Here is a 72,089-nt window from a genome sequence, read left to right as displayed (position 1 = left end):
GTAAAGGCAGGGACTCGCCTGAGCTCTCCCCCAAACACCTCCAAATACCTTTAAATAATGACTCTAAACAAATTCTAGAGTAACAGAACCCACAAAAAGACAGAGTGAAACAAATTTCCAGCCCAAGACAACCTGGAAGGTTGGAAGGAAAGGTCTGTTGTACCAGGCTGAGAGAGGAGCAGAGTCCAGCACATGCTGTGCCAGCACAGATGGGGTCCCAGCAAACCAGGAGCAGGCCTCAGGAGACTGAATCACTGGCAGTAGTGGCAGTTTCCAGACTTCTCAGCCCACAGATGCCAAAGATAATTTAGAAGGTCAGCAGGAAAGGTCTGTCAGACCTGGGTGAGGGAGAAGAGCAGTCCAGCACAAGCCATGCTAGTTCAGTCCCAGCCTTAGCAAACCAGGGGTAAGCCTTGGGAGTGAGGGAATCAGCAACAACAGTGGCAGTGGCTGCTTCTGGAGCTCTCATCCTACAGATGGTAAGAGGATCGAACAACTGGTCAGAAGGAGATTACAGGGGTCTCTTTGCTAACACTGAGACAAGACTCTGTTGCTTTGATGTGCACTTGGATCTGGGTGACAGTCCTAGGTGGCAGTCCTGGGGTGAGGAGAAGCATTAGCATAGAAGAGCTTGTGGCAGCAGTGGAGAGGGGACCCTCCTCACAGTTCCAGGGCAGAGAAGAGTGCTCATGGTCCCTCACAGACCAGAGCACAGGCCAGGAGAGTAGTAAACACATCTTCTTAGATCATACCACCTTGAAAGAACTGAAAACTTATAGGTCACCAGAACTATCTCTGAAAACAGCTGCACAAAACCGTTGGAGCTTGGGACAGTCTGCCCTCCACCCTGGAAGTAGAGCCCTACTTTAACAAAGACTTAAAAGTCAACTAATAGGCCGAGAAAATAAGCAAACAATGAGAAAAACTCTAACTAAAGAAAGTTACTACAGCGACAAGGAGTATCAAAACACACTCAGAAGAAGACAACAGAGTCAGAACTCCTACATCCAAAGCCTCCAAGAAAAATATGAATTAGGCAATGAGCTCAAAAAGGATTTTGAAAATCAAGTAAGAGAGGTAGAGGAAAAATTGGGAAGAGAAATGAGAGTGATGCAAGAAAATTATGAAAAACAAGTCAACAGCTTGGTAGAAGAGACACACACACAAAAGACTGAAGAAAATAACACCTTAAAAACCAGACTAGGCCAAATGGTAAAAGAGGTCCAAAAAGCCAATGAGGAGAAGAATATCTTAAAAAGCAGAATTGGACAACTGGAAAAGGAAGCCCAAAAGCTCACTGAAGAAAATACTTCCTTAAAAATTATAATGGAGCAAATGGAAGGTAATGACTTTATGAGAAATCAAGAAACAATAAAACAAAACCAAAAGAATAAAAAAAATAGAAGGCAATATGAAATATCTCATTGGAAAAACAACTGACCTGGAAAATAGATTCAGGAGAGATCATTTAAAAATTATTGGACTTTCTGAAAGGCATGGCCAAAAAAAAGAGCCTAGACATTATCTTTCAAGAAATTATCAGGAAAAACTGCCCTGATATTCTAGAACCAGAGGGTAAAATAGAAATTGAAAGAATCCACCAATCACCTCTTGAAGGAGATCCCAAAATGAAAACTGCCAGGAATGTTACAGTCAAATTCTAGAGTGCTCAGGTCAAGGAGAAAATATTGCAAGCAGCCAGAAAGAAATAATTCAAGTATGATGGAGCCACAGTCAGGATAACACAAGATTTAGCAGCTTCTACATTAAAGGATCGGAGGACTTGGAATATGATATTCTGGAGGGCAAAGGAGCTAGGATTACAACCAAAAATCACCTACCCAGCAAAACTGAGTATTTCAGGGGGAAAAATGGACATTCAGTGAGAGGGGGCTTTCAAGCATTCTTGATTAAAAGACCAGAGCTGAATAGAAAATTTGACTTTCAAATACAAGACTCAAGGGAAGCATAAAAACATAAACAGGAAAGAGAAAGCATAAGGGACTTAATAAAGCTAAATTGTTTACATTCCTATACAGGAAGATATTTGTAACTCATAATATATCATATATGTATATACATATATATCTGTATGTGATACCCACATACAGATACATAGATAGATAGATAGATAGATAGATAGATAAGACAGATATAGGAATCATCTTCATAGAAATGAGAGTTGAATCCATGGGGGCCAACTAGATCACCAAGTCACATAGAATTGAAGGAAGAGAAAAGAAGGCCTAGGACAAAGCCTTGGGGGGCACCCACAGTTAGTGGACATGACTTGGATGTAGAGCCAGCTAAGGAGACTATGGAATAATCAGACAGAGAGAAACAGAACTAGGAGAGAACATTATCATGAAAACTTAGAAAGAGGGGAGTACCCGGGAGGAAAAAGTGACCAGTGGTGTCCAATGCTGCAGAGAACTTGAGAAGGATGAGGGCCAGGCAGATAGCATTAGGTTTGGCAAAGAAATTACTGGTAACCTTGGAGAGAGCAGTCTTAGCTGGATGATCTAGGTCAGAAGCCAGATTGCAGACGACTTAGAAGAGAGAAACGGGAGGGGAATTCGGGACTCCTAGTACAAACAGCTTCTCTAGGAGCATGGCCAAGAACATAAGGGTAGAAGAACACTAGCTAACAGGGTTGTAGGATCAAGTTGAGGGGAAGGGGGCTGAGACAGCCATTGGCAGGCTTTTAGGCAGCAAGGAAGAAACCCATAGATATGGGGAGATTGAAGATTAGAGAGAGACTGGAGAGGATGGTGGGGGCCATCTGCTCAAGAAGATGAGAGGTGATCAGAGGGCTTGGCTTTGGCAAGAAGTGGAGGAAATAATGGGGGAAGATGTCTAAATGTGAGATGAAGAGGATCCTTCATTGGACAGCCTCAATTTTTTCAATGAAGTACAAGGTGAGGTCTTCTGGTGAGAGGGTGATTTGAGAGGCTCTAGGAGAGAGGAGAAGGTTTGGAGTAGCTGACATGCTATGGAATAGTGAAATAATTAGGGAGCAGTAGAATATGCCTTGCTGCAATGAGCAATCCAGTCAAGAACAGATAACACTGACTTGTATAGGACCTGATCAGGATGATTTCATGAATTCCTTCAACTCCAGTCAGCATCAATAGGAGCGAAGGAAGTAGATAGGGGAGGAGGGCAGTAACCAGGAGTTGGGATTTTGCAAAGCATGCTTAGACATCAAACATGGAAGTTAGTGCATGGAGGAACCTGGGAAAGAGCAGAGGGATGATGACAATGGCGGTCATTGCAAAGACTAAGGTCAGGCTGGGGACTCATAAGGCATGAGGCTGACGCAGTGAAATGAGCAGCTGCCAACAGACAAAGTGGATAAAGAAGGAAAGAAATTAGTGAAACCAGAAGGAAGACAACCTTCTGGCACTTTCATGATTTCATCAAGATTTGACCTTGTTTATCATCTGCTATGTGTGGACAAATAAAAGCTCTTCAGAGGAATTTTAGGCATTTTAGGCATATATGTATATATGTATATATGTATATATGTATACATATATATGTATATATGTGTGTATGTATAGTATGGTATAATAAGAATAATTGTAACATTTCTAAAACACTTTAAGGTTTGCAAAACACTTAAAAATATTTCATTCAATCCTCACAACAGCCCTGGAAGGTACAAATGAAGAAACTGAAGCACACAGAGGCTAAGTGACTCATGAAGGGTCACACATTTCTAGCTCAGATCTCCCTGATTCCAACGATAGAATTCTGACCACTGTCACTTGCTAAAAGCATTGGATTTGGAATGACAGCCTGGGTTTGAGTCCCAGCCCTTCTTCTAGCTCACTGTGTGACTTTACATAAGTCATTTCCCCTTTGGAATGATCAATTTCCTCATATGAAAAATGGGGGGGGGGGAGATAATATGAACACTGCCCAATTGGCAGGCCTGCACTCTGCCTTCTCTGTTGTCTCCTTATTCTCATTGGAGAATTCACCTTACACCTTCCTCAGAAAGTAGAGGCCATGTGTGTTGAGCTAACTCTTTTCTCCTATCCTACACCTCAAAAATCCCTCCTGATGATCCCCATTCTCTATTGCTTTGCTCCAGTCTCTGACAAAGAATGTGGCCTTATTGTCACCAAAACCAAGCCCTCGACTTGTCCCATGCCCTTCTGTCTCCTCACAGGAGCTTGCCCTCTTTTCTCATGACTCCCCCTTCATTCACTCTCTATCCACTGGCTCCTTCTGTGCTGCCTATAAACTCCCAAGTCTCCCCCATCCTCATGGAGCATTCCTTCTGGGCTCATTCCTCCAACCTCAGCTTAGAAGGCTGGCAGGAGAGGTCACAGAAGGCAGCTGACTACTCCTCATCTTAGGCCTCAAGAGGTAACCCCATCTGATTTGCTCCTCAATATCAATTAACAAGTTGATATCAATTTTCTTTTACAAAAGGATAGTTATTCACAAATAAATATTTACTCAGAAAGAAGGAAAGAAGTACAAAATGACCCCTCCCCCCAAATCAGAGGCACACTCTCCTCTTTATGCAAACTTTGTCTTTGGGGAGAATGGCTCAGTCTTCTGGTGGTGTGTACAAAACATCTCCCTCCAACACAGATAGCACTCTCTTTCCTCATGTATGGAACATATGGGGCCCTAGGAAACTTTTCTTCCTTGAGAAGTCCCCACTAAGTTTACCCCTGGGTGAATCTTCTCCAATGACTGAATGGCTTTCTTGCTTGAAGGATGAAATGTTTTTGACTACCAGGTCAATTCAATTCACTGCTAAAGCAGAATCAAGCAGTTCTCTCCTCAGAGCTGGCAAAAAAGACACTCTCCACTTTGTCCCATCTACACTATTGCGGCTACCAGCAGACCCTATCACCAATTGTCTTTCCAGATCGAATAATATGAACTCCTTGAGATCAGGGATTATTTCTCTTTTGTGTGTGTGTGTGTGTGTCTTTTATCCCCAGTGACTGACACATTGTAGGCACTTCATAAATGCTGATCGGTTGATTGTTTCTCCAAAGCCTCTAGCTCCTCCCTTTTCTTCCTTACATTCCAGCCCCACTTCTCAATCATACAAAACATGGGCACATTATCATGACACTCCCCAAACCAAATGTCAGTAGGAAAAAAGTAACAATAACAAAAGTGCCAGTTTCAAAAGGGTCCAAATACTAACCAGGTGTAGAGCGAGAGTCCTCATGTGCTTTCTGACTTCCCAAGGTTTCTTGTCCAATACAAGGATCTTCTCTAAGTCTATAGCAGAACGTTGGCATCAGTGAAATGGAGCAAATAAGACAATATTTACAAAGTGCTTAGCCCAGTGCCTAGCATATACCAAGCACTTAATAAATGCTTGTTCTCCTCATCTTTCCTAGTAAAATGAAACTTAAAAAAACATTAGAAGGCTACCCAATGTTCTGGTAGTGTTCTAGAGTGTGTGTGTGGGGGGGAGTTAGGGATAGAAATTCATTGCCATTGCAGAACATAAAGTTCTTTAGCTAAAGGATTCCAAAAAGGAATAAGACCATAAGAATTGGTATCTCTCTGGTACCTCTGTGTGTGCAGAATATCAGCTCCTTGTGAGTAGAGATTGTTTCATTATTTATATTTATATTACTCCCCACACAGTGCCGAGCACACAGCAAACACTTAATAAATGTTTATTGATTTTATTGAAGGCACTTCACATATTTCATATCACTCAATCCTACTACAAGCTACAGATGAGGAAACCGTAGCTCATGGACAGAGGATGGCCACTATATGTGTGTGTGTATATATATGTGTGTATATATGTATATATGTATATATATATATATATATGTGTGTGTGTGTGTGTATGTGTGGGTATATATATATATCCCATATCCATATATTTATGTATATAAACATGTACTTATATGTTTATCACATATCATATATTTATATGTATCACATCCTATATATATCATATATCATATATTTTAATATATTCCATATCTCTATATACATGTATCTATCTATATCTATATCTATCTGTTTCTCTATTTCTATCTATATCTATTGAACTATATCTCTATCTCTATATCTATCTATATTTATCAAACTGTATCTATATCTATCAATCTATCTATCTCTAACTCTACATCTATCTATCTCTATCTCTATATCTGTCTATCTGTATCTGTATCTATATCTATGTATCTATCTATATCTATATATGTATATATATGTATATATGTATCTCCCACTCATTGCCTGTTTTGTTTGGTCCCTGAGCGAAGAATAGTTTTTACATTTTATAATAAAGTATATTTAAACAATTTTAAATAAAGTGCATTTTAAACTGTAAAGGCCATTCTTAACTCATAGACTGTGTTCGATCTTAGAACTTACACAGACTTGGAATGCATCAGGTTTTAAACTGTTTTAATTAGTTTTCATTTTTAATATTCATTTTTTGAATATTATTGAAATATTCGTTTTTGAAAATTTGGAATTTCATCTTCTGTCTCTCCCTCCCACCTCTCCCCAACTCAGATTCGGTGCACAGGCTGTGGTTTGCTGACCCCTGCTACAGAGATCAAGCAATCTGACTGTGGTGCCATCGCTAACAGAAATAGGAGGCAAAGCTTGAATTATTGACTCACTTAGATCTAAGTCTAGCAGTCTTTTCCATTACACTGTTGCCTCATTAATTTATATTTTCATTTTGTAGGCATTCCATTTCCTCATTCACTAGATACTACAGCACTTCAAGGTTAAGTTGTCAAGCACCTGAGAGAAGCTTCCCTGTTGTCAGGCTTTTATAGACAGAGCTGTTATCTTATAGACTGAAAATTCCTGTGGTTTGATTTTTCTCAGTTTTGACTCTTCTATTTAACACTTTCCATGAGCTCTGACTGAAAAAAAAGCTTTAAAACCAAGGCTCTAAATTTCCTTAGTCACTACAAGAATTCTACTTCCCGGTACTCAGATTGACCCTTTCGTCTAAATTTTCCTTTACAAAAATGGTATATGGATTCTAAGTTGCATCTCAGGACTGATTAATTTCTGATCTGAAAGTTAAAATGTAAGCGTTAGAGCTATTCCCCAATTTTTAAATGGTCAAAGGGTATGAACAAGCAGTTTTCAGAAGAAGAAATCAAAGCTGTCAATAGTCACATGAAAAATGCTCTAAATCACTATTGATTAGAGAAATGCAAATTAAAAGAACTTAGGTACCTCCTCGTGCCTATCACATTGGCTCACATGACAGAGAAAGAAAATGACAAATGTTGGAGGGGATGTGGACAAATTGGGACACTAATGTACTGTTGGTAGAGTTGTGAACTGGTCCAACCATTTTGGAGAACAATTTGGAACTATAAAACTGCATGTACCCTCTAGGTCTATATCTCAAAGAGATCAAAGAAAGGGGAAAAGATCCTATATGCACAAAAATATTTATAGCAGTTCTTTTTGTGGTGGCAAAAATTGGAAATTGAGGGGATGCCCATCAATTGGGGAATGACTGAACAAGTTGTGGTATGTGGTTGTGACAGAATACTATTGTGCTAAAAAAAAATGAAGAGCAGGATGATTTCAGAGAAACCTGGGAAGACTTATATGACTGATGCAAAGGGTAGTGAGCAGAACCAGGAGACCACTGTACACAGTAACAGCAATAGTGTAACAATGTTCAACTGTGAAAGACTTAGCTACTCTGATCAAGACAATGATCCAAGACAATTCCAAAGGACCCATGATGAAAAATACTATCCACATCTAGAGAGAGAATTAATAAACTCTGAGCGCAGATTGAAGGATACTACTTTCATTTTCTTTATATTTCTTCCTTTTATTTATTTTTTTGCAACATGGCTAATGTGGAAATAGGTTTCGCATGATTTCACATGTATAATTGATATCATATTGCTTGACAATGTGTGGGGGAGAGGTGAGACGGAGGGAGAGAAGTTGGAATTCAAAATTTTCAAAAAATTAATGCTAAAATAAAAACTAATGAATTAATAAAAACCTTATGCATTCCAAGTCTGTGTAAGCTTTAAGATCAAACAGAGCAATAAATTAGAGCAGCAAAAATGGCAAGAGAGAAAAAGAGATTCCATTCTGGATACCAGGGTCCAAATTCTTGCATATTTCATTTACCAGCTTAACAACCCAAGGTGGGTAGGTATGTATAGAAAAACCTACTGCACAGTAAAACGTGAAGTTCAGGATATAGCAATGTCTCATTTATCTATTAGGACTATAAGTTTAAATGTCAAAGGGACTTGAAGGGGACATTCAATCTAACCCCCTCACTTTACAGATGAGGAACAGAGAGGTTCTGTGACTTACCAAAGGTCACACAGCTAGTAAGTGGCAGTGGCAGTGGCAGTGACAAGATTGGAACTCAAACTCTGTGGCTCCAAATCTAACACTCTTTCCACTCTACTACACTTCCTCACATTATACTTTTCTCAAATAAATTTTTGTTGATTTGCTATCCTTTGCTTTTATGTGACTGACATTTTCCAATGCTCCCCTCCTCCCCGTCCCAGAATGTTATCATACCAAGAATGAAAAATGAGGTAGGGGAGGGAGGTGGGAAATAACAGTTCAACAAAACTAAGTAACCCATTGCAAAAAGTCTGACATTATATGCAGTGTACCACATTCCCATTAAAAATTTCAGAAAAAAATTCAAATTTATAATTTAAATGGTCTTGCCTGATTCTATAATTCTTAAGCACTGGGAGTTTTCTTTTCCACACATAAATTTAGTTCTCTCTTCAATGCAACAAATCTTGGAAGCAAGGAATCTCCTCTTCCCCTCTTTCTAGGTCAGGGAGGAAAATGAGTCTGATCAAATCTGAGTTCAATCCTAATCAGCTAGTTTCATTTTTTTTTTTTACTGATGTAACACAAACTCTGAGGCTACTCTACCAACTCCACTCAGATTAGCAGGTAAGTTATGCCCCAAAACTTTGGCAGTTACAGCACCCTTCTGGATTTTAGGGGTAATCTTGAAAGCTGGGGCACAGCGCCCAGCTAGCATTTGGTGTGTTTCCTCTCCCCACTCCCTCCTACCCTTTTCAATCTCCAGTTAATATCTTTCCAAAATCACTTAATCAATTAACATCAATTAGCTTTTACAAAGGGATATTTACTGGGAAGGTATAGCAAGAAATATAATACAATAATCTTCCAAACTGAGAGTGCACACTCCTCTACCGCTTCAACCTTTAGGGAGAGTGGGCTCAAACGTCAACATCTTTGCCACAAAATATTCACCCCACAAAGCTCCCTTCTAAGCCTAAGATCAAGAAAGAATGAAACACAACAGAGACTGAAGGAACAGTAAGGCCATGTGTTCATGTCCACATGGTAGGTGAGATGAGACCATCTGCAATAGGTGAAAGGCTGCTGTTGCTTCTGCAATTGCTATCTTTCCTCCCACCCAGAGGCTTCTAGCAGTTCTTCCTTCAATTGCCACCAGGGAAGAGCAAGAGAGTTCATCTGTTCAAGTCTTTTTATGAACACTCAGTTTGGGCTCAGCGACCAATTAGAAAGGTTTTGATCACTAGGCAGCAAGCCAACAAGAAAAAAATATTAGAGGATATCTGCTTATATTCTGAAGCAAGGAGGGAAAGAACCCCTCATTAGGCATGTAGATTGGCAGCAGACAGAGCATATTGCCTGAGCTCAAAGGACTTGACCCTCAGTGGCCATTCTGCATGCCCCCCCACCCATTATACTGAAAAGCTTGCTTTTCCTTCTTTTCCTGGCTCTAACTTGATTGAGGGTTATTTTCCCTTCTCACTGACCGCCACAAACCTAAAAAAAAGTATCATGGTAATAATTTTAAAAAGGAAAAGAAAAAACTGTTTAACTGTTTCTGTGCCATATCCCTTAAATCCATGCCAGTTCTTTTCAATTTTCTCCTTTTCTTTCCCATCTCTCCAGACAATATGAGATGTGGGAAGGGGAAAAGGAGGAAGAAGAGGAGGAGCAGGAAAAGTTGGAGCAGGGAGGAAAGGTGGCTCTTATCTCAAAATTTCTTTTTCTTCCCTAGTTGCTTGTCAGGTTGGTAAGCACTAATCTGAGGGTTGTCTGGGTTTGTCTATCCCTGAAATAGTTAACTCCCTTAACCCTGTTGTTTTGCAGACTCAGTCATGCCAGGGCTTTTCCTCGTACAGCTGCTTGCATTTTTCTTCCCTCAAGCTGGGCAAGTGCTCTGAACTCCTGGGGTTGGTGGGGGCGGTACCCTTTCTACATTCCCAAAATACAATCCATAACAATTAGTCCTAAGCAACATTCAGGGACAAAGTATGTGGCATTCTTCTTCCAGCACCCATTACCTTTCTAGGGAGAGGAGGGAAGTGGGGTTTGTCATTGGTCCTCTGGAACCCAGGCTGGCCATTGCATTTCATCTCAATTCTACCGTTTGCATTGTGGTTTTCATTTCCATTACTGTACTCATTTTATTATTACATTATTCACCTGGTTCTACTTTTTTCTCTTTTTTTCAGTTTATGCACAACTTGCTGTAGTTCTCTGAAATACTCGATTTGTTGCTTCTCCCAGGATAATAGTATTCCATTACATCCATAGAGGAAATTTTGTTCCACTACTTTACGATTGAAGGGCACATAATTTTAAAAAATATATTCTTTGCACTACCATGAAAAATAAGTATCAGCTGCTGTGAGTATTTTGTTATATCAGGATATTTCTTTCTTGCTTTCACCTCCTTGGGGCATATGACTAGTAGTTGAATACCTGGGAAAGGGGGTTCTAAGAGTTTAGTATCTTTACTCACATAATTTGAAATAATGTTGCAGAATATTCGATTTTCCACAGCCCCTTCAACATTGACTATTTGTGTCTTTTATCATCTTGGACAACTGAATGGGGCTGAGGTGAAGCCTCAGATTTGCTTCAGCCTGAAATTCTCTTATTATTAGAGAACTGAAATATTTGGTGTAGTTGTTGATGTCCTGCATTTCTTCTTTGGAAACTTTATATCTCTTGTCGACTTAGCTATTTGGAGACGCTAGCCCTATGTCCGTTGTCTGAGTATAGTCAGACCATTGACTTGTCAGGGCTAAAATCAAAATGAGTAAAAAGGAAAGAAGAATGATGAAAAGAGAAAAAGAGATGGCAGAAAATTGAACAACCCATTCCTGAACTATTTAAACAAATAATTAAAAATCAAATGAGGAGGAATGGACAATATAAATGGCATCGATTCAATTACGATAGTCTCGAGTAGTTTAACCAATGCAAAGCAGGGCCGTAACAAGGAAAAAAAAGAATGCCAGAATGTGTATTTGCCAGCAAACATCTAACTTACTTGCCAAACAGAGAGAAATGACTGCCAAAGGCAACAGCAAGTTAGAATACGAAATCATTTATCAAATTTTACTAAGAACTATGATGAACAATTATGAGCAGTATCGTCTCAGAAAAAGAGAGAATCAACGGAGGATAAAACCAGTTTAAAGATAGCTTGGCAGGATATCTAACTAAGTAAAGGCATCCCAAAGACATTTAAGGATGGTAACAGAAAGAAGAAAACAAACAAAAGAAAATTGGAAAATATTTATAAAAATTATTGTAACAATCTGTTTTCTCCATCTAAGACAATGAAACCACCACCCTTGGACCCTTGTTAGCATCACAGCCCTGGAAGTGATATAAAAAAGGTCAAAATGGCAATAAAGAGAAGAAAGACAAGAAAAAGCAGATAGACTGAATTAAGCCTAGGTGGACACTGGTACTTGAAATGAAACAATTGTGTGAGTGTTGAGCTATAACAATACTCTTACAGATGAAGAAATTTGCATTGAGGGCAGTTAAGCAACTTAGCCAAGGGCACAAAGTGTCTGAGACAGGATTTGAATGCATTTAAATTCCTGTGTTCCATCTACTATACTACCTAGATACCAAATAGATGAGATACCTGCAGGAGAGGAAACTAGCAAAAACACGGGATACAATCTTGAATTTTATTAATATTGGCTATCACTATCACTATCCTGTGTCCCTTCCTCCCAACTATACACAATCTTTATGAGAATCATCTATACATAAATTAGGGATATCAGTCAGGAACAAACAGGCTCGCCTATATAAGTGATAGTCACCAATGGATGACATCTTTACCACCTCATATGTAACTGAAAAACTTAGAGGATATGAGATCCCGTTGTATTTATTATTTGTTGATTGTGAAAAAAATCATTTGACTCAGTAGAACAAAACATTAACTTACAGTCTCTTTTACAAGGTATCTTTCATCCATACATCAAAATCATTTACAAATTTTTGAAAAATACAACAGAAGCAATCCTGTTCAGTGGGTCTCTGATTATAAACAGCAGGCTAGGCATAAAATGGGTCAATGTATAGTAGCCAAAGGTTTTCACCACTATAATAGAGGAGATGTAATGCCAAGTCCAAGTTGAAGAGGATTCCCCTTTGATTGTGAGGTACTCTGGATGCTGCTTTTTATAGAAAATTATGCTGATATCATCAAGCCCTGGAAAAATGCACCACTTTCTAGAAGGAATCTGTAGTCTCAAAGAATTTGGCCTGACCACTCATATAGGAAAGATCAAATGGATGAAGAAAATATTTTGCCTAACCTAGAGCAGCCCTCCCCAGTTTCTATCACAGGCAATACAAATGGACAGTGAGCTGGGTCTGGAGCAGAGGGGACTGGATTGCATTCAGAAAATTGCAAAGGTCTTTTACTGACCTCAAGCTTCCCACAAAAAAAAAAGACCAATTTTTTAAATTCTAACATTCTACTAGTGTTGTTTTATCATAGGGAGAATGAGACTGCTTCTGAAGAACTGAAGATGAGTATCACACAGAGGACAATGATAAGTGTGAGCGGGCTGCAACATATAACCAACAAGGAATTCTGAAGACTAGCAGGAGTAAATGATGTCATCAGCGAGAAGATGGCTGGTCCTGTGGCCAGAATGAGGAATGACAGGCAGAGAGCCAGTGTGCTCCCCTGGTACTCTAACAATGTCAAGAAAAATTGAGGAACGTTTTCAGCATGAGGTATGGACACACAGGGGTGAAGGTCTTCCTAACTTTGGGCCCAGTGCTGTATCTACTGTGCCTTCTGTTTGCTTGGCATGGCTGCATCATTGATGGGAATTTCCAGATCAATCAGATCACAGATTCATTTGATTATTTGAGCATCAGACTTTTACTGGATGTATTTGACACAAAGCTATTTTCCCGCTTGAAAGCTTCTCTTCTTATTCTAGCTACATTGTTTTTGTTTGTACAAGGGCTTTTCACTTTTACATAATCAAAAATGTCTATTTTATCTTTTATCTCTCTACCTTGTATGGTTATAAATTTTCCCTCTAATCATAGTTGTAAAAGATATCTCCTTCCATTCTCTCTCTCTCTCTCTTTCTCCCCCCCCCCCCCACTTAAATGATGTGACTTCTCCCATGGAGCTCACAGATTGTTCAATTTTCAGTATGAGCACCTCTCTACACCTCAGAAATCAGCAAATACTACAAATCATGACTTGATTGTTTTGTTAATTGTCTAAACTTAAGAAAGTGATGAAGAACATGTTAATACCAATTAAACTTAAAAGTATGTCTTGCTGGTTACTAACCATTTGCCAGTACACCACTGTCCTTATCCCAAGGCTACATCTTCTCTTCAGGGTTCTAGGGGTACCCCTGAGGAATCTAATGCCATTGACTTAAGCCCCCACCAGTGCTTCCACCTAAGATTATCATTTGTGAATCAATTTAGTCAGCCAACTTTAAGTGGCTTTTAGAAAGGGATATTTATTATGGTGACAATTGGTATAAAACATCCCTCCAAAAGTATGTTACACGCTTTCTCATAAGTACATATAGATTCCAGGGGAAAGTGGACTGAAGGTTAGAGGGTACATGTGGCAAATGGGATAACTCACAGATTCTGATTTCTGAAAATACTTTTCTCCCATTTATGGAATGCTCAAAAGGTTTCCCTTAGATATGGTAAAGTTTCTTTACTAGACTCTTTTTATAGCCATGAATCTATATCCAGGCTGTCCTTGGCTTCTAATGCAGACACTGTTGCCAGCTAATTCAGGGTCACCACTAACAGGAAAATGGGAAGTCTAACAATTTTTGGACCCTTCAAATGTAGAAGCTCCTCCTCTAGCCAAAGGGAGTGAAAAAGGGGCCAAATCTAGAGCTGAGGCCTCTCCTTCCTTCCTCTAAGAAATTTCTGCTCAGACGGGTTGGCTAAGAAGGCCCCATTTGTTTCAACAGCTTGAATGACTCTGTTTCTAAACTACCTTGATAATTATGAGCCCTGGGGTGTAAGCAAGTTTCCTCAGCCTATCCAAACACGATTCCTGTCCAATGTCATAGAGTTCCAAGAGCTTTTCACACTTAGCCTAGGATTGAGACTTATGTACTGAGCATCTTATCACTTACTTGACATGGGGGTGGGGGTGGGGCTTGCTTGAGTAAATCAATCCACCCCACCTTTACACTGGCCTTAATGTCTTTTCTGCCAAATTATATTCCAGTTTTCTTAATACTTCTTCTTGACTCCAGAGTCATTCCCCATACAGTTTGTTTTCTTGAGTTTATCAAACATAGAGCTACTGTGTTCATTGGGTTATCTAGTCGGTTTCACTGAACTACTTTTCATTCTCTTTTCTAGTACCAAATGCATTTGATGATTATTTCATTTGAACATATTTTCAGATGTGGTCATGTATGAAACCCATCATTCATACAGCTTTTCCTTATCCCACTTGAGCTTTATCACTCTTAGTGAATTTTGTTATTATGCTGTATATTCTATAAAGTTCCACCTTGGTATTGGCAGAGTGCTAAATCTCTAAGTCAATTTATAGTAAGATCATCATTTGTATTATAATAGCATGATTGAGCTATGAGCCATGGATATCTCTCTAATTATTTAAATCTTCTTTTATTTCTGTAAAGAATATTTTGTAGTCATAGCTATTTAAATTCTGAGTGTGCTTTAGTTGGTTAATGCTCACATATTTTGTCCATTTTATAGTTATTTTGAATGGAATTTATCTTTCTTTGTCTCCCTCCTGAGGTTCCTTAGTGATTTTTGTCAGTTTATTTTGGGTTCTGCTATTAGTGAAACTATTCATTGTAATTCTATGAGGTTCTTTAACTACCCCTCCCCCAGAACATTTGTAGATGAACTGGAAAGGATGACACTATGTCAGTAAAAACTGGAACAGATTTGCCAACAAGTCTATAATGATCTCCTCTCATCATCAATAATGCCAGAACCAACACATTTGGACTCTAATGCCTCAGTACCTTATGAGGAAGCAGAAATGGCACATGTGAAAATAAAGAACACTCAGATTTCATGAAATCCTCAACTACTGTCACAGTACTATGATCTCCTCAATCAGGATGGTCCCTCCAATGATACCAATCTCTGCATGCCTGTTTTTTGTGACTCTTTCTTGTCCACAGCCTCCCCCAAGTTTGCCTCAGGGGTTCCACTCAACATGCTGGGGCTTTTCTCCCTTTTCCTAAAGAAGAAATCTGCACTCAAGATGACAACTTGAAAGGCACATTGGAATCCATTTGGGGGACATCTCAAAGAAGAGATGATTCCAAAAGAATGGAAAATACCACAGATGATCATCATTTTTAAAACATGGTCAAAGACACAACAATAAGCAGCAGCGTGGTGCGATGATCAACTTTGATAGACTTGGCTCTTCTCAGCAATACAATGATCTTAGACAATTCCAAAAGACGCATGATGGAAAATCTTATCCACATCCAGAGAAAGAACTATGGAGTCTGAATGCAGATCAAAGCATACTATTTTCACTTTTTTTGTTTTTTCTTTCTCATGGTTTTTCCCTTTTGTTCTGATCCTTCTTTCACAACAGAACTAATGTGGAAATACATTTAATATGATTGTATGTATATATATATATATATACACACACACATATACATGCATATGCATATACATATATATATACATATACATATATATATATATGTAACCTATATCAGATTGCTTGCTGTCTTGGGGAAGGGGGAAGGGAGGAAGGGAGAAAAAAATTGGAACGCAAAATCTTATAAAAATGAATGTTGAAAACTATCTTTACATGTAATTAGAAAAAATAAAATACTATTAAGTGGGGGGAAAATAACAATAACTAGTGACTCTGCAAAATGTTCATGGGAATTCTCTGGATGCTGAGTTTAGAGTAGAAAAATGTGAATTCAAAACCTACCTCAGATGCTTAGCTGTGTAACCGTGGTTAAGTCACTTAACTTATCTCGGCATCAATGTCTTCCTCTGTAAAATGAGGAGATTGGACTCAATGGTTTCTAAGTTCACTTCATTAAATCTATGATCCTATAATCCTGTGAGTTCCCATTCTTTCATTGCCACTTATTATCTATTGAACTCTGTCTCAAAACAAAGGCCAAAAATGTTTAGACTACACAGAAACCTCATGGCTATATCTCATGAATACCTTCTTTGAGAAAAGAGTTGGATTGAAAAACTTCACATTTCAGAGGATTGCCAATACAGAATTCCTCCCATCTCTCATTAGAGAGGTGGCCAAATATAGGTGCAGAATGAGGCAAACTTAGTCAGACAGACACAGCAAATGTGTTTATTTGTGTGGTTCTTTGTTCCAATGGATGATTCTTTGAGGTGGAGGAGGAGTCAGTGGAAAGTGACAATTTTTTTTAGATAAATGTTTTTTAAGAGATGTGAGTTTCTAAAATATGAAATTCTGAAGAAAAATATACACTTAAAGGAGAGAGAGAGAGAGAGAGAGAGAGAGAGAGAGAGAGAGAGAGAGAGAGAGAGAGAAGAAAGCCAGGAGGTGGTGGACATGGTGAGCACCAAATAACATAACAAAAAATGAAATCGATTAGATTTTAACAGATAGGAAATTACTTGTTACTGAGTCATTGCTGAAGAGCTTTCTGTGTACAGGCAGACCACTGACTTGTTAAAGCAAAGATCAAAAAGGGCAGTAGCAGCTTAGAATAGAAATTCTATTGTAACATCTTATGGAAGGGGATGGTAGAAGATTATAAGCAATATCACCTCATAAAATATCAAAAAGCCACAGAGGGAAAAACATATTTAAAGAGCATTTGGTGAGAGACCCAGCTAAATAAAATTTTCCCAGGGGCATTTAAGGATGAAAATTGAAAGATGACAACAAATAGATAGAAAATGGAAAAGATCTGTAACAGTTTTTATAACAAACTCTTTTCATCATCAAGGACAGTAGAGCCACCACATTTGGACTTTTAATATCACAGTTCCCCATGTGCTGCATGTGGAAGTGTAAATAGCATTGAAGGAAGCAAAGATGGGACAAACACTTAAAATAGACCAAGTATACATAGAGGAGGTCTGTGCTGGCAGCAACACAATTCTGAGGGTGTTGGGCAATCAATTCTCAATGTATCTAAAAGTGGGTAGGATACCAGAGAAGTGGGAAAATTTGGGGGCTGTGTTATAACTGCCAAAGAATTGACTCAACCACTGCATACTGGTATATGTATCTTTCCTATCTATCCTTTAAGAAAAAAGAATAGTTTATGCTCATTGAGAGCATGGTTGTTGAAGGCAAATGAAGAGAACAGACAGGCTTACCAAGACAATATTCTACAGCAGACCACACCTTTACACAAAGGGCTAAAATTGTACCAAATACAAGATTGCCTTGGCCCTGTGCAAACAAGAAGTTTGACGATTTAAAGTAAAGGCTCTTTTCAAAGTTTCTACTATGCATATATCAAAACCACATACGATTCCTTGAAAGATTCACAGCAGAGAGACCCTTTTTCAATGAGCTTTTGATCATTAAAATCAAGCAAGGCACAACCAAAGAATGTAGCCATGCTCACCAAAGCTGAGAAGAATCTTTGAAAAAGAAACAGAACAATCTAGAGGAACCTAGAAAGGGAAACACATTGTGAGCAATTGGAAGAAACTGTGGGGTGATGTAGGGCTAACATTCAAATACGGGGAGAAAGAGCAAGTGTCTCTTCAGAACCTTAATGTCTTCAAAGGGGAAAAAGGGAGTTCAATAAGAAAAAATAAAACAGAGGATCTGGGGACGGATTGGTTCAGTTTTGAGGGTTTGAAGAGAAGAAAAAGAAAGGAGAGTAAAAAGGAGGAAGACAAGAATAGAACTTGCTACCCTGCTCAATTGAAGTGTGTGAAAAGAAAAAAATACATATATAAGAACATGGTGGAAGGAGCGGGACAAGTGAACATCCAATGAACTTCACACTTATCTGAAGCAAACAATAGGAGATTGAACACACACATGCACAAACATTTTAGCATAGAAATAGACCAAACTCAACAGGGAAACTAGGGATGGGAAGGAGAAAAAGGGTAAAAGGGGATGATAACTTTGGGGAGGGAACAATCACAAGTAAAACAAATTTCCTGACCCTGAAGCAGTAATTAAAAGGGGAAGGAGAGAGAAAAGAATTAAAATCTAAGGGGAGGGGTGCCTTTGATGACCTTTTAGACAGTTAGGAAACGGTTGAACAAATTGTACATGAATGTCATGGGATATTATTGCATTGTAAGAAATTATGAAATAAATGATTTCAGAGAACTCTAGGTGGTATGGACTGATGCAGAGTGAAGTGAGGCAGAACCAGGAGATCAATTTATACTTTAAAAGATTTAAGAACTACAATGCCCAATCATGTCTTCAAAGGACCTATGGTATTAAGTATATTACCCATCTCCTGACAGAGAAGTGATAGCCATGAAGTGCTGAAAGAGATGTACATGTTTGGACATGGCCATTGGATAGATCTGTTTTCCTTGATCATATTTATTTTTTACAAGAGTTTTTTTCCTCTTACTCTTGATTAATGGCGGTGGTGGGAAGTGGTGGGGAACAATGTGGGGGGGGCGTTAGTTCTGTGGGGAAAGGGAGAGGGAAGGGTGTGCTGGTAAATGTTTAACAACAAGATTTCTGAGGGGGAAAATGCACACACAATACACTCTGGATTTTAATTTGCATCATTAACATTTTCTCTATTACTTTCTTAAGTCTAGATAATCAACAAAATAATAAATCAGGCCCTAATTTGTAGTATTTGCAGATTTCTGAGGTGTACATGCTCACACCGAAAATCAAAAATTACGTTTTGGAGCTGATTTCAGCTCCCCTAAGGGGAAGTTAGTAATAGTGATGCTACTGTAGGGGGCCGCTGTAATGTGTTTTTAAAAGGCCCAGTGTTCAGAAGGAAATGAAGACAAGGAGAGTTTTGAAAGTAACATGCAGCATTTTTTTCTATGCTTTAAAAAAAGCAAGCTGTGTTAAATGGAGATTCACGGTTTCATAAGGAATCCCCTTTTTTAGGTTCTACTATGTTCTCTTTGAGTGCTTAAGCTTAGAATTTAAAAAAAAAATAAAGAACTTATATGCCTTTTTAAAAGCAAGATACGTGAAATGGAAATTCACTGTTTCATATAAAATCCTATTTTTGTGTTTTGCTGGGTAAATGGAAATGTTAACTTTTTAATATTTGCATTAACCATAAAAATTTTTTCAAAAATAAAACTACAGACCAATATTCCTAATGAGCTGGTTGATACAATTATTTGAAATAAAACATTAGCAAATAGGCTACAACAGCTATATTTAAAAAGATGACATTCTATGACCAGTTTGGATTTAAACCAGAAATGCAATGTTTTGTTCAACATAAAGAAAACCACAAACACAGTAAGTTATATTAAAAACAAAACTAATAAAAACCATCTTATATTAATAGATGCTGATAAAAGACTTTTGATGAAATCCAACACCCAGGTCTGCTAAACACTAGAAAACATAGGAATAAATGAATAACATGGTATAAAGGAATAAATACGGTAAGTACTATCTATCTAAAATCAGGAGCAAACATAATATGCAATGGAGAAGTCAGAGGCTTTTCCAATAAGATCAGGAATGTGGTAAGAATTTCCATCGCCACCACTACTATTCAACATAGCACTGGAAGTGTTAGCTATAACAAGAAGATGAGAAAAACATGGGGAGGGAATAAAGCCAGGCAAAGAGGAAACAAAGCTATCACGTTTTGCAGATGATATGATGTTTTATCTAGAGAAACCTAGAGTCAACAACAATTAAATAAAACAATTAATAAATTCACCAATGTTGCAGGATACAAAACAAATAAATCCTTAACATTTCTGTATATCACCAACAAAACCCAGTAGGAAGAGATAAAGGAGAAATTCCATTCAAAATAGTTACAGAATATAGAAGTATGGGAGAAATATGAAAGTCTATCTACCAAGACAAGCATGGGAACTGTATGAAAACACCCACAAAATCCTCTTTAAAGAAGGATAGACCAAAATAATTGGAGAACTATTCATTGCTCAGAAATGGGTTGTGTCAATATAACAAAATGACAACACTACCTAAATTATTTATTTATTCAGCACCATACAATTCAAACTACCAAAAGATTATTTATAGATAAAATAAATAATGAAATTTATCTGGAAGGACAAAAGGTCAAGAATCTGAAGGGAAATAATGACAAAAAAGTGTGACACAAGGAGTTTTAGCAGTACTAGGTCTTAAACTGGCAATTAGGTGGCTCAGTGGAGCCTGGAATCAGGTTCCTGGCCCTGGAGTCAGGAAGACCTGAGTTCAAATCTGACCTCAAACACTCATTAGCTGTGTGAACCTGGATAAATCACTTCACCTCTCTTTGCCTTAATCCACTAGAAGAGGAAATGGCAAACCACTCAGTTCTCTTTGCCAAGAAAACCCCAAACAAGGTCACAAAGAGTTGGATACTCCTGAAAAACAATAGCAACAAGGTGTTAAACTATACTACAAACAGTAATCATCAAAATGATTTAGTACTGATCATATATATATATATATAATATATATGTTTATATATATCATATATACACATATGAATCAATCAGTGAAACAGAAATAAGCATGGTGGCATATTGTTTGATAAACCCAAAGACCATAGCTGTAGGAATAAGGACTCACCATAGGACAAAAACTGCTGGGGAAACAGGAAAAGCAATCTGATAGAAATCAGGTATAGTATACCAAGATAAACTCCAAATGGATACATGGCTTAGAAATAAAATGTGGCATCATAAGCAAATTAAAGGATCAAAAAAGAAATTACTTCTCAGTTCTAATGGCTAGAAGAACAATTAATGACCAAAAAGAAGAGGGATGGTGAGGACTACAGAAGAAAAAGTGGACAATTTTGATGATGTAAAATTTAAGAGATTTTGAATAAACAAAACAAATGTAGGTAAAAAAACAGGTAACTGGGAGGGATCTTTGCAGCAAGTTTCTCTGAGAAAGGTCTTATATTGAAAATACATAAGGTACCGATTCAAATTTATAAGCACAGAAGCCATTTCCCAATAGACAAATGGTCAAATAATATGAATAAGCAGTTTTGAAAGGAAGAAATTCAAGCTATTAAAAGCCATATAAAAATATTCCAAATCATCAATAATTAGAGAAATATAAATTAAAGCAGCTCTGAGGTTTCATTCCATGCCCATTAGATTGGTAAGGATGATTTTTTTTCAAAAGAAAATAGACATTGTTGGAAGGACTGCAGGAAAACAGGCACATTAATGCACTGTTGATATAGCTGTGAATTGGTCTAGCCCTTTGGGAAAGCAACTCAGAACTATGACCAAAAAGTCACTAAATGGTGTATACCCTTTGATCCAGCAATACCATTATTAGGCTCATGCCACAAAGAGATCAAAGAATGAGAAATAGCAGCCATATGCATAAAATTATTTTGAGCAGCTCTTTTGGTAGCAACAAGAAAACCCTAGAAATATAGGGAGTACCCATAATTTGAGAGATGATTGAACAAATTATGGTATGTAATGATTTATAATTGTGCCATTAGAAATAGTAAAATGGACAGTTTCAAAGACAAATGGGAAGATTTGTACGAACTGACGCAGAGGAACAACATTGTAAAAAGAAACAATTTTGAAAGACTTAAGCATTCTGATCAACATGATGACAAACCAGGATTCCAGAGATTTGATTGTGAAGTATGCTACCTACCTTCCAAAAGAGAAGTGATAGATTCAAGATGCAGAATGAGACATCTAAAAACCTGATTCTGAGAAGGGGTCTAGAGGCTTTACCAGATTCACTGCCAAAGGTAGTATCCATGGCATTCAAAAAGTTGGGAATCCCAGATCTAGGTCAATCACTCATGGTTATTTTTCATTTTTATTAGGGTTCTTTTTTACATCACCTTCATTTCTAGATATTTTTGGCCTCAAAAAATATTTCTCTCTTCAGCTGGGACCCTGTTACCCATGTTTGGGGAAACCAAGACTCGAGCTCAATGCTAAACTCAACCTAGATGTCTCTCTGGAATAATTTCATGTGAGGCCAATATACCAAAGAGACACTGAGCCTCTTGGGTCAGCTCTCAGGACTGGATTCTTTAATGTGAGTGTATATATGTGGGGGGAAGGGGTTGGCACCCTAGGGTTAACACAGACCCTACTTCCATGGAATTCTCTCTCTTTTTTTTTTTTTTGCTTTTTTTGGTGGGGCAATTGGGGTTAAGTGACTTGCCCAGGGTCACACAGCTAGTAAGTGTGAAGTGTCTGAAGTCAAATTTGAACTCAGGTCCTCCTGACTCCAAGGCCAGAGCTCCATCCACTGTGCCACCTAGCCGCCCCTCATGGAATTCTCAATCTGGTAAATGTTCAGTTCAACAAGCATTTGTGTCTTCCACATGCCGGGTCTCTACCTGGTCCTCAGATCTCCTAGCTCTTCTATCCCACCTGGTCCTTGGATACACTCAACTCTATTCCAGGGAATCATAAGCACAGATACCAAGCTCTAACAGCCTATGTCCCAGGTACTAAGGTCCCTCACAGCCCTGATAATCTATGATCTATGGCCTTTTCCAACTCTGACAGTCTATACTTGAAAACTTGGAGATTTAAAGCTAGAAGAAATCTGACAGCTCATCCAGGCCAACTTTCCCTTTTTGCAGAAGAGGAAACTGAGGTCCAGGGGAGTGAAATGTCTTGCTCAAAGTCACATAGGTGGTAGATAACTGAGCCAGGATTCTAACCAGGTCGTCTGGTTCTGTGGAAATCATCACTCTTTCCACTATATACCAGAAAGCCTCCTAGCTCGAATATCCTCTGTTCCAGAGTGCCTCTTCATTGAGGTCACGGCGGAGACACGACATGACCTATGTAGGCCTTGGATGCCTTCCCAAACATTTCCATCGCTCATTCAGTTTCAGCTGGAGGCTCAGAGTGTTTACTCAGAACATGGGTCACGCCCACTTGGAGAGAAGAGGCGGGGACCTGTTTTGGATAGCCCCTCCCAAGTAGGGGGAGAGGACCAATGGTTCTGGGGCTAGGCCTGGACTAGGCCAGGGCGGGGCTGGAGGCTGGAGCTACACGTGGATGAGTCAATCGGATATTTGACTGCTGAAGACTCAAGGCCCTGCCAGTTGAGTGTGTTAAGGGGCAAACTGCGAGCTGGGTGGGGTAGGGGTCTGCCTGCTTCCCTGTCCGGCCGCCCGCCAGCCTTCCTGGCCGCCTGATTGCCGATCCTGCCTGATCCAGCCGCGGCGGCCACCACCTCCTAGACCGGTAGGGAGGGGATAGGCAGGTGTGGTGACTGCCCCTGGAGGGGAGTGGGTGAACGGCTGGAATTACACAGGGACTTTGGGTGTGGGGGTAGGGTGATTCTGGGCAGGCTGCCTTTCTTATACAATGTTCAGGACCTGGAAAGGAGGCTGCTTTCACGAGCGTCTCTCAGCCCCAGCCCCAGCCCCGCCGGGAAGGCTCGGCCTGGATGGGTAGGAAAGTGGAGGCCATTGTCTCGCCCTGCGCTTGGGCAGCTGTGGCCAGAACGAGTTGGCGGGCAGTGGGGGGTGGGGGAAGGGAGGCCCGACTCGATCGCTGCCTTTGTGACCCTAGTCAAGTCATTCTTCCTCGCTGGGCCTCAGTTTCCACCTTTGTAAATGATGGCTCTGGACTAAAGGATCTGCTAAGAGCCTTCTAGTTCAGACCTGCGTTCTAAGCGTACTGAAAGCTCCAGCTTTCTAAGGTTCCTTCCAACTTAAACATTCTGTGTTGGAATGTCCCTTCCAGCTGTGATGTTAGGCGTTTTGACATTCTATGTCCTAACAATCTAGGTCCCAAGGTCCTTTCTCTCCCTGATGTCCGATGTCCGGTGCCCTAATGTTTCAAAGCCCAAGGTCCCTTCTCTCTGTGATGTCTGGGGTCCTGACAATCCAGGGCCCAAGGTCCCTTCCCTCTCTAATGTCCTAACAATCCAGGGCCCAAGGTCCCTTCTCTCTCTGATGTCTGATGACCTGACAATCCAGGGCCAGAGGTCCCTTCCCCCTCTAATGTCCTAACAATCCAGGGCCCAAAGTCCCTCTCTAGGTCTCACATTGAATTTTCTAAGGTCCCTCCCAGCTCTGACATTCTGTGATTCCATGACTGGGAGGCTGCAAAAGCAGTGGGCTTGGGAACATGCCTGGGCGCATCCCGCATCCTTAAGCATCCCAGCCTCTGGGAGGCCTGAGGGGGCGGGGAGAGTTGGAGCTAGAAGGAGGCGGGATGGGGGCGGGGAGACTGGGAGGCCAGAGGCGGGTCTGGGCACTGGGATGGGAAGGGAGGCAGGGGTGGGCCAAGCATCCTCGGCATCCTGAGGGGAAGCTGAGCTTTCTGGCCGCCCACGTGGGCCTCTGGACAAGTCGGGGCTTGTTTGCTGTCTGGGGGCTCTCCACTCGCTGGCTGCCTCTGTCTTTCTCTTGGCTAAGTTTCACTTGTTTTTTCTCTCTCTTTGTCTCTGTCTCTCTGTCTCTGTCTCTGTCTCTCTCTCTGTCTCTATCTGTCTGTCTGTCTGTCTGTCTCTCCCGCCCTCCCTGCAAGGCTGGGCAAGGGCAATGTTTTGATCCTCCCTCATCCCCCTCCCCCTCTTCAGACATTGACCTGGGCCAGGCAGCTGTCAGGCTTTGGAAAGGAGAGCTGCCTGGCCCTGGACAGGTGTTGACCATAGAGTCATCCGAAGTGGGATTGGTTGGCAGAGGGGTGGCATCGCTCTCAAGCTATAATCTTAGGAACAGGATTTAGAGATGGCCGCAACCTTAGCCATCATCCAGCCCAGCCCCCTCATTTTACAGAGGAGGGAACTGAGGCCCAGAGATGTCAAATGACTTTCTCAAGGTCACACAGCCAGTAAGAGTTAGAGCAAGGTCTTCAGACTCCAAAGCTGTTCTCTCTACCAGGCTGTTATTTAAAAGCCTCTTCCTTAAGGTTTCCTGTTCTCATCCACACATCACTTAATGGTACTTTTGGTTCATGACTAGGACTGAATGCTTCAGAACTGAATCTCAGCTCCCCAAATCCCTATGGCTTCCCTTTCTCTGCTTTAGGGAGAATGACCTGTCTCATCTAATCTCTTCCTTTGGGAGCTAAACAGCTACAAATGTATTGGGCCTCTCTTTGAAAAAGAGAACTTTGGGGAAAAAAATAGAAGTCTTTGAAAGGGTCATTAGAACCCCAAGCCATCCAATTGGTAGAAACTCACACAAAGTAGTTATCCCATTTCTTAAGGTGCACCCAAGCCCCTAGTTTCACTTCTTACTACAGCAGTTTACTCTGCCATCCCTAGCCCAGATAAGAAGGAGAGACAGAGAGGGGCAGAGACGGGGAGAAAGAGACAGAGAGAGAGAGAGACAGGCAGACAGACACAGAGAGAGAGGAGAGGAGAGGAGAGACAGAGAAGACAGATCAAGCCAGTCTGGGTAGCACGTAGGGAACTGGACTCCATATACCACCTAGCCAGCTGCCTATAGGGCCAGCTCTGGAGAACTCGCCCTTGACTGGAGGGTGTAAAGAGGAATCAGGGACAACAAAGCTGGTAGGAAAGTTTGGAGCCAGATTCTGGGGGGCCTTAAATACCGGGATCAGGAGTTTGCATCTTAACCTAGAGACAATAGGGAACTACTGTAGAGCTCTGATCAGAGGAGCTTAAGAAAGATTAATAGGTTGGCTTTGTGAAGGATGGACTGGTGAGGAGGAGGGGCAGGAGGACTAGTCTAATAAATATTCTAGGCCAGGGAGTGATGAAGGCTTGCATTTACCAGAGTAGAGGCCTACTCTAAAGTGCTTTCCAGCTATGAATCCTATGATGGGGAGCTCACAGTGTTCCGGAGGTCCAATGAGGCCTGTGATATGTGAGCTGGAGGCCAGAGCTCCGGTGGGAACCCATGGGCTGTCTCTCTCTCTCTCTCTCTCTCTCTCTCTCTCTCTCTCTCTCTCTCTTTATTCCAGGAGTGATATGTCACCCTAGAACTCTTGGGACCTCCAGGGCCCAGGCTCAGTGAAGTTTGCAAGCTAGAGGGAAAAGGTCCAGCTTGGATGACAAGAATGGTGGTCATCCCTCCTCCCAAAAAAAATGAACAGAAATAAAAATGTAAAGCCCAGGACCAAGGCAGTCCAAAAACCATCCCCCCAATTCCAATCCTCTGGAGGAATCCTAGAGTTATTGACTCATAGATGGATTGAAAAAGCCCTTAGAGGTTGTTGAATCCAGACCTTCATTCTATAGACAGGCAAACTGAGCTAGAAGAGTTAGAGGGGGAAGGGGGCTTTGCTCAGGAGTCACCAAGTCACTTAATCATCCCAAACCCCATGTCTCTCAGGACTCAATGTCTGCCCTTTGCTCTCAATGATCAAGGTTCTCATGCTTTTTCACTGAGCTGGTATTCTAGTGTTTTTCTCACCTTAGATGGAGGGTCAGGGTGCTCTATGGCCCTGGAGACAGAACTGGATTCAAATCCTAGCTGTGTGCAGATCGCTCATCTATACAAAGAGGGATTAGGCTCTCATGCTCTCTGCCTCCTGGAAACTGTTGGTTAAATCCACTAGTAGGCCATGTGATTGTGAAAAGAGCATTGAATTTGGAGTCCGATGACCTGGGCTGGAGTCCTGGCTTGGCCTCAGTGACCTTGGCCAATTTGCCTTCTCTGAACTTCAGTATCCTTATCCTCAAAATGGAGATAATGAGACTTGTACCCCTTTCACACTGGCTGGTTAGGAAAAAAATGCTCAGGGGGCAGCTAGGTGGCACAGTAGAGTTCCAGTCTTGTAGTTAGGAGGACCTGAGTTCAAATCTGGCCTCAGACACATGACACTTACTAGCTGTGTGACCCTGGGCAAGTCACTTAACCCCAATTGCCTCACTAAAAAGCAAAAAGAAAAAGAGAGAGAAAGAGAGAGAGAAAATGCTCTATCAATGCACCAAGTGTCCTATTATAATAATAATATCAATAACAACAATAGCTAGCATTTGGTAGCCCTTTAAGGTTTGCAAAGAGACATTATATCTGCATATAGAATATAGATTATGTGTGTATATATGTGTGTGTGTATGGGAGGGGCAGATAAGACAGATCTATTTGATTCTCACAACAACTCTATGAGGCAGGTTTTATTATCCCTGTTTTACAATTGAGGAAACAGGTAAAGTGACTTGCCCAGGTTCTCACAGCTATTATGTGTTTGAGGCAGGATTTGAACTCAGGTCTTCCTGACACCAGGCCCAAGGATCCATCCACTGTGGTGTAGTTGCCTCTTATTACTCGTGTGTTAGAGTATGGTTGCAAAGATGGCCTAGGACTCAGGAAGACCTGAATTCAAATCCCACCAGTGATACCTCCTGGCAGAGTGACCCTGGAGAAGTCACCTAACCTCAGCATCCCAGGCAGCTTGGTAAGACTGTTAATTAAGTTGCAGAGAAGGTAGTGATCTTCATTCCTACTCAGATGAAATCACAAGTCTGATTAAAAAAAAAAAAACACCAGCACAAACTACTCATTAATTATTCCTATCATCTCTGATTGTATCAGAGATCAGAGGAACTTCAGAGGTCATATAGTTAGTCAATAAACATTAAGTGTCCACTATGGGCCAGGGACTGTTAAGCACTGGGGATATGAAGAGGCAAAATACAGTCCCTGCCCTCAATGAACTTACAATCAAATGCGGGGGGGGGGGGAACAACAAGCAAATAAATCTGTACAAACCAGCTCTATACAGGATAAATAGGAAACAGTGAACAGAGGGAAGGAGCTAGAATGAAGAGGGGTTAGGGAAGGCTTCCTGTAGAAAGTGGGGCTTTAATTAGGACTTAAAAGTCCTGACCAGGGAGGTCAGTCGTTGGGAGTAGAGGAGACAGAACATCCGGGCATGGAGGACGGACAGAAAAAATGTGAGGGAAGGGAGGGAAGAAAGACTGAGGCAATGAAGTGAACTGTCCAAGTTCATCCATACGATCCTGGAGCTTATGCTGGAATACCATCTAGTCTGAGCCACTCATTTTACAGATGAGGAAACTGAGACTCAGGGAAGGGAAAGGACTTGTCCAAGGTCACAAATAGTAAGCAACGGAAGTGGGATTCGAACCCAGGTTCTCTTCCACTAGAACCAATACTCTTTCTACTTTGCCAGCTCTGAAGGCAATAGTCCAAAGCTGGGAGTCCATAGCCTCACCTCCTCCACCATGCCCTATCTTATTATAATGAGGCAGGAGAGGGGCAGGAGAAATCCCTGAGCCCTTCCAGCCACTTTTGTCCATCTCTGCTCCCTTTGTGAATATGGGTTCAACAGTCATTTAAAGGGATGATTTCCTCCTTCACAGTGGGCTCAAAGCAGAGTGTTCTTGAAGACACTGCCCTCCCTTTGATCTAGTCGATTTGATTAATGATATCCCTATGTCCCAGTCTAGGAAATTTCACTTTCTCTCACTCCTTCTCAGCAGTTGCCAGACTCAACCCAAATATTTATATTTTTTTTTTTACTTTTTCTCCCACTCTCCTCACAAGCTTATGTTGTTTTTGTCTTTTGAGGTTTCGTGTGTGTGTGTGTGTGTGTGTGTGTGTGTGTGTGTATGTGTAAGTGTAAGGAATTTAAACCATATGGCAAGCATCTGTTTGTGGCTGGGCAGAGAGGGCCAGCTCTTCCTGGCACACTGACTGGTTTTAATAAGGGTCCTCAGCACTCTAGCATCTTTCTGGCACAGACTGCCCTGCTGCTGTGAGAAGCAGATATTGTGTGGTAATTGGGTGAGGGTCCCTCAAGGCTGATATGCCAGGGCACCGATCTTGGAATATTAAACCCAGCTTCCCACGCACACTCAGTTAAAATTCTGCTATCACTTTGGGAACTGGAGGGACTCTGAAACACTCCTGAAGAGCTGGGCCAGACATAGATAATTAACTGTGACTTTCCTTTGGCTCTTCTCTCTCCCCTCTTCTCTGCTTTCTTCTCTCCTTATTTCCTCTCTTTTTAACTTTCTTTTGCACCCCCATATGGGCAAAATGGAAATATAGATTTTTATTGTGACTCCAAATTAACATTCCATGCATAGAAGAGAAAACCCTACTGCCGCATCCCCAGACTTCATTTTGCTCTGCTCTCTGAAGCATTTGCAGCTCTCAACTTTGCCTTTCTTGTGATATTCTGTGTGTGTGTGTGTGTGTGTGTGTGTGTGTGTGTGTGTGTGTGTGTGTGTGTGTGTGTGTGTGTAGCGGGGATGGGGGAGGGGAGGGAAAGTGGGGGAAGGGAAAAAAAGCTCTGGAAACCTGGCTTCTCTCAATAAGTCAACAAGCATTTCAAACCACCTACTATGTGCCAGACTCTGTGGAAGGCTAGATGTTGGGGCTCCAAAGTACATTTCCTGCTTTCTAGGAGTTTACAGTCTCTGGCTGGGGGTGGGGGTAGGGGGCAGAATACAACAAGTTTGTGAATAAGTCAACACAAAGTAATTTCTGGAGGCTAAGAGCAGTAATCACTTGGGAAATCGGAGCCTTCCTTAGGCTGTGCCTCCTGAACTGTGGTTTTCAAAGAGACACAAAGGAGGAGGAGGGAGAGTGTTCCAGACATTGGAGTTGGGGTGGGGGTTGGGGTGTGTCACTTAAACAAAGGCCCAAATTCAGAATATGGAATGTTGTGTGCCGGGACCACTATAGCAGCTCAATGTGACTAAAATCTAGACATATGTGAAGTAGAGTAATAATAACATCAGAGAGCAAAGGTAGGTAGGAGCTGAAAGGGTCTTAGAGGTCGGGTAAAAGTCCATCAGAGGTCATTTTCCAGCCGCCCCACTCCCAGCTTAGCAATAGATCAATGCAAAATTTGACCAACTTTTCTACTTGAAATCTATAACCCTGAAAACGAACAGCCAAAAAAAAGAAAAAAAGATGTTTCATTTTCTTCCTTCTGTTCTCAAGCTTTCAAAGGGCAAAGCAGTCTAAAGTAGATGGATAACTCCCATTTCTCTAGTGCTCTACAATTTGCAAAGCAATTCCTCCTGGCAACCCTGGTGACAGAGAAACTTCAGCATTTTTCTCCCCCACTTTCTAGAGGAAGCTGAGCCTCAGGGAGGTGAAGTGACTGCTCCATAGACACACAGCACCCAGTAGTGGCCTGGAAATTGCACTGGCCTTGAAGAGTGAGTCCCAGTTCTGTCACTTACTATCACTTTATTCCCCTGTCAGTTTCTTCCTAGGGGAAATAAGATGAGTTCTGGGTAGAGCAGGGGTGGGGAACGTCGAGGCCACTTGTGGCCTTTTAGGTCCTTGGGTGTGGCCTTTTGTCTGAGTCCAAGTTTTTTTTTATTTTTTATTTTATTTAAATATTTATTTTATCCTTTTATTAAGGGGATTTGTTCTGTGAAGTTTGGATTCAGTCAAAAGACCACACTTGCGGGCCTAGAGGGTCACAAGTGGCCTCGAGGCCTCAAGCTCCACCAATCCCTCCCACTGCCCCCCCTCCAGGCTAGATGATTTCAAAGCTACCCCTTCCTCTTAGCTCTAAATCTAGGACCCTTAAGGTCAGGATCAAGACTTGTGCCTCTGTCTCAGGCCTCCCAGTCCCTTATTCATTCTACTTCCTCATAAGAATTTAATTCTTTTTCTGATTTGTAGGGTAGCTTAGTTTGGGAAACACCATTCTTGTCAAGCTCTCTCCTTTTATCAAACAGGAAGATGAGACTTGGAGAATTCAAATGACTTGGTCTTTCATACATCTAGGAAACCATTTGTCAAATCCAGATCCCCCGGCAAGAAATTCAGTGCTTTTTCCACTATGCTGTCAATATTGCACCCTGATACAGGCTCGCAATTGCCGCCATGGGTGTGGAGATAGTCTTAATGGGAGAAATGGTTTTGGCCCAGGAAAGGAGAGCAGAACACCCTGTCCAAGTGTCAAAACCAACTTCATGAATTGCATGGGGGATCAGAAGACCAACATCTGAAAGGGACGAAGGCCCTGTGCAGCTCACGAGAGGGATCCTCAGCTGCTGCCCCTCCCCAGACCACTCTTTGCTTTGATTTTGCAAGAAGAGGTACAAGTGCTTTTGGGCTTGAGGGAGGGAAAGAATGAGAGTGGTTGAGGAATTGGGCAATGATGGGCAGGGTGCAGGGCTGCTACCTTGGGTGTTGTTTTCCACACCCGTTTTAATCCTCACCAAGTGCACTGTCCAGGAAAAGCAAATATCTTCCTTTAGGCATGGGGGCTTAATTTAGACCTATCATCCCACCCTCTGCTTGGGATAGACAAAGTGTTTCACCCCCTAGGTATGCAGCAAACTGAGAACAGGCTGGGGCTGGGGGCGGGGGCGGGGGTGTGAGGTGGGGGGGGTGGCCCAAATGACTGCACTGCCACTGCCCAGACCAACAGGACATTTCATGTGGAAAGAAGTTTGGACTTGATATCGTAGGATTTTGAGGAGAGAGGGACCTTAGAAATTGTATGGTCCAAGGATTCCAAACCTGGGGTCCTTGAACTTAAAGACATCTATATATATATATGTATGCACATACACACACATACATACATACAAACACACACACACAGAGGAGAGGAAAAAAGACAGACAGATCTCAGAAGGGGTCTAGAGGTTTGACCAGACTGACTGCCAGAGGAGTCCATGATACCAGGGAAAAGGTTAAAAAAAAACCTGCTCTACTCCAGATGCCCTATTTTATGAAGGAGGAAATTGAGGCCCAGAGAAGGAAAGTGACTTGGCAGAGGTCGCACAGTAATTGACAGAACCAGGATTTGAATCCAGGTCCTCAGCTTCGAAATCCTTACTCTTTGCTATACCTATGCTTACCATCAATAAGCAGTTATTAAGCACCTGACCTGTGCAGAGCGCTGTCCAGGGTGCTAAGATAGAGACAAAGTACAGTGAGATAGGCTCCCTGTCCTCATGGAACTTACAATTGTTAGGAGAATATGACATAATGGAAAGAGAATTTTGACCACAAAACAGTACTGGATTTGTGATGGCACAAAGAGAGCCTTGGACCTTGAGTTCAGAAACCTAGGTTCTAGTCCTATTTCTACCTGTGTGACCTTCAGTGAGTTCCTTCTTTCTGGGCTTGAGTTTCCTCATCTGAGGTCTTTGTTAATCCTTCCAATTTTGGGCATCTCCTGCTCCCAAAATATTTTCTATTTTTTGTTTATATTTTGCAGCTATGTCTGTTTTTCCCCTATTAGTCCCTTTGTGGGAAGGGACTATTTCATTTTTTGCCTTTTTATCTTCAATGCCTGACACATAGTCTACACCTAGTATATGCTTGTTGGATGCAATGGAATTGGATCTATAAAAATGCAGTTTGTATGATGGGGGAAAAAAAAATCACTGGATTTGGAATCTTGGGACTTGGGCTGAGTCTTGACTCTACCAGGGGCCAGAGGGAGTTTCCTCTCTGACAGTGCCGGATACCAGTGAAATCACAAATCCAATCCCCCCAAAAGAAGACTCTATCATCTATCTCTATCATTTCTCTATCATTTTATAAAGAAACTCCTTGGCATTTTGATTGGTGTTGAATTAAACATTAAAGAATTTGAGCAAGGTGTATTATTTTTTTTTCCTGTATTAATTCAGCCCTTCTATGAATGTTGAATGTCCCTCATGTTATTTAGGTCCTACTTCATTTCGGTCTTTCTAGGTTTATAGTTGCCCTTTTTTTTTTTAAACAAGTCCTGTATATTTCTAGGTCAGTTAATTCCCAAGTATTTGATGGGTTTTTGTTGTTGTTGTAAATGGGGGTTTCATTATTATGTTTCCTTGATCTTTATTGCTAGTAAATAAGAATGCTGATGATACTTTGTGGCCTAATCTTGTATCTGGTGACTTTCCTGAATTTTCTTTATTGTCTCCATTATTATTTTTTTTTTGGTCGATACAGTTGTTTTGTCTGTGAAATGCTCCCAACAAAATTATTCTGAGATTTAATAGACTGTCAGAGCTGGAAGGTGTCACCTCCTGAGATCACCTACCTTCCCCCTTTACTGAGGAGCAAAAAGACTACAGAGCCATGGTCCCCCTTTCCACTAGGCCATGCTGCCTACTCCACATGAAGAAACTGAGGCCCAGAGAGATGAGGTTACTTGCCAAAGATCACACAGTTACTTGGCAACAGAGCTAGAATTTAATCCCAGATCACCTGACTCTTATTCCACCGTTCTTTCATGCTGCTTTTTTAAACTCTCTTTTAAGAGAAACCGGGGTTTTACTAAGGGGGGTTGCTCACAAATGTTTAACAATCAGCTCTGCAGGGAGAGAAATCAAAACACTTTTAAGTTTAATCTTCATTGTCAACATTTTCTTTGGCACTTTCTCAAGTCTAGACGATCTGTGAAGTAATCAGCCAAGCCCTAATTTGTAGTGTTTCCCAATTTCTAAGGTATAAATGCTCCCACAGAAAACTTAGCAATCAGCTCTCAGGGAGGATCAGAGCTGGCTTCCACACCCTTGCCCCACCTAATATACTGTTACTCACTTTGGAGCAGGATTTGGTATAAGGTACATCTGACTTGGCTTTCCTCCCAAAAGCTCTGCCATTTAATAATGCTGGCTGACATTTATATACAACTTTACATGTCATCTTTTTTGATCTGCCCAGCAAACTTGTGAGGCACATGCTATTATTATCATCTCCATTTTACAGATGTTATTTAGACTGAGTCTCAGAGAGGTTAAGTGACCTTCCCTGTGTCACACAGCTAATGTGTCAAAGCCAGAATTCCAACCCAGGTCTCCCTGATTCTAAGACCACCACTCTACCCACTATACCAGGTGGTGTCCACTAATTAGTCATATAACTGTGGCAAAGTTGCTTCCCTTCTCTGGCCTCAGTGTCTCCATCTGATGATTTCCAAGGTCTCTCCCAGCTCTGATTTTCTGTGATTAAATATTCTAAAGAGAGCCACAAGTGAAAAATGGCTTGCATGGCCAAATTTCTGAGCAAGATAGTGTGGAAGAGAGCTGTCGGTCTGGAGGGGGATGCCACTCTTGGGGACCATTCTTGGGAAGGGGGAGGAGGAAAGAGAAATAGGGAGATTCATAGCAGGGGTAGCACCAGCATCTGGAGACCATTGCTAATGCTTCTAGGTAGCTTGATTTGTCAACTTGGCTTGGTTTGATTTTCATTTTGTTTTGCATTTTGGGGGGGCTTGAGTCTAGATTGTTATATAGTCTTGGGTGAGGCAGACTTGAGAGGCTTCTGTTCCTAAGGAGGGTTTGTCAGACATTGATTTGGGGAAGTGCTAAACCTAGCCAAGAAGGGGTAGTGGTGCAGGTCACTCCAAGAAAATAGTAGCCCACTAATTGGGCAGTCTATAGGAACCTATAGGCCACTGTAGGCTCAGTGGATAGAGCGTTGGGCCTAGAATCAGGAAGACTTGAGTTCAAATCCAGCTTCAGACACTTACAAGCTGTGTGACCCTGGGCAAGTCACTTCACCTCTGTCTGCCTCAATCTACTGGAAAAGTAAATGGCAGACCACCTGCCAAGAAAACCCCATGGACAGTACTGGTGTGCTATGGTCCATGGGGTCACAAAGAGTTAGACATGACTGAACAGCAGCAACAATAAGGAACCTTATAAATAGTAGTGTATGGTCAGTGCTCAAAGGATCTTAGCTCTTGAACTGGGAGGGCCCTCAGAGGCCATCTAGCACAATCCTTTCATTTTCAAGAGAGGATTTACTAACCAAGGCCCAAAGAAGGCAAGTGACTTGCCCAAGGTCCCACAGCTTGGACCCCCCCAGGGCCTCAGGACATGGGCAATGCAGTATAATGGAAATACAACTGTCTTAGGAATAATAAGACACGAGTATAAGTCCTAGCTCTGCCATTGACTTCGAGTTGTCACTATGGACAAGTCACGTTATACCTTGGAGTTTCAGTTTCCTCCTGTGTAAAATGAGGATAGTATCTCAGAGTGCTGTTAAGAAAACCCACGGTAAATCAGAAAGTGCTTTATGAATCCTACATTGCTAGAGAAAGGTAAGTTGTCATTAAGAAGCTCCTATTTCTATGGCCTGGTCCAGGGATGGGGAACCTGCAGCCTTGAGGCCACGTGTGGCCCTCTAGGTCCTCAAGTGCGGCCCTTTGACTGAGTCCAAGTTTTACAGAACAAACCCCCTTAAGAAAAGGATTTGTTCTGTGAAGTTTGGATTCCAGTTCCAGTTTGGCCACCTTCTTCCTCTATGCCCTGGGTGCAGTTAATGAGCCTCTCTGGACCTCCTCGGATGGTCTGCTTTAGAGATGGAAGAGTTCTTACAAGTCCTTTAGTCACAGGACCATAGATTTCAGTTTAGAAGTGACCTCAAAGGTAATCATCTCTCCAGCCCCCTCACTTTATAGATGAGGAAACAGGGGCCTAGGGTGGGGAGGGGACTTGTTCGAGGTCCCAAAACTAGGAAGCGGCAGAGCTGACAATGCACCCAGGCAGCTCAGCTGCAAGTCCAGGGCTCTGTCCAATATCTGCTGCTGGAACTGCTTCCTTGGTTGCCCCTAGTGTGAAACAAGGATGTTGGACTAGAAAGGCCCTTCCAGCTGGAATACCCGATGATCTGGATGACCTTGATGAGTCCTTCCAAGTCCACAATCCTCTAAGAAATCAAACTAGATCAAGTGTCAACCCTCCCAAAGGCTAGGAGTCACCACCCTGGAGATTTCAAATACCACTGTCCAGAGCTCACCCCAAGGACACTGTTGGTGGGCCACTTCTGGAAGCCTATTTCTATTTCTGTAGATAGGAGAAGGATATAGGGGTACTGTCCAGACCAGTAGGCTGGCTCTAAGCCTCTGGCACTGAATCCTATTTGTCACGAGTGAGGTTTGCAAAATACTTAATTAATCTCTTTCTCTCCCTCTCTCCTCTTTTTCCCTCCCTCTTTCTCCTTCCTCCTACCTCTCCTCTCTTCTTCATCGTCCTCCTCTTCTTATACCTCCTGTTTATGTGTCTCTTTCTCCCTCTCCTCTTCCTCCTCTTGCTCTCCCCCTCTCCCCTTCCCTTCCATTTTCTCTCTCCTTACTTCCTCTACTTCAGTGGGGGGATGAAGAAAATGGCTCCACTGAGCCTCAGGTTAGGTGGAGGGGCGACCAGTTGAGTTTAAGAGAAGTTAATAACTTTATACAAGAGGTGAATGTCTCTAGGCTCTTGAAAGTGAACTATCGACAGAGCACAGTAGAGCATATGTGTAAGCCCATCTCACAGAGCGACTAAGGCTAGTGGATTTCTTTAGCTCAGGAGTTCTAAGCTTCAATGGGCTAAGGCAATCGTGTGTCTGTACTAAGTCTGGCATAAGTATGGTGAGTCCTCAGGAACAGGAGATGCCACCATGTTGCCTAAGGAGAAGCAAATGAGTCCAGGGCAGGTGAATGATCAGAGTGGGACTGGAGCAATGAGTAGTCCCTGCACCAGCTTGGGTGAGATGGGGAGAGGAAAAAGGGGAGAGAGAGGAAGGAAGGAAGGTCTGTCCAGTGGTTCATGCTGGGTTTAAATACTATCTTTGCCACTTACTATTTATATGACTCTTGACAAGTTGCTACATTTCTTTAGGCCTCAGTTTCTTCATCTGTAAAATGAGAGATTTGGACCAGTTAACCTTGGGGGTCTCTTTCAGCTCTAAATCTATGGACCTATGAGAGCAGTGGGGAGAAGATTTTTCCTTTCCAGGAATACCACTAGGGATAGCTTTATCATGTGGGTTTTATTGGGGGTTATATTCTTTGCACTCAGTCCCTTCCTCTGAATGTAGGGTCAAACTTGAGAATAATTGGAATTGTTCTGTTTGTCTAGTAATTTTGAGTTTCCCAAGGGCTCTTCTCACACCAGCCTTGTGAATCAGAAAGTGTTCATCTGATCAGCTCCATTTTACAGATGAGAAAACTGAGATTCTAACGAGGGAGAGGACTTGCCCATGGTCACATAGATTAAATAGATCTTCTGATTTCAAGTCCAGCGTTTTTTGTTTTTTTGGTTTTTTTTTTTGTAATTATACCATATTGTATTGGGGGACAAAATTAAGAGCCATTCTTATTTCTAGAACAATTTGCAGTTTAAATAACATTTTTTGCTGGAAATATCTTTAGGAGGCAGGGAGTAAAAGCATAATCATGGCCATCTTACAGAGAAGAAGACTGAGGTTCAGGAAATTTAAGTGGTTTTCTCACAACCATGAGACAGTAGTGATGGTATGGGGATTTTAAACCAAGTCACCCAATGTCAGATCCAGTGTTCTTACCATCATGGTGTGCTGGTATTCCCCATTCCCAAACGCATACAGACCCCCTTAAAAAAGAAACTAGTTTATTGCCCTTGGTGTGGGCTCTGAAAGAGCCTGTCCAAATAATCCTACTTCTCTATTTCCTAAGCCCTCTAAACACCTTGAGTCTCCTATCTGGGCTCCTCTCACCAAATCCTGAGAAGAGCAATAGATTGGAGCAAGTATTTGTGCAGATGAGGAAAATGGGGGTGGGAGTAGGTTATTAGATTTGTCCCCAGCCCCCGTGAGCTAGGGCTGAGTCTCAGATGGCCCCACTCCCTCCCCTGACATTACCCCCCACAGCTCTCTTGGCAGTACACCAGGCTATTTCTGCACCTCACTTGTTGCCAAGAGTATAGTCCCTAATTCTGGGTGGCATTTGACAGAGAAGGAAGCTGCCCCACAGCTAGTTAAATAGAAGCAAGCCTGGACCTCAAACCCAAGGCCAGTGTTCTTCCCTCTGCACTGTGAGCAGCCACGTCTCTCCTTGTTCCCATCTCAGACCTTCCCTTGGTGTCCACTCCCAGCTTCCCCACTCCTCAATCAGCAGCATGGAGTGCCAAGAGAATCAGTACCGGGACCAGTGGGGACACTGTGTTACTTGCCAACAGTGCGGCCCTGGCCAGGAGCTCTCCAAGGTAAGAGCAGCTGGAGCATCTTTTTTTTTTTTCTGCCCTGAAAACAGTGTGGGGGGTAGGGGGAAGTTGAAGGAGTACAAAGCCAAACAGTGGCTAAATCAGGCAACCCCGACCCAGAAGGTTGAACATATCCCCATGGTCCTATGGGTAATGTCTTTTTGGGAAGGAGGCTTCTAGAAATTGTCTGTTGGGCTAAGTGATAGTGGCTGACTAGAGGGAGGGAACTTCCCAGTTGTTTTCTTTCCTGACCCTAGGAAGGTAACTCTTCCTCTCTGGGGTCTGGGACAAATACCCAAAGGATATCAGAGAGGGTCCAGTCTGGCCCAGCACTGAGAATTGTCTCTGGTTAGTGACCATGCCATGAGCCTTCTCCTGAGACAACTTTTAGAACTAGAAAGATTCATAGAGATTCTAGAGTCTAGAATCTAGACCAAGTTGAATTTACTAGAGGACAAATTCCACCCCCCCAAGGTCAGAAAGCTAGTGAGTGGCAGAGCCAAACTACTCCAAGAGATCTCAGAGGGCACCTAGTCACCAGCTATCCTAGCAGGAATGCCCTCCATGAAAGCAGGATCCTAGCATTTAGAGCTGGAAGGAACCTTAGGAGATGATCGAGTCCGACTCATTTTATAAATGAGGAAACTGAGGCTCAGCAAGGTGAATGACTTGTTCAAGGTCACAGAGGTGGTAACTGGCAGAGCCAGGATCTGATCCTCAACACCTCCAGCGATGAGGGCTTTGGGAAACTGTGAGACACACAATGATGGGAACCTTCCAAAACCCTCCTTTCTACTTTGGGACAGATATGATTATTAGAAATGGCGCTTTTTTCTAATTTATTTATATTGAGTGAAAATTTGGTTCTTTGCATTGTCTCTCCATCATTCTTGGTCTTGCCTGCCCATTTCTATATGAGAGTAAAGACCTGGAGTCAAGAAGACCTAGGTTAAAATACCACCTCACACACTAATGAACTATATGTATGACCCTGGGCAGGTGACTTAACCTCTCTCTGCCTTAATTTTTTCAACTGTAAAATGAGATGGCTGGGCTATATGGCCTCTGGGGTCCCTTCCAGTCCTAAATTTATGATAGTGATCCTAGTCCCCAGTAAGTCTTCTCTCAGCGAAAAACCCCCTACCCACCCACCCCCATTTCCTCCAACTGCATCTGGTTCTGGCCTGATTTTCCTCCTAGACACCCACATGATCTGTCTGAACTTGTCAACATCCTTCATCAAAAGGAATGCTTATTACTGACCACAGCAATCCAGATGGGGTCTGAGCCTAGCAGTGTATAGAGGCACTGACCTGTCATCTCCCTAGGGTGGGGAGCTGCCCCTTTCTGAATACAACCTAAGATGGCACCATCTTTTTGGTCTGCCGTGTTCTACTGTCATTTCATAGCTCCACTACACTGTTGCCATCGTGTACTAGCCTCTCCCCCATCACCACCACATCCCCCGCTTCTGCCTCCCTAGGTGCTATTTCCAGGAGGCACTACCACATCCCGTACCAAAGCAAAGTGGTTACATGGCTTGTCCATCTCATCTCGATAGGTATGGAATAGGGGACAAATAGTAATTCTGGAGTGAAAGCCTTGCTAATTCCCAACTATGTGACCATTTTGGAAATCTTTAAGAGGGGGTTCAGTTAGATGAGCTTCTAGCTCCCCAGGGAGAATATATGCCTGCAATCTATGTCCTGTGTCCCTTTCCTGTCAGGAATGCGGCTATGGGGAAGGAGGAGATGCATTCTGCACCCCTTGTCCCCCCCGAAGATATAAGAGTGGCTGGGGCCACCATAGCTGCCAAGCCTGTCTAACCTGTGCCGTCATCAACCGAGTTCAGAAAGTCAACTGCACTGCCACTTCCAATGGAGTCTGTGGAGACTGTCTCCCCAGGTGAGTCAATTCCCCAGCTTCATGGCAACGGGAAGGAAACTAAGCACTCCCATTTCCAGAGGATTTTTATGCCTTTTAAAATGCTTTCATGTAGTTAACCTTGCTCAAGCAACAACTTAATGACTTCCTGAGATGATGGCCCTCTGCTCGCAGTGGTACCATTGGAAAATCGCTTTCCCACTGCAGATCTCAGCCTTCTCATCTGTACACTTCTCCACTTTAGGCAAATGCCTTCTGAAGTATCTTCAGAATTGATCATTAATCTATAAACCCATGACCTTGGGTTCAGAAACTGGCTCAAGTGTTTATTGATTGTGCGACCTTGGGCAAATCTCTTGGCCTCTGGGAGTCTTAGTTTCCTTGTATTTAAAATTAGGAGGCTGTCCTAGATGACCCCTGGGATCCCTTCTGCTGTTGACATTCTATGTTCTAGATATACCCTTATATGGACATGTCCCCTCCAAGGCAGCCTGGCTTAGGGGAGAGAGAGCACAGTGCTAAGCTCCCCTCCAGGTGCAAGATAAAGGCTTATGGACTGATCGGATCTCAGATCTAGTCTGTCATTAGCGTTCTATGTTTTATGAAATTTGCATCCCTCACATTTCTTGATTCAGGAATAAAAACACATATTCCTTCCTTCATTCATTCAAAAAACATTTATTAAGTCACTACTGTATTAGTAGCCAGGCGAGATAGAGTTTAGATAAGGCATGCTCTTTGCTTCCGTAAAGTAAGGGGTATGACACAGACACAGATAATGGGGGTACGCAGTATAACATGTTACGGGCCCTCGGGAGGGGCAAAGTACTCTGCAGGGTATTAACAGTATTATTGTCCCCATTTTCTGGATAAGGAGATTGAAGCTCAGCTTGTGGAGGTGACTTTCCCAAGATCAAATCGAGTCAGTGGCAGAACCTGACCTCCAACCCATGCCTTCTGCCTTCTGATATGGTATTCTTTCTGGTACGGCCACTCCATGTGAGAAAAAGGTATGAGCCTGGCCTCCACTGAATGGCCATTGGTACCCACTTATGCAATGGAAGTATTTCATTAGCATCAGTCCAGCTTATGCCCAAGTAGGGGTTGGCTTTCCTCTATGGCTGATCTCCAGTACTTCATCATAGCATCAAGGTGTGACCATGAGTACTTGAAGGTGAGGCCAGATCTTACAAAACTGAAAGGGATGATAAGATCTTAGACCTGGAGCTACAAGCAACCTCAGAAGCCAGCTAGCTAAAAACCAAGGTCTGCCATGGAATCATTGGTTTAGAACTGGAATTGACCTCAGAGGCCAGATAATCTAACTCGTCTTATTTTACAGGGGAGGAAACTGAGGCTTAGGGAGGGGGACTGACTTGCCCAAGGCCACATAGGTAGTAAGTAGAAGAGATCAGATTTGAAGTCAAGTTCTCTGACTCTAGGCTTTAAGGACAGGCCTGGAAATACATCACCTATACATCTTTGGGAAGCTTCCTACCTTCTGCAAGTTCTTCTTTTCCTATTTCCTCACCTACAGGTTCTACTGTAAGACCCGAATCGGTGGCCTTCAGGACCAGGAGTGCATCTCATGCACCAAGCAAACCCCTGTGTCAGAGGTTCAATGTATGTATCTTTTCTACTTCTCTCCTGGGTATAGGCAGAGTTAGCAGGCTGAGGAAGTGGGGTCCCCAAGAGCATGGTAAGGGCTTTTGAGATGGACGTACAGGAGAATATAGAAACATACCCAGGGACCTCAAGCCATAGAAGTCAGAGCCATGAAGAGAGGACTTTAGAGCAGTGTTGTGTAGTGGACAGAGCATGTATCTGGAGTCCAATGATGTGGCTTCAAATCCTACCTCTGGGACATGTCTGCTGAGTCACTTGGGCCCTGAGGCCATAGTCCTCCATGATAAGTAAAGGAAGGGCTTTGGATCAGGTCAAAAAATAACAGAACTGCAGAACGCTAAGGGACTTGAGCATCCATCTAGTACAACCTCTGCCCAAAAGGAATTCCTGTTTTAACATAGCCAACAAGGGGTTGAAAAGGACCTGTGAGGAGACTTTGAGTTCTAGATCCAGACTCCTTTGAACATCAGGACTAGAAGGAACTTTAGAAATCTTTAAGTCTAAAAAACCCATTTTGCAGGTAGTGCCAGAAGGATGATGACTTGCCCATATTATTAGGTCTTGTGATCATATAGTGAACAAATGGAAACTCACCTCCCAAGTCCAGTGCTATTTCCAGTACACCATACTACCCTCTTACTCTACCCCAGTGGGGAGGGAATCTCAACGCAGTGACCTACAGGTAACCAGGATGAAGAGATGCCTTTGGCACTAAGACTTGGGAGAGCCATAAAGGAAGTGGGGTTCTGGCCTGAAGAAGCCCCCTTCATGGCGGGAGTTCTGCTCAGCAAAGATGGGAGCCCACTACTTTGTCCCTTGGCCTCATTCTGATGCTCCTTCCCATCTTGTACCACAGGTGCCTTCAGATTGAGCTCCGTGAAGCTCGAGGTGCCCACAGCGCCCCCTCAGGAAGCTACACTCATGGTGCTAACAAGCAGTGTGCTAATTGTTTTTGCCCTGGCCCTCATATCCTTCGCCATCATCTACTGTAAGCGTTTCATCAAGCGCCAGTTCCGGCATGGTAAGGCATGATGCTGATGTAGCATTTATATGGTGTTTTAAGGTTTACAAAATGTTTTACCTATATTCTCTTATTTGATACATTCTCACAAAAACCCTGGAAGGTAAGTGCTATTATTATCTCCATTTTATAGATGAGGAAACTAAGGTTAAGTGACTTTGCCCATGTTCACACAGCTAGAAAATGTCTGGGGCAGGAATAGAACTCAGGTCTTCCTGTCTCCATGTCCGGATGCTCGATTCACTGCTCCACCTGCTACCTCTTGGGTGGCATGAGTGAGGTCCAATAAAGGAACTCTCTGGGACTTGGAGTCAAGATAGATAGTCAAGATAGTCACAGAGGTAGGCAGGGTGGAAATTGTAATTGACTTAGAATCAGAGGACCTAGGATCAAATCCTGACCTTGCTGCTTCCTACCTGTGTGATCTTGGGCAAGTCATCTTCCTTCCCTGTACCTCAGTTTCCTCCTCTGTAAAATGAGGGGGTTAGAGTGGATGACCACTGAAATCCACCCCCCAGTCGTATCTATGATACTGTGTGTAAAGATCATACTTTAACAAAGAAACCAAATCCTATCTGCATTGGCATTCCTGCTGAAAATGAAACTGGAACATGTAAAGTATAATTTTTAATTAAATGGAAAAACTCATGAGATCTCCTCAAAATGGGGAATAGAAGTTTGCTCTTGTTAGACTCATAATGTACATACAGGCAATAATAAGAAATAGCATTTCATAGGCTACTTGGTCAACTCACTTTGTAATGTTTATGATGAGTGGACATGACCATGCCACCATGAAGAAAATCTTAGCTCATGTACCAAAATTGGATGAAATGGAGAGATTCTTGGAAAAACTTGACAAACCAAGGTCTATATATCAGTGACTTTAATGTGAAGTTGGGCACCCGGGGAGGGTGGTAGAAAATATGGTTAGGATTAAGACATAAAAGATGCCAAAGACTTGTAGAGTGGCCTCAGTGGTCTCAGCCCTGTTGATCATGAATGCTTTCAGAGGAGTATGAGAAGCCCCCAAACAACATCGTGAAAAATGAAATTGACAAACAGAAAACAGCTGGTTACTCATGTGGGAGTCATTTTTAGCATCAGGTGTCTGTGCAATCAGATCATTGACTGGTTAAAGTAAAGGTCAAAACCCAAACCAAATTAGAAGAAAGGATGAACATGAGAAGACACTGTGTACAATTATAGCAGCTCCATCCTGAGGTATTCAAGTAGCTGTTGACCCTGAAACATGAGCAATGGATAAAGAAAAAGAAACTGACATTGACCATCACCACTTGCTACAGAAGTGTAGCAGATATAAAGCAATGCCATAACGAGGAGGCCAAAAGAGCCCAGAAACTACTTTAACCAAGCAGTTGCTCATCTTGCCAAGAAAAGAAATGCTGTAATCAAGGATTTAGAATAAACTCATATAAAAAAAACCATTGTTAAAATAGTATAACCTCATAAAATGGGGGAAAGCAGTAGAAGGGAGTTGGTGTGAGACTTACCTCAACCAAATTACCCCATTAACCTTTGCAGATGGAACTGAAAGGAGAATAACAAATAGATATAATATAGAATAGATTTGCACACATTTGCATAGCAAGCTATTCTCATCATTAATGAGAGTGGAGCCATTATAGAGTAAATTCTACTACTAATTTAGGAATTGATGTACTATTCTAGGAAATGGTACTTAAGAAGATAAAGCTGGGGGGCAGCTAGGTGGCGCAGTGGATAGAGCACCAGCCCTGAAGTCAGGAGGACCTGAATTCAAATCTGGCCTCAGACCAAACATTTGACACTTACTAGCTGTGTGACCCTGGGCAAGTCACTTAACCCCAACTGCCTAAAGAAAAAAAAAAAAGAAGATAAAGCTGGTCACAGATCAGTCAATCAGTCAATAAACATTTGGGGGGAGGCTCTAAGCTAAAAGCTGAGGATACAAATACAAATAAAAAACAAAGACAAACCCTGCCCTCAAGGAGTTTATAAGCTAAAAAGGGAAGACAATACACAAACAGAAGCTATAGACAGGGTGGGAAGGCACCCCGCTGGGGATATCTTGGAGATTTCTGGAGAAGACTCAAAGTTGGTGGGAAATGGGAAGAAAGACCCTGTTGAACCCCTTCCCTAAATAGAGGCCTGAGAGTTTAGCCCTGCCCTGCAACTGAACCTAATTAAATTGTGTCCTTCCTTTTCAAAATATCTCAGTGGAGATAATTCTAAAATGGAAAAAATGGTACTATGCATAGAGATAGTATGGTCAAGAGAAATAAGGATCAGGGGTGTGCTGCATCCAGCACATGCCGAGCTTATTGTTAAATTTTCTGGGTGAGCACCTCAGAAATCAGCAAATGTTCCAAATCAGGGATTGATAAATTGTTTTGTTGACTGTCTAGACTTAAGAAAGTGATGGAGAAAATAACAATAATAATGCAGATTCTTGCATTTTAAGAGAGCCAGATGTTAAACATTTATAAGCATGTTTTTCAACAAGTTTTAGGGGAAAAGCTAATGAGTGTTTGTTTGGTTGTGTTGAGTTGAAGTGTTAGCTGGACAACCAAGTGGAGATATCTGGTTGGTGATTGGAGAGATACAGGTCTGGGGCTCAGAGGAGATGTCTGGGGCTGGAGATTTGGGGGTCATCTGCTTGGAGATGGTAGTTAGAGTGGTGGAAGTGACTAAGATTTCCAGGGAAGAGCACGGAGAGAGAGATGAAGAGAAAGGGAGAGGGGAATAGAGGAGGGGAATCATCAACAGGACCTTGGGGAAAAAAGTAAGGTCTGAAAAAAAAGATGGGAAACCAGAATAGAAGAGAGGTTTGCAAAGCTATTTACAAAGTTTATCTCATTTGATCCTCACAGCTCTGGGAGGTTGTCATTATTATCCCCAGTTTACAGATGTGGAAACTGAGGCAAAGAGGTTAAGTGACTTTGCCTAGGGCCACTCAGGGAGTTTTAGAGGCAGGATTGGAACTCAGCTCTTCCTGACTCTAAAATCCTGCACTCTATCCTTGGCATTACCTAATGGACTTAAAGAGATAGAGATAGACCCAAGAGAACATAGCATCTCTGAGGTTGAAGACTGAGAGGGAGTCTCCATTAAGAGGTAGTCACCATTGTCTCAAAGTTGTTGAGGTCAAGGGAGATGAGGAATGAAACAATGATGGTTGAAATTTGCATCAGGAAATCATTGGTAATCTAGTTAGCATAAGATCTGGGACGCAGTTCAGTTCAAGAAATTCACTGAAACACTAATAGAGCACTTGCCACGTCTGCTCTCTGTCTCTACATACGGCCCCTGGAAAACAACTATTAAGAGCTCGTCTTACAGTTGGCAATGTGCTTTTCCAAATCCCAGCCCCATGTCGTGTAGGCAACGTTACTGTCCCCAGTTTATAGACAATACAAATAGGGCCAAAAGAAATTAAGGGACTTCTCCCTTGCCCATATTCTGACTACCAATCAGTTGAACACAAGAATTGAACCCAAGGCTGCAATCCAAAGTAAACCAAACCAGGAAGACGTGAAATTTTCAGATGTGAAAGCTTTCATTCATTCAACATTTTTCCAGGACCAACTTTAATGCTAGAACTCTACCCCATGCTGGGAAAATGCAAAGAGAAATAAGGCACCGCCCTGGCCCTCAAGGAACTTTAATCTTAAGGTGGAAGATTCTTAAAAGTCAGGTGTAGATCAAGGCAAGACTCACTTGGGAGGAAGACTGCAGGGGTGGGGAACCTGAGGCCTCGAGACCACATGTAGCCCTCTAGGTCCTCAAGGGTGACCTTTTGACTGAGTCCAAGTTGTACAGAACAAAGCCTTTTATTAAGGGGATTTATTCTGTGAAGTTTGGATTTAGTCACAGGGCCTCACTTGAGGACCTAGAGGGCGAGGATTTGTTCTGTGAAGTCTGGATTCAGTCAGAGGGCAGCACTTGAGGACCTAGAGCGGATTTGTTGTATGAAGCCTGGATTCAGTCAGAGGGCCACACTTGAGGACCTAGAGGAGATTTGTTCTGTGAAGTTTGGATTCAGTCAAAGCAGCTTCCACACCCTTAGCCCAGAGAGTCCCTGAAGTTCTTTGCAGCTCTGAGAGTGTGATTAAGAGGTAGTGTGGTGCAATAGAAAGAGTTTGAACTCAGGACCCAGAGGCCCTTAGTTGAAATCCTGACTACCATTTACTAGCTGTATGACTTTGGGCAAGTACCTTCCTGTTCCTGGGCCTCAGTTTCCTCATATGTAAAATGAGGGAGCTGGACTAGTTGGTCTCTGGGGTTCTTTCTTGATCTAGAATTCCCAATCCATTGCTTATGCTATCTCTCAGCTCTCACTACAATGGTTGGCATCTAGTAGGTGCTTAATAAATGCTCATTGATTGATTGCTTGATTCCAGCGATCTTCCCACTTTGCCACTCAGTCTTTCACACCAGTCTCAGTGACATAGTGTCACCTGTGCTAATAGTAATAATGATGACAGCAGCTGGTATTGACATAGCACCTACTATGTGCCAGGCACTGTGTTAAGTGCTTTACAAATCGTATCCCAACTGATCCTCACAACAATCCTGGGAGGTAGGTGCTGTTATTATCTCCATTTTACAGATGGGGAAACCAAGGCAGGCAGAGGTTAAGTAATTTGCCCGAAGTCTCACAGCTAGTAAGTGCTTGAGGCTACATTGAAACCCCAGGTCTTTGTGACTCCAGGCCCAGTGCTCTATCTACGACATCACCAACTGCCTCGACTAGTCTCTGGGTGGTCAGTGCAAGTCATTCTGGGTTACCCAGCAGGAGAGGACCTGTTGAGACAGGCCTCTCAGACTCATCAGGGGTGGCACTGACAGAGCTGCCCAGAGGCTGGAAACAACACCGGACTGGGAGTCAGAAGATCTGGGTTCAAATGCTCACTCTGCTTGCTATCTACGTGTCCTTGGCCTAGTCACTGCTTCTCTTCTGTCCTCAGTTTCTTCATCTCTAAAATAGGACCCAGAGGATTGGGTAAGCTGATCTCTAATGCCCCTTCTGTCCCTATTGTTCACCTTTTAAATTTAAAAAAAAATGATACAGAGTCTGCCTCCTTTGGCTTTGACTCAATCCTGCCAGGCAGCTGATAGTTGGGGAACCTGGGAGAGTAGGGTAAGTTTCACTGGCATCAGTGAACATTTAAGGAGCCTCTACTCTGGGCCTAGTCCAGTACTGGGCCCTATGGACAATCCAGAGATGATAAATCAATCAACCAACAAATATTTATTAAATGCCTACTGTGTATTAGGTACTGGGGATGCAAAACCAAAAGTGAATGTGTCTGTGTTCCCAAGGAACTTAGGTTCATTCAGAAAAGGCCCTGCCTTTGCCCATAAGCAGCTTAATGCAATGGAGGAGGGGGGGGAGCCCTATGCTTGACAAGACAACCAGGAATGCTGGGAGGTGAGTGATTGTATAGCGAAGAATTATGCTGCCACAGAGAACTGGAGGAGAGAACATTGGGGTTCCCTTGTCTCTGGCTCTGCTAACCTAACCTTTGAGTGACTAGAACGCTGGATTGGAAGGCAGCTGTGTGACCTTGGATGATTCTCTCTTTGGGCCTGCTTCCTCATCTGTAAAACTAGAGGGTTGAAGGATTTGGTGAACTCTAAGGTCACTGCCAACTTGACGTCATCCTATCCTGGCCACCTTGGGGCTGAGGATTGCACGTTGACAGGGGGAGCTGGGGCCTTGCCTGCAAGGCAATTGGAGAGGCACGAGGTTGAGCGTTGAAGAGATGGGCAAGGAACCATGTGGCCGATGGAAGGCTAGGTGTGGGAAGCAAGCAAGAGACAGGTGCAAGAGTTCCCCAGGAAAGTGTCACTCATAAGGCTGTACAAGTGAGTCACCAGGGAAAGGATTGAGTTCTCTAGGAGAGCTAAGGACAGGGCACACTTTCATTTTTTCTCCAGCTCAGTCACCGTCTTTCCTTGCAGGGCAGCCAACTGAGTCAAAATAGCCCACTGGTGCCCAGTGGGTCTGGATAGAGGGCCTTGGCTTCCCTATCCAAGCCAGGGTCTGACATTGGTATGTCAGCAAGGTGGGCCCCACTTAGGGCAGTTGAGCACTGGAGACTCAGAGTCATCCTCCATTGGCAGGGTACCCCACTTCTCAAAGCCCCAGCCCAGACTCAGGAAGAATTGAATTCAAATCCAGACTCAGACACTTCCTAGCTATGTGATCTTGGGCAAGTCACTTCATATCTGTTTGCCTCAGCTTACCAATCTGCAAAATGGGGATAATACTAGCACCTACTTCTCAGGTTGTTATAAGGATTAAATAAGATAGTATTTGTCAAATGCTTAGCATAGTGCCCAGCTCACAGTAAGCGCTGTATACTATATACCTACTACGTACAAGGCCCTTTACTAGGCACTGGGCGTACAAAGTCCAAAGCAGAATGTCTCCACCCTTCAGGAGCTTACATTCCAGTTGGAGGAAATGACATCAGTCAATCAAAAGGCATTTATTAAGCACCTAAACTGTGCCAGGCCCTGGGGATACCAAACCCCAAAACTTAGCTCCTAACCTGAAAGAGTTTACTTTCTAAATGGGAGAGACAACATGTAAAACAATTAGAAACACACAAGATATGTTGGGGGAGGGGAGGGGTGAAGGGAATAAGCATTTACTAAGTAGCTGTATTATCTCATTTGATTTTCCCAGCAGCCCTGGGAGGTAGGTGCTGTTATCATCCCCATTTTATAGATAAGGAAACTGAGGCAAACAGAGCGTAAGTAACTTGCTGAGGGTCAGATAGCTAGTAAGTGTCTGAGGATAGATTTGAACTCAGGTTTTCCTGATTCCAGACAAAATGGAAAGGTCCCTCCTCTCAAGGACCTTACATTCTGTGGTATAGGGAATGATAAGAGACTCATATATCAGCATATTAATCAATGTCTCGAGCCATTAGAAAAAACGTCTCTGAAAAGAAAGATGAAGGGATATTGTCTTCCCTGCTATGTAAAGTGGAACTAGCTATTTTTGAATTTGTAATCAGACAGCCTAGAGAGGTGGAATATGGGTCCAAAGGTTCAGGTTCAAAATCCTGGCCAACTTCCTTTTACAGATGAAGAAACTGAGGCCCAACAAGGGGAAATGAGGCACTTCGAGGGCCCATTCGGGTCCCCTGATTTCAAGCTTATATTAACTCATTATTTCCAATACATTGGCCACTAGTACTGGGTACAGGGACCAAACCCAAGGTTTGGCATGAATCAGATGCTGATGCGGTTGCTGACCCAGCTCTCCATCACAGACAATGCTCTGGTCATAATGGATGAGGTAAAGTTGCACTCATTGTAAAGCAGAGGATGAGGTCACAATGCTGACTCAAAGCTTAGCCAATCAGCAGCCACCTAGGCCTTTAAATTCCGGCTGAAAGCAAGTCTGGCTCCAGAGGGCAGCACTGGGCCCAGTGTCCAGGGCTGGGCCCAGCATCCAGGACTGGGCCCAAAGTCTAACTAATAACCTGCCCCTAGAGGCTGGCATCAGGTAGACTGAAGCTTAGGAGTCCTAACACTGAGGGTTTTTGCCCCTACTCTTTGCACAGAGACCACCCCCACTGCCTTTTTATTGTCTTAATATACTTAGACAGAAAGAGGCATGGCTTGGAGAGCTGATAGCATGACCACCAGCAGGTAGGGAGCTAGTTGGGAAGGAAGAGATGAGGGGAGTAGAGGAAGGTTCTCTTGCTTTTGCCTGCCTTCTTCCTCACTCATTACCTTCTTTCCTTCCCCTGCAGGTTTCATTGGGTCTCTAGACTTTCAGGGACAGAGAGAACTATCTCAGGCTTCTGATTATGCAGGCCCGTGTCCCAGCAGGGAGCTGGGCATGAAGAATTTGGGTCCTGTTGTCGAGCAAAATGGAGGTGAGAGTCTCTTGCTCCTGGGTTAATTCTTTGGAGTCCCTTACACAGTGGGGTATCGCCCTACTAAAGCCAAAAGCCAGGCTCAGGCCCCCGGGAAGGGGTATGAGAATTTGAGCCCATATTCATCAGCTCTCTTAAGATGGCCACAAATACCTTCTTTGGTAGGTGGACTGAACCTAACTTTCCCCTTGAGCTAATAACAGTTGGAACTCCTTCTATCTGTCATGCTCACCACACCTCCGGTAGGGCGTGATCAGTGAAAGACTTTGACAAAGTGAAAAAGGAGGGTAAAGGGGATTCCATTGGTGGCAGAAGACCCAGGGTTCAAATTCTCCCAGCTTATGTCCTATCAAGGAGACAAGTTAGTCTCTGTACCTGTAATAGCCCAACCCATCAGGATGGTTTGGTTGTAAGAAAATTATAATGTCCTAGTTGGAATAGGGTGCTGTTGTCTCATATGTGGGAGTAAGCCTTTGACTTCAATATCGGGTGGTTTCGTTTCCAGTCTCCGAGGATTCGGTGCAGTTTGTGGATGATAGCCCAGCATCCAGAACCGAGGGAAATGAGCGTCTTCGTCACCTACACGCCAACCTTGAGCCTTCCCCCGGGCAGCTGACCTGCAATCCCACCGATGCCCAGGTGCTCATCCATACCTGCCCGACTTCTGAGGCCCAACCTGATCCGTTGGGGCACCCCCCGACACTTCCTTCCTGCGCCTCGGAAACACAGTCGTGCTGGGCCCATGCCCCTGTCGAATGTACTGAGCTGGACCTTCACAAATTTTCGAGCTGCAGCCCTTATACCAGTGCAGAAGGGCACAGGGAAGCTGTCATCTGGGCCATGCCAGGGGGCTCCGGAGATAGAATGGGATTCACCCCTTCCTTATACCACTTAGAGGGAAAGTCTCCTGCACCGGATTCTTCCTTTAAGGTAACTACATAAGCCCAGTGTCACAAGAGGGTAGGCATACTGGGAACATGCAGAGAATGATGGGTAAGAGATTCTAAGGGTCTAAACTGGCTTCTTTGCTTCCTCCCTAGGTCTCTTCGGCCAGTGGTGGCCACATGTCCTGGTAAACTGTCAAGCCACATATACTGGACTTCAAGCCCCAGTATTGATGACTTATTCCATATCTGCTCTGCAAGTCTGGGGTGGGGGGGCAACTTGGCTCCCCAGGCTAGTCTCCTCCATTTTCCAAAAACAACTGACAACTATTTGAATGGTCTTTCTTGTGTCTGGGCAAGGGGAAGTGGGTGCCGCCACAAGGCTGCTTGAACGTTTCTTGTACTTTTTTTTAAACTAAGTTCCGCAAAAGAACCTGGAAGTTCAGGGGAGGGTGGTAAAAGGAGGGATTGAGATTTTCACTAACAAGTCCAACCCTGACCACAATCCCTCCCCTCCCCCAGCCTCCCATTTTTTTGAGGTTGGCGAAGGATCTGAATTTAGATGGGTTTGAACATTCACTTGAAAAACCCCTCAGTAGCTCTTGACTGCCAAAACAGTGGGGGGCCCTGGGAAAAAACATATACTTGGCCTTGAGAAGCCCAGGGCCAGATGGTTTCCATGAGCCCAGTTGGTCTCCACTGCCCATCCCCACCAACTCAGGAAGTGCCCATCTTGTGGGCCTCACCTTCTTGACTCTTTCCGGCCGGCTGGCCGAGACTTGTGCTTGCCTGGTGTTATTCCCGGCTACTTCTGGGGTCCCCCATCCACAACTTGGGCCGAAGACAAGTTTTTTTTATCCCCCCTTGGCTGTTGGAAAATGGAAGGCCAGAATCGAGGACTTCAGAAGAGGCACTGGGGGTTGGGGTTGGGGGATCCCTCATGGGGCTCAGGGATCATATTTATGGTGCTTTCCCGAATTCAGAAGACCTCTTCTGCCTCACGTGTCTTGTCAGTTACAAGAAGAACAGCCGTCTCCCCAAGATTGGAGTATCGGCTTGCAAAGGCTGGCCAACCACTGACTTGAACTGTTTTTTCTCCTCTCCCCTTGCGCCCTGTCAGCTCTGACAAGCCTAACAATTATTGAGCACCTTCTTTTACAAGGCCCTGTGACTATTCTGATGGATGGAAATAATGCAGGGACTTAATTTATATAGGAAGCTGCTCAGAAGCTTAATAACCCCTGGAATATTCAGGTTCTGGCCCCCCAGGGATGTTGGGGAAAGGAGCAGGAGTTTGGGGGGACTCCCCCTCCCCTATCCCAGCTGTGCTCCAGAAGCCCCAGGGAGACTGCATAACACGTTACCATCAGAACAGGCCCTGATCCCCAGCAAGCACCCTCTTAACAGAGGCTGGCAACACCACAGGGGCTCCCTTCTTCCTTCTGGTTTGAATTGCTCAATCCCTCTCTGTTTTTAGGGATCTCTGACATGTGGGGTGTGTGTGTGTGTGTGTATGTGTGTGTATTACATGTGTGTGTGGTATATATACATATGTGTGATGTGTTTGTATGGTGTGTGTATGTGTGTAATGTGTGTTTGTGTGTGTATGTGTGGGGGGGTGTTGGAGGAAGAAGAGAGCAACCTGCCCCAGGGGCTGGGAATGAGTGAGTTGTCAAGACTGCATTTTCAAACTTTGTTTCTGGATCCTATAATATTGCCCCCAGACTTCTCCCCTCCTCCGCCCTGGACTTGCCTCCTTCTCTATCTTTGGGGTATTGATGTATATTGAGGCTGGAATTGGGTGTGTGGGGGAGAATAGATAAGTATACCTGACTTGCCCCATAGTTGAAGACATTTCCTGTTTTTGTTTTTGTTAGTCAACATTTGTAGGGAGCCTGAGATGGTCATTTTTCCAGAATTGTAAGGGATAGAGAGATAAGCACACCTGACTTCCCTCCCATAGAGTTGAAGACATTTCATGGTTTTGTTTTTATAATTGAGAAATTTGTAGGGAGCCTCAATATGGTTTTGAGGTTCTCGTTTTTCCAGAATTTCAGGAAGCTTTGAGGGGAATGACGTTGGGGTTGGGGTGGAGCTTGGGTGTAAATTTAGGGACAGCACCAGAGTTGCACTTAACAGCATCAGGCCTGGAACGTGGCCAGGGACTTACCAGCCCCAGCAGATTCTGTCTGCTTAGCTCACCGTGGAAAACTGGGGGGCAAGGTCACAAAAAGGGGCCCAGAGGAGAAAGCTCTGGAGAAATGCCAACAACCCAGTGGCCTTCGGGAAGATTTGAGGACAGTTCTAAAGGGATTTTTGATCAACTTTTTTTTTTAACTTGTTTCTAAGAAGCCTCCTATAGGCTGAGGAGAGGGGCACTAGCTTTGGAAATGATAGGCTACATGCAGTTCCTTCCCTCACTGGGCCTCAGTTTCCCTCTTGATAAAACTGGGGATTTAGAGGACAGGTGGGGGGCCCCTTTCCAGTTCTGAATCCAAGATTTGATTATTTTCCATATTGTTTCTTCATTTAGTCTCCTTTTTTGCATAGCATGATTTTCATTTATTAATCTCATTGGGGGAAAATATTTTTTCCCTTTGTTGTGGGTTTTGGGAGTGGCAGTTCAGACCACATAGTTCTTGATCTTTCAAAGCCTTAGAATTTGTGAATGTGTTTTCAGAGAGGATCGTATCAAGCTATATTTTGCCACATTTTGGTGATGACAAGGCATAAAGGAGCCCTTGTCTCCTTTTCTTTCTCCTTTTCTCCTCCTCCTCTTCCTCCTCCTGGCTAGTTGCCAAGCTGTTGTGCTTTTCTGAGCCCCCTAGGAGCAGCCAACTGGCCAAGAGGTCCAATTTCCCCCAAAGCTTTCAGGTGCTCAAGTCTCTGCTCTCAGAAAGGGGTGGGGTATGTACTGTACTGGATGTTATTGCCAGAGGTGCTCTTGGAAGCTTAGGGGGAAGAGGAAAATATTTCTAATCAAATGTGACTCAGCTCACCTCAGAGCCTTTGCTAGGGCCAAATTAATTCCCCATCAAACTGGTGCTAGGTCATCTAAACTCATCCCCTCCAACCCTCATCCCCATTTGGGGCCAGCTGGAGCATGAGGAAGGTGTGGGGGTGGGGGTGAGACCTTCTACTTTTTTATATAAATACTGTAACTCAGGGCTTTCCAACTGGTTGGTTACTAGGGAATTTTTGCCTCCCTTTGCTGGATCTGTTCAGAGTTTGTTATTCCTGGATCCAAACTACAAGGTTCTATGGAGCCATTGGCTAATATAAAATGTAGGCAACATTTGTGGTCATTGATCACTACCATGAGGTTGCCAGGCAGAACATAGCCATGGACCAAGGATTTCAGGACCAGATTAAATCAATCATTTGGGATAAACAAAGTTAGCCTATAGGTTAGATCCACTGGAGACAGGACAAAGGAGGGGCACCTGAAGAAAGTTTCCAGTACAGCCAACTGCAGGCACTGGGAGCAAGGTCTTTTTAAATTTTTTGTTTCTTTTTTTGCAGGTACTGTATATCCCCCTCATCCATCCCCTTTTCTCTAATAATAGGGGGTATGTTTTCTGTTTGTTTGTATTTTTCCTTCCTAAGTCCCACCCCCTTGTTTTTTTTTTTTCATTTACTGGTAAAGATAATGAGCAACCTTTAGAATCCTGTTGACATGAATGATTATTCCCAAGTCCTTTCATGGAAAGTATAGTTAACCACAGTGCACACTGTGTTAACAAATGGTCAAGGAGTTAAGAGTCCCAGTACTGCTAAATGCTTGGAAGATGGAACACTGTATACGTTGGGGATTAACACAAGCTTGTAATGTATTTCTTCCCTACCTCACAGGGATGTTGTGAGGACTTTAGTTAAAAGTGTGTATAAGCTGAGTGATTATATTATATTATTGTTGTTGTTGTGTTATATATTACATTATGCTTTCTCTGGGATGGTTTTTTATTGGTGATTTATGTCTTTTTGGATATCCCCAAGCGGCTGGCACTGAGGGGTCAACCCCTAGAAGGCTGAAGTTAGTGGCTTTGCTTTAAAATGCCATCCACATTGTCATCAAGTGGGATTTGAACAAAGCTGTAGCTATTTCTACACTTTTGTGATAAGGGTTTGGGGTATTGTGGAAACACTCCAGTGGGGGCTTCTAATAGGTGAGGAGAGCTGCTAGGAGGGGAGGAGAGAAAGAGAAAGAGGAGAAGAAGAGAGGGGGAGAGAAAAGAATAGAGAGAGGGAAGGAGGGAGAGAAGGGGGGATGGAGGGGAGATGGAGAGGAGAAAGAAGAGGAAAAAAGATGAGATAGAGAGGTGAAAAGAGAGAGAAGGAAAAGAGTAGAAGGAGAGGGGTGCAGGAAGAGAGCTAGGGCAAGAGAAAAGGGAGGGCAGAAGTTGTCCTCCATTTGCCAAAACTATCTTCTCTCTGCTTATCTCTCTCCCTACCACCCTCCATGGCTCCTCTACCCCACCCACCCTATACCATGATACCCAAGGACAGTTCTCCCCACCATTTTCTTCTTTGACCCTTCCCAGGTGAAATTCGTGTAAGAAGCAACAATAAGGGCTTTCCTTTTGTTACTATATCACAGTTGGCTTAAGCTAATTAGAGTCAATATTGATATCATCTGGCTCCTGGAGTATATAAATAAGGTAGGGTTTTGTTGTTGCTTATTTTTATGATTTTTCTTGTCATTGTTTTCATTAGTTTTGTAGATATGGAGCTTAGAAGGGTGCTCAGAGACCACATGAGTGGTGAGGCCTAAGATATAGAGGGATGAAGTGATTGGCTGCCCTGATCACACTGGTATGGTGGCAGAGGCATGAAACTGGCCCTAGGCCACTGTAGGGCTCCAGAGCAGGGCCTCTGCCTTTTTTGGGGAAAATTCTGATATGCATGAGGGGCGCTATTAGGGGCAATGCTGCCTGCTGGCTCTGGATTACTTGGAGTTAAAAAATCTAGGTTCAAATCCTGGCTGTGCAATTCATGTGAACTGGGCCTCACTTCCCTTATTGATAAAAAAAAGGCCTCTAAGGGTGTCTTCATGGCTCTAAGTTCTAAAATTCTAATAAATAGCCATTTAGGCTATTTTGTGAAGCAGGGGGCGCAAGCAGGGAACCCCAGTGGGGGATGGAATGTCTGCAACATATTTATTTTGGCAGCATTTCCAGGGAAAATAATTAGAATAGTTTGAGATTTGAAGGCTTGTCCTCAAACCAGAGGTTGTATGGGGTAGAAAAGGAGTTGGGGGAAGGGTTTCAAATCCTCCTACCCATGGTTCTTCCCCCAAAGCTGCCTCATCTTTGGGTTGCTTATTCTCACCTCCTCTAGGGGCTCAGTGACCTCATGAGGGCCTCCCTTACTTTTGGACAAGCCTTGGGATTTTATATTAAATGTAAATGATTTTCTGTTGTAATCAATATTTATGGAGGTTTCTACAGCTCTTTGGCCATCTTGCATGTTTGGCTCCAATATTGTTGGATTTGGTTTTCTGATACTCTCTAAGTAACCTCCTAATTGTCCACGAAATAAAGAAACAAAGCAAGTATATTGGTGCTTTGATGAGTTTCTGGGTCTTCGCATGCCAACTGGGTTACATGAGGGTGGGTAAACTTTGTGTCTCTAGTCTGCTTCTCTATTGCCCACCATGGATCTCTAGAGGGATGTGGGAATTGGGAAAGAGAACTGGGAAATTGACCAGCAAGATCATTAAAATTATTTTCCTGTAAGCTCACTTAGGACATTGAGGAGAGAAAGGTAGAATTGAGAACTTGAATAAAGAAAGGTTGAACCTTTAGAGGGATATCTTATTAGGAAAGACAATAAGAGTTGGGAGAGAAAGGACCTTATATATAATCATGGATACTGAAGCTAAGACCAAGCCAGGCAGGGCTACCCTCAGCACCACTGCCAGGCTGTGCTGAATTCAGTCCACCTCCTTACTCCTGACAAGCACGCAAGCCCTCCTGAGTCTGATGGATGGAGGCATCGAAATTGCTCTTTAAATTGTTGTGCTGGGAGATTCTTGCCTGATTGTTAATGATCCTTTTATATGATCCAGGAACACTTGCATATTTCTGGGCTGATTCAGTATGCTCCTTTCGCCTTGGAATCAGTGTTGGGCTTGGATCTTTGCCCTGGCTCCAGCCATCCAGCCCCCACAGTGGCATTCCATTAAAGGCTTCAGAATAACTTCAGTGGGGAGGTTGGTTGACTATGGTGGGGTCAGCTTGTCCAGGGATAGTGGGGACCCCCAATGCAGTACAGAAAGAGCTTGCATCTGCAGCCGGTGATCACATGTGGGGACCTCGAGTTGACAGGGACTGCAGAGAACACCTAGCCAACAGTTGGAGAGCTCCAAGGCCAAGGTCACACTTAGAAGATCATAGGAGCAGAGCTGGACCTTAGCCCCTAGTTCAGAGGTTAATAAGGATTAGCCTTTTTTATATATCAGACTCCTTTGGGCATGAAGCCTATGCAACATCCATTCTTAGAATCATGTTTTTAAATGCATAAAATAAAAAATGCAAAAACCCTTGAGAGTCCAATCCCCTCGTTTTCTAGAGAAGGAACTGAGTCACACGTTTTATGTCTGAGGGCCCACATAAGATTGTAAGATCACATTCTGAGTGGACCTCAGTGGGACAATCCCTTTATATTATAAATGAGGATAGGCACCAAGGAATTAATTACAAATCTAAAACTGGGGGAGGGAGGGATCCCAGAGATCAGGTCCAACTCTCTCATTTTTCATTTGAGGAAACTGAGGCCCAGAGAGGTTGAAGTGGCAGACAGCAGAGGAAACTCGAAGCCCCAGGGAGTTTAATTTATGTGCCAAGTTCACACATGTAGTGAGCAATTTGAAGGCAGGATTTGAACCCACTCTGGCAGTTCTGCCCATGCCTTTTCCACTGGCAAAACCAGTGGCAATGGGTGTGAAACCAGGTTCTACGAAAAAGTCATTTAACCTCTCCAGGGAGAAGTGTGACTTCCCCCCATGTAAAATGTGGGGGATCTCTAAGATGTCTCCTATACCTAAATCAGGGGTGGGGAACCTGTGACCTCGAGGCCACATGTGGTCCCTCTAGGTCCTCAAGTGTGGCCCTTTGACTGAATCCAAACTTCACAGAACAAATCTGTTTGGCTGAACCATACCTTGCATGAAGGAGATGCATACAACTAAGTCCGTACTTCCAAACTTCACAGAACAAATCTGTTTGGATTCAGTCAAAGGGCCACACTTGAGGACCTAGAGGGCCATATGTGGCCTCAAGGCACCAGGTTCCCCACCCCTGAAATCTTTTGATTCTCTTCCAGTAGACTGTACTGGTCACCTTGTTTCATATCCCAGAATCTCAGTGCTGGAATGAATGGACCTCTAAGGGTCATCTTGTCCAACCCAACCAATAGAAATTCCCTGAATATCCCTCATAAATAGGTCACTCAGCATCTGCTAGAAAGCCTTCCAGGGACAGGAAAGCAGCCCGTTCCAATTTTGAACAGCCCTAACACATTAGGAAGATATTTCTTGTTCTTAAACTTGCTTCTTTACATTCCCCAACCCCCAACCTTTCTTTCTCCCACACGTCCTAGCTCAGCCGTTTTGGGCCAAGCAGGACATTTATCCCTCTTCCAAAATGTATCCTGAAGACGACTTCTTCAGGATGAACAGAATGGGCTGATCCTTGTGTCAAATTTCCCTCCTTCTCCTTATCCTAGCCCCCTTCCTTGGGACACAATCCAGCTAGTCTATGTCTGCCTCAAAATTTGGTGCCCCAAATTGGATATTTTATTGCAAATGTGGTCTGTCATCAATCAAATCGATCAACAAGCACTTTAACGTGCCTACTATGTGCTGGGCATAATGCAGTATTTGCTCAGTGTCAGAAGACAAAAGCTAAACCATCTATACCCTCTAGAATCTTATGATCAAGTCAAATCGTATGCAGGCAACTAGGTGGCAAATGAACGAATGGATAGGTGGATGGATGGAAGTGCCTACTATGTGCAACACGGTGCTGGAGATACAAATAGAAAAGTCAAATGACCCCTGCTCTCAAGGAGCGTTCATATTCTAATGGAGGAGATGATATGAGGAAGGTTTTGTCTGCAAGTCATGGAAAGGTCCTATGGTCCTTAGGGTACAGCAACAAACACATGATCTTTAATGCCATTTCAACTGATAAAATCATATCATTTTCTGATTTTGAACCATTTGACAGTACCCAAGATGGTGGATACACTACTAGGCTTGGAATCAGGAAACCTGAATTAGAACTAATCTTCTCTCAGAAGTCTCCTTACTAACTAGCTATGTGACCCTGGCCAAGTCACTTAATTTCTCTGAGCCTCCGTTTCATCATCTGTAAAGTGGGAGGTAATAATAGAAACTCTCTCACAGGCTTGTTGTAAGGATCTCATGAAATTCAAGCCAAGTAGTGAAAGTGCCCAGACTACTGAGCCTGGAAACAGGAGGACCTGAGTTCAAATTCGGCTTCAGGCAGTTACTAGCTGTGAGACTCTAGGCAAGTCACTTCCCTTCTGTTTCCTCATCTGTAATAATAGCATCTACCTTCCAGGGTTGTTGGGAGACTCTGAAGGGGATGATATTTGTAAAGTGCTTTTAACATAGTAAGTGCTATATAAACATTAGCTATTATTATTTATTATGAAAGAATACATAAAACATTTTTGAGCATCTAAAAGTACTATGTAAGTTTTTAATTAGTTTTTCTTATCTGCTAGCTATCATTAAGATATAGACACAAAACAGACTAAGGATAATTTGGGAGTCAAAGGAACTAAGCAGCTTGGGGAATCAGGAAAGATTTCATGCTCCTACTGAGGGAAATACACATCCAATAGGTAGTTAGGGTTTGAACATTGTCTTGAAAGAAAGAAGAGGTGCAGCTAGGTGGCAATGCAGTGGATAGAGCACTGGCCCTGGATTCAGGAGGACCTGAGTTCAAATCTGATCTCAGACCAGACACATGACACTTACTAGCTGTGTGACCCTGGGCAAGTCACTTAACCCCAACTGCTTCACAAAAAAAAAGAAAAAAAAGAAAGAAGGGAAGGAAGGAAGAAAGAAAGAAAGAAAGAAAGAAAGAAAGAAAGAAAGAAAGAAAGAAAGAAAGAAAGAAAGAAAGAAAGAAAGAGAAAAAGAGATCTAAGAGGAGGCAGGGACTGCATACCAGGCATGAGGGACACACCAGAGCAAAAGCAAAGACATGGGAAATGGGTGCTGTACACACCGAAAAAGTAAGAAGGTTGGTTTGGCTGAACCATACCTTGCATGAAGGAGATGCATACAACTAAGTCCGTACTAAATATGAATATGTATTAAGGCTGAAAAGGTGGGATGGACCCAGGTTGTGAATGGGTTAGGTGTTAGGGAGACACTGGAGTTTACTGAGTAGGAGAATGAAAATAAGTCCAACCTTTAGAAAAAATCACTTTTTGCAGCTGTGTAATGAAAGGAAGTGGGGAGAGACTTGAGGCAAGGAGATAAAATTAGGAAGCTATTGAAATAGTCTGACCAAGAAGTGATAAGGGCCTGAGAGGGTCTTGGCCAATATCTGAGGGGAAAGGGCAGCATGATGCCACAAAACTTGAATGCCCAATGGATTCATATGTCTTTGGGAAATGTTTAACCAAATAAATCAAAATACAATACAATAGAGATAATGTTCATTTGTGGTTTTCCAAGGCAATATGTGACCCACAGAAATCTGTTTCTAGTTGAGTGTGAGGCTGCTGGTCAATAGTGCTAAATGTTGTGGAGGATCAAGAAGGACAGGGACTGAGAAAAAAGCTACAAAATTTGACAATAATAAAAGATTATTGGTAACTCTGGAAAAAGCAGTAGCCTTAGTTTTGTGATGTTGGAAGCCATATTACAAAGGGCTGAAAGGAGAATGAGAAGAGAAAAGGTCATGGCCGAGAGTACAGACAATCTTCTCAACAGGTTTGTCTGAGGGAAGGAGGTGAGATATAGGCTAAGGGGCAGAAATGGCTGGATCTAGTGAGGGTTCTTTTTAAAGGATGAGGAAGACCTGGGTAGCTGTTACTATTTTTGTTTGTAGGCAGAAGGGAAAGAACCGATAGATAAGGAAATATTGAAGATAAGGAAAAGAAAGGGGATCGATTATGAGAGCAATTTGCTGAAGAAGATAGGAGGGATGACATCAGGTGTTGGCCTTAGCAAGGAAAAGGGGCCACCTCCTCCTCAGATACTGGAATAAAGGAGAAAGATGGGGGTGATTTCAAAAGTCAGTCAATAAATATCGATCAAGTGCCTACTATGTGTCAGGCCCTGGGGATACAAAAAAAAAGGTAAAGGTTGTACAATATAAAGAGTGAAAGAACAGGATGTTCATGATAAATGTTCTCTGTTTTCTGATCATGGGTGTGTGGACCATGAGGACCATAAGATGTGGTCCTCAGCTGAGAAAGGATGGAGGAGAAGGGAAAAGATTCTGCAGGAAGCTTAAGGAGTGAAGAATCGGGATTAGCCTCTACCTTTGGTGATCTAGAAAAGGAATCAGGGAATAGTCAACGTATGTGCCTGGCTGCAGTGAGGACCCCAGGGTGAGGCTATATTGCATCAGTCTGAGGTGGACCCAGCTCAGTTGAGTGATTTCCTCCTGCTCCTTTTAGTAGCACGTCAGCAGGAGCAGAAGAGGCAGATTGTAGGAATAATTCAGGTTGGTGTTTGATTGTTCAAGAGAGATCTTGTTAAATCCTACTCAATTTTCACCAGGTTGCTCCAGCTTGAAAAGGTAGAAATGAGGGTCTCAACTGACATTAACTTGAGGGCTCTAATGAACAGGGGGGATCTGCAGTGGTTCACTGTTCTAACAATGGCAGATGTCACTGTGGGAGGGTTGAGTTGTTCAGGCAGTATTCAGGGTATTTCTGCTCCCTTCTCCTTGCTAGATGGGGGCAAAGCTAAATGCTTTCTCAAGCTTTCCCTGACTCCCCCCTGAGGTAGTGAAAGGATAGAGTGGCTTAGGATATGATCTTTTCTCTAGTTCTGGTCACCTCCCTTCTGTCTCTGGAGAGGTATGTTAGAAATATATCTGTTGATTTTTCATTTTTAGCCCTCAAGACACATGGTTCCTGCCTCTGTTTTATGGTGCTTATAGCCAGCAATACATTTTAATACAATCACATAGTTTGGAGCCCCTACTTAATCAAGTTTCCAACATTCAGACAGAAGTTCGGTTCTCTGTCCTAATTTAAATATTTGTGTATTTGTAGTCAACCTCTGACCTCTTTCTGTTTGAGGCAAAAATCAGCACACAGGAGATGTTTAGTTAGTGAACGAGCATAAGAAGTGAGCACAGTATATTATGGCCTCTATTATTGCACCAGCATGGAGAGAAGTTGGGGAAAAGAGCAAATTGGTTTTTTGGAAATTCCAAGCCCAATCTTTGTAACCAGTGCACTCAGCTGTGTCTTTTGCTTCCAGATGCCTAGAGAGGCCCAATGGTTCGCCTCAGTCTCTCTGCTTTCTGCCACAGATGAGCCCTCTGCTTACTTTCTCCTTTCAAAATCTTTATTTTTTTCTTATAGTTGTTGCTCATATGCTATTAATTCTTTTTGACTCAGGTCTCTGGGGCCGGGGACTTTGTCTCCTCTTTCCTTTCAGTGAAACCATAAACCTGAAGCCCTGGATTCTAATACTGGCTGTGCCATTAACCTGTGTGACCTTGATCAAGTCATCAATCTCTGGGAGATGAGGAAATCAGCAACATAATACCTAAAGTCCCTTCTGGTTTAAAGTCCTATGAGTCAGTTACTTCTGAATGGTAAGAAGCAAGAAATCTGGAGATGCTGGGGGTGGGGTACAGGGAAACAAGCATTTATTAAATTTATTTAAATTATTATTTATTTATTTATTAAATTTATTAAATGTGTCAAGTACTGTCCTAAGCACTTTACAAATATGATCTTATTTGATCCTTACAACAGTCTCTCTTTTATAGTTGAGGAAACTAAGGCAGACAGAGGTTAAATGACTCACTCAGGGTCACACAGCTAGTAAGTTTCTGAAGATGAATTTGAACTCAGGTCTTCCTGACTCTAGGTCCAGAACTGTGTCATCTAGCTGTCTCAGGTTGTTGTGGTTTACCCTTCATTCCTGAAGAGGATCATGACATCAGGAAGGTGATTCCATCACTTGAAAGGAGGGTGGGCTGTGCAAAGTCACCAGCCTCACTTTCTCCTCCGGAGCCATCTGGGTGCAGCAGCAAGCTGTAGATCAGCATGACTAGAGATGGCCCCCAGCTGTCTTAGAATTAAAGAAAAAGGGTAAGAGCTCTTTCCTGCTTTCTGGGAAAATTTTTTTTTAAAAATCCAGTTCTTTCATCTCATCCCCCAACTATCTAGATGGGCCTGTTCTAGAGAAGCTATTTATCATATCTGTCACTCCCGCACTCAAGAAGTTCTAGTGTTTCCCTTTTATATCTAGGATAAAATATATACCCCTCTGACTGGCATTCAAGGCCTCTCACACTCTGACTTCAGGTGTTCTTTCCAAGACTACTGCACCCTACGTTCTAGGCTGCTTTCTGTTCTCCACACCCTATATTCTATCATCCAAACCTTTGCCCAGGTGATCCCCCATTCCTCAAATGCTTTTCTGCCTTACTTCCACCTCATCAATTCCCTAGTTTCCTTCAAAGCTCAGTTCAAAAGCCACCTCCTACAGGAAGTCTTCCCTAATCTTCCACTTCTTAGTACCTCGTCCCAGTAATTTATTTCTACTTTGCATGTATTTTTGCATTTATTTTTCTAAATAAATGAAAAGACCACTCTAAGCCTCAGATTCTTCATCTGTTAAATGAAGAAGGGCTCGCCTCAGTGGCCTTTAAAGTCTCTTCCTGCTGAAAATCTATGATCCTATTCTCTGCATAACACAGACAGGCTGGTTTCTTTTGGCCATCAATCAAAGACTGATGATGACCTTTTAATGCATACTCTATGAGCTACCAATACCAATAGAATGTCTCAGGCTGATACACACACATATTATATAAACACACATATATATTACACATATATGTGTGTATATATGTGTGTATACATGCATGTATATACACACATATAAATATATATGCAATAGCTGGGCAGCCTAAGTGTTACTATAGATAGATGATAGATAGATAGATCGATCTATACAAACACACATTATACATACACACACATATCTATATCTATATCTATATCTATATCTATATCTATATCTATATCTATATATATAGTGTATACCTATGTACATGTACATATTGGAGAAGGAAATGACAAGCCACTCCAGTTTTGTTGCCAAGAAAACCCCAAATGGGGTCATGAAGAGTCAGACACAACTGAATAACTGAACAACATATACATGTGTACATACATACATACATACATACAATATACATGCATGTTTGCATATGTATTAAATGTGCATTCAGTGAATGTATATACATATAAACACATCTACATGTGTGTATTATATGTGTGTATATATGGATTTTTAAAAAAGTGTATGTGTGTGTATATATATATATAATATATATATGTATATATCTATATATACATACACATTTTTAAAAAATCCAGAGTAAGACCTCCCTCGAGCTCTTGGGGAAGTCCTTTGTTTCAGTTATTCTAGTAAGACAGAGAAGCATGCCAATCCAGGTGGGAAAGACATAAGGGAATAGTCAATGTGTACCAGTCATGAAAACCCTCTTACCAATGAGTTGTGTCGTAATATCCATCACAGTAAGTCTAGCCAAGAACTTCCAAACACTTGGACTGGAAACTCCATCAGAGCAGGGATGGAGGCTTGGCTCAACTTGTATCTCAAGTAGTGTCCAGCAGAGAGAGTTCCCTGTGCACAGTAGGCATTTCATCAATGTGCATTAAGGGAATCAGAACTGTCCAATATTGGAGTAAGCTGCCACATAAGGTGGTGAGTAAGGGGAGGCCTTCAGTGTCGAAGGAATGTCAAAACAGAAATTCCTGCTTCAGTTAGGAGTTGAGCTAGAGGGCCCCTAAGGTGTTTTCCAACTCCAAGATTCCTGAGGTTCTGTGATTTTCACTGTGATCCCTTCAAGGAGTGATTTTTGCTTTTGGCTGCTAGGGAAGGGGATAAATGTTCTTCACATTTTAGCGGGGGTTGGAAATGTGTTTCATCCCATTGCAAGTATGAGGTGCTCCAAGGATTACCATAAGGGAACTGAGTGGACCGTGGGCCAATTGCAGGACCATTCGAGCAAAAGACTGAGATTGTGAGGTGTTGATGAGAGATTTTGCACGTGACTACACAACTCTCCCCTTCCCCTCTTGGCTATTTGCAGCTTTTCACCCTGGATGAGACTTGTGTCCCACCATTCCAATCCCTGCAAATGGCCAGGCAAGAGAGGGTTCTAAGGCTGGGAACTCTAGGTGGGCCAGGTGATCAGCAGCCACATGCTGCTTGCAGCTGCTACCCTGCTGCTGAGCAGTATACTACTTGGTGACAGCCGAGATGGGCCAGGTCCTGGGGAGGGGGGCACAGTGGAATCAGACCTAGAATAGAGATGTATGCCACTTACTGGGACTAATCAAGCTAGCATTAGAGGACAAGAGCCAAGCCAGACTTATGAGGGTACCATATTCTCTGGTGAGATGAAAGAGAACAAATTGTCTTCTCACAATATTTCCTTGCAACTAGCTGAAATAGAGCACTGACCCCTGAAAAAGGGGGTCCAGACATTCAATTCCTTCCCCTTTCCTCCCACGAGCAACAAGGGTAGTTGGGAATATGCGACAAAGAGAACACTGAACAAAACAATTTCTTTATAGTTTTACTATACGACAGCTCTTATTGCGTGTTTTAATAAATCATGTGATTAATTTTAAAAGAACGTGGCTGCTGCAGAGACCATCTTCAATGCTGTATGAATAAGGCTGGTCAATGAGAAAAGCAGGAGATTTCCCAAATGAGTGGTGGTAGTACAGCCACTATTTCCATAATTTGAATATTTCAGAGTGATAATCTATTTTCATATTCCTAGATTAATATTGAATTGAGGCCAATACCCAGGTGCCACAGACTGAACTAGCTTGGGGTGGGGGGAACAGGGAATGCCATAAAAGTTTATAAACAAGCAACTCCTGGTGAATACATTGTAAGGATATTGTGGCTTTGGGGAAATCTAGTGCATGAGCACCGAATGCCTTTTGATGAAACCACTGAGCTGATGACCAAAATATATACTACATTCCCTAGCCAGTTGGTTAATTAAGTGACAGTGTGGCTTTATGTAGATTGCATAAAGCAAGGCAATGAACCTAGGGTGGGCAGATATTTTTACTGTAGCAACACTAACATTACTGATCAGCCAGAAATAAGTCCCTACCTACAGAAATGGAGTCTGTGTGATTCTGGTTCTGCTATTAACCAGATGTATGACCTTGGATAAGTCACTTTCTATCTCTGGGGCTCAGTTTCCTCATCTGAAAAATAAGTGGCTTGGAGTCAATGACCTCTAAAAGCCCTTCTAGCTTAAACGTCCCTCTGACCCTCCTACCCCTACCTATCTCTTGTCTCTCCTGCCTTGGGCAGAGGCTGTCACATCTGGACTTTACCACCATGAAACTCCTATGAAACTAGCGATTGCTGCAACCAGAAGAAAATGATTTTCCCTTTTAAATTCAGCTCTTCACCTTGTGAAACTATATTTCATGTTATTCCTAATCTACGGGGAATGGTCCCCTAGCAACCCTTCCATTTAGAGGATTAGGCTCTAAACTGTGCTCTGGTGCATGCTTCTGTTTGTTTTCTGCTCAAGGTCTGGAGTAATAAACTGGAGCTACAGGAAAACTTCGAAAACATACTGAAATAGCACATAAAACTTCGTAAATAGAGGCATAATGTAGTTGCTTTCCAGGCCTAGTCCTTAGTTGTCCCATTCTCTGACCCAACCCCTAGTGAGCTAAGACAATTGATGAGTAGCTTTAACTGGGCCCCAACTTTCCCTGCATCCTTTCCTAAAGAGGCGGTAGTAGGATTATACCCTTCAACTGATAAAAGGAAAAAGGACTAGCTGGGAGGGTCAGAAAATCTGCAATCCCTGTTCTTTCACTGGCTCTCTCAGTGATTTCTCACTTTCCCTCTCTAGACCTCAGTTTCTCCCCTCTGTAAAAAGCTGGTGGGGAGATTAGACCAGATAATCTCCAAGATCTCATCTCTCTCTAACCTATATGAAGACTAGGGTCATTTTTCACTCCTCTATCCCCCTCTTTTTAGAGCCACCTCTGATAAAATAACACATCTAGAAAGTCAGGTGACCTTAGTTGAGTTCCAAGAGCTAGGGGCTGGTGAGGTAGCGTTGGCCTATGCTCAGCTCCAGATTCTGTCTCTGTTCCCCCTGCTGCCTTCCCCTTTTTCCTCCCTCTTCCCATCCCTCACCCAACCCCAACCCCCCATAACTGTTCTACATTCCCCAACTCAGCTAAAGCCAGAGCCATTGGAATCCTTCCTGACCCCACTGCTCCTGAATGTAATATTGCCAAAGTGAGCTAGAGAAGGTACCTAAGTTCACTCCATATTCTGTCCCAAGATCTGTCTATGTGTCCTGGCTATAGTTTAGTGGAATTAGAGTCAAGAGTAGTGGGTTATAGCCTCTAAGGGTCATATGCAAAGCACGGCTAACAAGCCAAATGACCTAGAAGGAAACGGAACACACATTTATCAAGCACCTACAATGTGCCAGGCGCCATGCTAACTGCTTTGCAAATAATATCTCATTTGATAATATTTGTGAAAACTACAGATCCTAATTGCAAGAAGACAAATTTGACCTCACCCATGTCACCGAGAGTTGTTGCAATCCTAGATCATAGTGTGAGAGCTAGAGGGGATGTTGGAGATCATCTAAACCAACTCCCCTAGTCAAAGGGGTTGAGAAAACTGGGGACCAGAGAGATTAAGGAGCTTGCTTAAGGTCACAGAAATAGTAAGTGGCAGAACCAGAACTTGGACTAGGTCCTTGGACTAGGCTTAGGAAGGGGAGAAATGTCCCTTATCCAAAAGAAACAGGATAGATAAAAGAGTGGGGGAGGGATGTATCGTTGTATATTAAGACATTAAACTAAAAAAAAAAAGACATTAAACTAATGAGAAGAAATCCAGGAAACAGAAAAGGAAGGGGTGTTGGACAATATTTGAATAAAAGAGGCAAGAAATGAGAGTGATATTGTCATTAGAGCATACTACAGACCACCTGGACAGAATGAAGACATAGATGAGCAGTTTGGGAAACAGTTCATAAGCCTGGAGACTTCAACTATCCAGTCCTCTGCTGGAGCTCTCTCTCTCTCTCTCTCTCTCTCTCTCTCTCTCTCTCTCTCTCTCTCTCTCTCCCCCCAGCCTAAAGCTGAGCAATTCATAATTTCTTGACTTCATCATAATTCAAACCTTTAAAAAGTTGGAGATACCAACATGGGGAATTGTCTGTTTTGAATCTTATTGCCACTAACAGTGAGAAAATGACTTCTGGGTTCTGGGGTATGATTGGAACCTTGGAGACAAGTGGCTACTCCTTCTTAGAATTTGTGTTAGGGGAGTTGCTTGAAATGCACCATAGATTTTGGGAGGGCAGATTTCAAAGGGCCAGAGGAAAAATAGATAGGATCTTGTGACCTGAAATTCTGTAGGGGAAAGTCATTCCAGGAGGGAGAGGAAGCTCTCAAGTATGGTATCCTGAAGACACAAAGTGCAGGGGGGAAATCCAATAGGAGAAAACAAGGAATTGTCTAGCTGTGAATTTTTAGCAGATTTCTACAGAAGATGCATGCAAGGGTAGGCAGTGACAGATGAATACAGAAGTACAACAGAGTGTTGTAATGATAGTGTGTTCAGAGTGCTAACGCTCTGAATGAGTTTATGTTGGGGAGAAAAACTTACAAGAAAAGGGGAATTTTTGTTTATTTGGTTGGTTGTAGGGTTTTTTGTTTTTGTTTTTTGTGGGGAGGGGGCAGCTAGAGCACCAATCCTGGAGTCAGGAAGACTCATTTTTGTGAATTCAAACCTGGCCTCAGACACTTACTAGCCCTGTGACCCTGGGCAAGTCGCTTAACCCCATTTGCTTCAGTTCCTCATCTGCAAAACGAGCTGGAGAAGGAAATGGCAAATCACTCCAGTATCTCTGCCAAGAAAACCCCAAACGAGGTCACGAAGAGTCGGACACGACTGAAAAACGACTGAACAACAACTGTGTTTTTTTAGCTATGTCTGGAGACATAAAAGCTGGGACGTGTGCAGAGGATGAACGGAGCAATGATAGCCAACTACTTAACTCTTATTTGGCTTCTAATTTCACTTCCAAGGAGAATGATCTTTGGACCAAAAAGGACAGAAAAAGAAAGAGAATGAACAGAGTTTATATCAAAGAGAAGTTAGGTGCTGGGAAAAGAGTATTTGGGCACTGTTGATGAGTTCATCACCGGGACCAGGTCAATGACATTCTCAGGCACTGAAAGATTCAGCAGATGCCATCACCAAGCTGATGTCAATGACCTTTGAAAGATGGTGGAGAGTAAGCAAGGTGTCACAGGAGCAGGGGAGGGCAGGCATCCCCCTGATTTTCAAAAAAGGGAAAAGAATGGAGCCTGCATACTCCAGACCAGGGAATCTGACTTCAGTTCAAGAACATAATCTTAAGACATAAACACCAAACATCTTTTGGTGGTTAACACAAAGAGCCCACCAGGCTTCATGAACAACAGGGCATGGTAGGCTAATCTTACTCCTTTGTAGACAGGGCTGCCAGAATGGCTGATCAGGGAGGAATGCTGTAGATAAGAATTTATCTCAATTTTAGGAAAGCGTTTGACATAGTAACAATACTAGTTTAAATCTTTTAAGTTATATAAAGTTCTTTACAAATATTAATGCATGGACTTCCCACCACAACTCTGGGAGGTTGGTTCTTTTATTATCCCCATTTTACAGATAAGGAAACTGATCCTGAAAAAAGGGTTAAATGATTTACTCAGAAGTCACATAGCTGATAAGTGAGTCAGGATTCAAACTCAAGTCTTTCTGACAGAAATCACAGTTTCTTCTCATAGACCCAGAAGATGACATATTTAGAGCTTGAGGAGGCCTTAGCGATTATATATTCCAATCTCTTCATTTTTTAGGTAAACAGAGGACTAGATTATAGGAAATGACTTGTCCAAAGTCACATAGTAAAGGGCATGGCTAAGATTGAGACCTCGGTTTTCTGACCCCCAAGTCAAGTCAGGAGACTTTTTTCCATTAGGCTACTCTGATTTATAAACTATGTGGTAGGGCAACTCTTAAAACTTTTGCCATGTCAGAACTGACTGTCTCAGACACCTATTAGGGTACGTTACTCTCTGTGCCTCAGTTTCCTCATCTATAAAATGGGGATAATAACAGCACCTACTTCACAAGGTTGTTGTGAGTTAACCTCATCTTTTGAAACTTTGCAAACCTTAAAGTACTATATAAATGCTAGCTTTTATTATTATTATTATTATTATTCTTGTTGTTGTTGTGGTTGTTGTTATTATTATTATTCTGTGGCCACTCAATGGTTCATTTCTCCACCATGTGGTTAGCAAAACAAAATTCGTTCCAGAATGTCAACACATACTCCAAATCATGGAGCAGAACTCTCTCATTACAGTCTCCTGTACAAGGGGATTGTGGCATGTAAATGTTCCCCAGTCACCATTGATATAATAATAATGATAATAGTAACTATAATAGTAACAGTAATAATAACTAGCATTTATTGAACTCTTTAAGGTTTGCAAAGTGCTTTACAAATATTATCTGAGAGGCAGATGCTATCGTTATCCCCATTTTACAGATAAGGAAACTGAAGCAGACAAAGGTGAGGTGACTTTCACTGGGTCGGACAGCTAGGAAATGTCTGAGGCTGGATTCAAGCTCTCCTCTTCCTGACTCCAGGCCCAGTGCTCTAACCACAGCACTGCCCAGCTGCCTAGTTTCATTTAATAATAAGCACGCAGTTCTAGCTCAGCAATTTATGAGTCATTAGTCTTTTCAGATCTTCAGCCAACTAGAAGACTCTTTATCATCATATAGTGCCAGTCCCACAGTTACTCATGGCTGGAAGCAGGTTGAATAAGCAGCCATGTTGGAATCAGAAAGAGAATATCTGCACATGCTCTGTATAACCCTAAGAGGAAGAGCAAATCTGAGCATGCTCCAAGCTTGGGCCTTCATTGGCCAGTTGCCTCCTCCCTGCCTCCCCCCATAGAGAGATATGTGTGTATGTATAAATAAATAAATACATACACACACACACACATATGTATGTATATCTGTTGTCTTCCGGATGGAATGTTAGCTCTTTGAGCGCATTTTTATCTTTGTACTGCCTACCCACTCCCACCCCTCCATCCCCCTCCACCCTCCCCCA

At 42.8% G+C, this 72,089-nt stretch overlaps 1 protein-coding gene across 5 annotated transcripts; it reads left to right on the top strand.

Moving 5' to 3' along the window:
• The first annotated feature begins 23,511 nt into the window (after window positions 1-23,511).
• On the top strand, window positions 23,512-53,189 carry EDA2R (ectodysplasin A2 receptor). 5 transcript variants are annotated; one of them, XM_027842662.1, is made up of 9 exons: window positions 23,512-23,682; window positions 30,472-30,559; window positions 38,204-38,314; window positions 40,038-40,216; window positions 41,733-41,818; window positions 42,678-42,842; window positions 50,618-50,743; window positions 51,249-51,673; window positions 51,784-53,189. In XM_027842662.1, exons 3-9 carry the CDS (start codon window positions 38,228-38,230, stop codon window positions 51,817-51,819), a joined length of 1,104 nt encoding a protein of 367 aa, XP_027698463.1. In that variant the 5' UTR covers window positions 23,512-23,682; window positions 30,472-30,559; window positions 38,204-38,227; the 3' UTR covers window positions 51,820-53,189. The 5 variants fall into 5 exon arrangements, with proteins under 5 accessions (XP_027698463.1, XP_027698461.1, XP_027698459.1 ...); XM_027842660.1 differs by having other exon boundaries at window positions 38,179-38,314; XM_027842658.1 differs by lacking the exon at window positions 30,472-30,559 and having other exon boundaries at window positions 38,179-38,314.
• The last annotated feature ends 18,900 nt before the right edge of the window (window positions 53,190-72,089 follow it).

This window comes from Vombatus ursinus, unplaced genomic scaffold (assembly GCF_900497805.2).
Source record: "Vombatus ursinus unplaced genomic scaffold, bare-nosed wombat genome assembly UNPS02014882.1, whole genome shotgun sequence".
NCBI lineage: Eukaryota > Metazoa > Chordata > Mammalia > Diprotodontia > Vombatidae > Vombatus > Vombatus ursinus.
Note: the sequence above shows the minus strand (reverse complement) of the source record. Positions and strands in the feature narration are given on the sequence as shown.

Excerpts from the sequence above, each read along its gene's own strand:
- EDA2R (XM_027842658.1), top strand. The coding sequence starts at position 38,228 with ATGGAGTGCCAAGAGAATCAGTACCGGGACCAGTGGGGACACTGTGTT. Across the intron at positions 41,819-42,677 it reads CCCTGTGTCAGAGGTTCAAT|GTGCCTTCAGATTGAGCTCC; the intron begins GTATGTATCTTT and ends CTTGTACCACAG. Across the intron at positions 51,674-51,783 it reads CACCGGATTCTTCCTTTAAG|GTCTCTTCGGCCAGTGGTGG; the intron begins GTAACTACATAA and ends CTTCCTCCCTAG.